General features: G+C 36.1%; 9 protein-coding genes and 1 pseudogene across 12 annotated transcripts; 4 read left to right on the top strand and 6 right to left on the bottom strand.

Moving 5' to 3' along the window:
* Positions 1-1,388: 1,388 nt before the first annotated feature.
* Positions 1,389-3,484, top strand: LOC140820293 (small ribosomal subunit protein uS8z/uS8w). Its single transcript, XM_073180636.1, has 4 exons — positions 1,389-1,519; positions 1,989-2,139; positions 2,234-2,394; positions 3,131-3,484. Exons 2-4 carry the CDS (start codon positions 2,007-2,009, stop codon positions 3,227-3,229), a joined length of 393 nt encoding a protein of 130 aa, XP_073036737.1. The 5' UTR covers positions 1,389-1,519; positions 1,989-2,006; the 3' UTR covers positions 3,230-3,484.
* Positions 3,342-6,121, bottom strand: LOC140820291 (uncharacterized). Its single transcript, XM_073180633.1, has 3 exons — positions 5,910-6,121; positions 5,348-5,619; positions 3,342-4,363 (listed from the first exon to the last, which is right to left on the bottom strand). The coding sequence occupies exons 1-3, from the start codon at positions 6,064-6,066 to the stop codon at positions 3,842-3,844; spliced, it is 951 nt and encodes a 316-aa protein (XP_073036734.1). The 5' UTR covers positions 6,067-6,121; the 3' UTR covers positions 3,342-3,841.
* Positions 6,122-9,814: 3,693 nt separating this feature from the next.
* On the bottom strand, positions 9,815-13,031 carry LOC140820066 (uncharacterized). Its single transcript, XM_073180373.1, has 6 exons — positions 12,762-13,031; positions 12,322-12,665; positions 11,903-12,247; positions 10,823-11,197; positions 10,491-10,711; positions 9,815-10,404 (listed from the first exon to the last, which is right to left on the bottom strand). Exons 1-6 carry the CDS (start codon positions 12,905-12,907, stop codon positions 10,159-10,161), a joined length of 1,677 nt encoding a protein of 558 aa, XP_073036474.1. The 5' UTR covers positions 12,908-13,031; the 3' UTR covers positions 9,815-10,158.
* Positions 13,032-24,116: 11,085 nt separating this feature from the next.
* LOC140819407 (uncharacterized) lies at positions 24,117-26,059 on the top strand. Its single transcript, XM_073179490.1, has 4 exons — positions 24,117-24,265; positions 24,378-24,569; positions 24,662-24,728; positions 25,521-26,059. Exons 2-4 carry the CDS (start codon positions 24,424-24,426, stop codon positions 25,737-25,739), a joined length of 432 nt encoding a protein of 143 aa, XP_073035591.1. The 5' UTR covers positions 24,117-24,265; positions 24,378-24,423; the 3' UTR covers positions 25,740-26,059.
* Positions 25,635-32,107, bottom strand: LOC140819406 (kinesin-like protein KIN-14C). 2 transcript variants are annotated; one of them, XM_073179489.1, is made up of 20 exons: positions 32,013-32,107; positions 31,426-31,491; positions 31,221-31,330; positions 30,958-31,115; positions 30,757-30,867; positions 30,505-30,679; positions 30,265-30,392; positions 30,090-30,173; positions 29,908-29,985; positions 29,735-29,827; positions 29,028-29,612; positions 28,849-28,930; positions 28,675-28,770; positions 28,416-28,595; positions 28,211-28,317; positions 27,955-28,134; positions 27,642-27,805; positions 27,320-27,573; positions 27,010-27,173; positions 25,635-26,790 (listed from the first exon to the last, which is right to left on the bottom strand). In XM_073179489.1, exons 3-20 carry the CDS (start codon positions 31,309-31,311, stop codon positions 26,698-26,700), a joined length of 2,823 nt encoding a protein of 940 aa, XP_073035590.1. In that variant the 5' UTR covers positions 31,312-31,330; positions 31,426-31,491; positions 32,013-32,107; the 3' UTR covers positions 25,635-26,697. The 2 variants fall into 2 exon arrangements, with proteins under 2 accessions (XP_073035590.1, XP_073035589.1); XM_073179488.1 differs by having other exon boundaries at positions 29,028-29,618.
* A 980-nt stretch (positions 32,108-33,087) lies between these two features.
* On the top strand, positions 33,088-35,429 carry LOC140819796 (NADH dehydrogenase [ubiquinone] 1 beta subcomplex subunit 10-B-like). 3 transcript variants are annotated; one of them, XR_012115274.1, is made up of 3 exons: positions 33,088-33,435; positions 33,521-33,603; positions 35,176-35,429. XR_012115274.1 is itself a non-coding variant. In XM_073180024.1 (3 exons), the coding sequence occupies exons 1-2, from the start codon at positions 33,147-33,149 to the stop codon at positions 33,547-33,549; spliced, it is 318 nt and encodes a 105-aa protein (XP_073036125.1). In that variant the 5' UTR covers positions 33,088-33,146; the 3' UTR covers positions 33,550-33,576; positions 35,192-35,429. The 3 variants fall into 3 exon arrangements, 2 of the variants coding, with proteins under 2 accessions (XP_073036125.1, XP_073036123.1); XM_073180024.1 differs by having other exon boundaries at positions 33,521-33,576; positions 35,192-35,429; XM_073180022.1 differs by having other exon boundaries at positions 33,091-33,435; positions 33,521-33,558.
* Positions 35,430-39,039: 3,610 nt separating this feature from the next.
* Positions 39,040-40,638, bottom strand: LOC140819834 (zinc finger protein CONSTANS-LIKE 16-like; annotated as a pseudogene).
* Positions 40,639-41,965: 1,327 nt separating this feature from the next.
* Positions 41,966-45,777, bottom strand: LOC140819743 (chaperonin 60 subunit alpha 2, chloroplastic-like). The gene is given in 9 exon segments (XM_073179929.1): positions 41,966-42,597; positions 42,927-43,378; positions 43,658-43,964; positions 44,427-44,572; positions 44,659-44,725; positions 44,727-44,867; positions 44,964-45,085; positions 45,382-45,559; positions 45,651-45,777. Coding segments are annotated over 9 exon segments (1,755 nt in total). The 5' UTR covers positions 45,705-45,777; the 3' UTR covers positions 41,966-42,309.
* A 10,845-nt stretch (positions 45,778-56,622) lies between these two features.
* LOC140819266 (uncharacterized) lies at positions 56,623-58,214 on the bottom strand. Its single transcript, XM_073179275.1, has 2 exons — positions 56,803-58,214; positions 56,623-56,683 (listed from the first exon to the last, which is right to left on the bottom strand). The coding sequence occupies exons 1-2, from the start codon at positions 58,212-58,214 to the stop codon at positions 56,623-56,625; spliced, it is 1,473 nt and encodes a 490-aa protein (XP_073035376.1).
* An 8,817-nt stretch (positions 58,215-67,031) lies between these two features.
* On the top strand, positions 67,032-69,197 carry LOC140819746 (uncharacterized). The gene is made up of 2 exons (XM_073179937.1): positions 67,032-67,499; positions 68,841-69,197. The coding sequence occupies exons 1-2, from the start codon at positions 67,095-67,097 to the stop codon at positions 69,012-69,014; spliced, it is 579 nt and encodes a 192-aa protein (XP_073036038.1). The 5' UTR covers positions 67,032-67,094; the 3' UTR covers positions 69,015-69,197.
* Positions 69,198-69,872: the final 675 nt, after the last annotated feature.

Raw genomic sequence — 69,872 nt, forward strand, 5'->3', positions numbered from 1 at the left:
GTGAGACGTGTCAACCATTATCATATTTACAATAATTAGTAATATTTTTAGTATAAAAAATAATATTTTTTCATGAGTGATTGAAATCGATCTATTTTTTGAGATTGTCTCATAAATTTTTCTTGTGTAATTAGAATATGTGTACAACTAGAAAAAAAAAAAAAGACAAAAAGAAATTTAACATGTCATTTGGAAAAAAAATATATTTTAAACTTAATAAAAATTATGTATAAAAATTGAATATAATAGAATTACGGTAATCTTAATAGCATGTGAATTTATATTTTTGTGGACATTATATGAACAAACAAAAACGTGGCTAGTTTAGCATTGAAGATTTAATATGAGTATGTATCTTGTAAGATATTCTCATAAATTTTTATTCGTAAGACGAGTCAGTCATATGAATATGAGTGAGTCTCACATGAGACCGTCTCACGGATCATAATCTGTGAGACGGGTCAACACTACCCATATTCACAATAAAAAGTAATACTCTTAGCATAAAAAACGATACTTTTTCAAAGGGTGACTCAAATAAGAGATCTGTCTCACAAATAAGACCCGTGAGACCGTCTTACACAAGTTTTTGCTATGAATATTTACAATAAAAATAATATTTTTGACATAAAAAATAATATTTTTTCATGTGTGACCCAAATAAAATATTCGTCTGACAAAATTGACAAGTGAGACCATCTCACATGAGTTTTTGTGATTTAATATTTGTTGGAGTTGCTAAAAAAAACTCTAAATTTTGATTAATATCATCATTCTCCAATGTTAAGGGAAGAAAAAGATAATCAACAAAATTAAAAGTTTGTAATGATCTAAATAAAATAAATGAAATAAAATAGGAAAAGTGAATAGAATTGATGAAAGGACATATTAGTCTAATAAAAATATGAAATAATTACGTAGGGGTAATTTTGTAAAAAAACATATTAAATATTAAATTTGGAGTATAATTATAAATTTTTGGAGTGTAAATATAATGTATATAATTAAAAATTGGAGCATAAATTTTGTGTCAATCATTGATTCATTTCTCATTAGATTATAAATCACAACACAAGACAATTATTTTGTTCGATAGTTCATGATCGTAAGTTGGTTTAATATTTTATTTTTGAATTTTTTTTAAAACACGTATATACATTTTCAAGTGATTTGAGAACATGTTCGAATATTTTGAATCGAACTCGAATATAAGTTTGATTCGAACCTAATTTGAGTCGTTAAAATTAAAATTTTCGGGCCCGGAGATATATAATTTGACTCAAATCCGAACTTTGGAATTTTTTTCATATTTTCGATTCGGTTCGTTTATATCTCACACGAGAACACCGTTAGTATGTATCAAATAGAAAACAAAATGAAATATTATATTTGATTGAAGGGTAATTCCGTAAATGAATACCCGGACACCATAAAACCTAGGTTTTATCTACCTGCCTCCACCATCAGAGAAGTGAGAACCCTTGCCCTGCGCCAGCCTCTGCAGATCGATTGGCATCTGGTAATATGAATTCTTCCATTGTCACGATCAAATGCTGAATTCGATTCATTTATTCTCAGATATTCTTGTGTGGATTTTTGGATCCGGCTGATCGGTTTTCTGATTTTTTTTTTAAAAAAATCTGTTTTTATGCTTGTATTTCTGTTTTATATGATTTACTCTGTTGGATGATTTTGATTCTTGATATGTTAGTGTAATGGATGCGAAGCATCCTTTTTTTCTTTGTTTTCCCTTTTCTATATGTTGATTGATGTCAGTGGGATGCTGAATATCATGACTAAGATGCGCTATTTTAAAACTTTTTTCCTATCTTTTTACTTTCTGGGCTTCATGGGTTTGAAATGTTTGACGTTTGATCTATTTTGTCCTAATCTTAAACGGTAGACGTTGAGGTTTTGAGTGGGGTTGATCTAAACATCGTGTTAATTGTAAGGGATCTTTATTGATGACTCATTTGAATGTTGTACAGTCTTGTCGATAAGTTAAGATGGTGAGAGTTAGCGTGTTGAATGATGCCCTTAAGAGCATGTACAATGCCGAGAAGCGTGGGAAGCGCCAAGTAATGATACGGCCATCCTCTAAAGTTATCATCAAGTTTCTTTTGGTGATGCAGAAGCATGGTATGCTGGATATTGTATTACTCATGCTTTCAATGCTGACTTGATCTTTTGAGTGATATCTTCATTTTTTTAATCTTTTTGATGGTCTAAGCAGGATACATTGGGGAGTTTGAATTTGTGGATGATCACCGCTCTGGTAAAATTGTGGTTGAACTCAATGGAAGGTTGAATAAATGTGGTGTGATCAGTCCTCGCTTTGACGTTGGTGTCAAGGAAATTGAGGGATGGACTGCAAGGTTACTTCCTTCCAGACAGGTAAAGCTTTAAGCGCTTTATTATTTGTTTTTTTTATAACTATTGGGAATTAATAACCAGATGATGTGCCTACAATGCAAATCAATCTGACTTGTTAGTTGTAACTTTTATGTTGCCGGAACTAAGCCATTTCTACCTGGGGTGGCTTGCTTGGTTTTGAACTTTTGGTGTTGTTTACATATTTTATTTCTGGATATATATGCCCGGATTTTATGGTCTAATTTTGAAAGTTCAACCTGTCGATTTAATTTTTGCATGCTGAATATTGGACAGAAGTTGTAACTGACATGGTCTTCAACTCATTAGGAATTATCTTCTCGAACAAACGTGAAGCAGATATTTAAATATTCGCACCAGTTAGTACGGGGTCTGTAACATAGACATGATCCTATAGCACTTTTGACAAGAGATTCAAAGACAGCTTTGCACTAATACTAGTGTTTATTTGTGCTTTCTCTCATTTTTCATGCATTACATTGAATCGGAGGTTTTACCTGTTTCAGAATATTTATGAGCACAAATTAAATGCCATGCATTGCTGCCTGGCATATATTTGCTACAAAAACTTTACATTTGGGTGAAAAATTTGCATAAAAATCTCACACTTGTGAGCTGTGGCTAAGTGGTTATGACATCCTTCTTTAGGACTCTTGATCAAAGATGTTAGGGCAAAGATTTTCTGATTTCAGTCATTTTTCCACAATATAAATATGTTTGCTTTTCATGCACTTTGCAGTTTGGCTACATTGTGCTGACCACATCTGCTGGCATCATGGACCATGAAGAGGCTAGGAGGAAAAACGTCGGCGGGAAAGTTCTTGGCTTCTTTTATTAAGCTTAGCTTCTTTAGAGATCATGCTCAATTCCTTTACCAACGATATTTTGATGTGATTTTGAACTTATTTGATGTTGAGATGTTCTTATGTTTGATTGTGGTTTTGTTAAAGTACAATTAGAGATTGTATCCTTTGGGATCTCATCATCATAGTAGCTTGTTTATTTCGCAGTACTCGGCTGGTTATTCCGTATATCGATATTGGTTGCGGAACCCTACTTAAAATGAATGAAGCTGATTTAAGTTTTCATTGTATATTTTTTTGTTTATGTTATGTGACTTGTATGCTTGTGGCCTATATCTGTGTGTGTGTGTGTGGTTGCTGGCATGACATATATATACGCACACATACATAAAGACTCGAAAACGACAATTTACACGACAAAAGTTTACTAAGATGATTACATGCACGAGTTCTGAGCTTCATGTGCCCTATGAGTATGAGATACTACGTACATACATACAAAATACTAGGCAATTTTCCAGATTAGCACATATATGACACTTGATTCAACTAATTACTCATGGAGTAATGGACTTCGCCCATTGCTTTACAATATTTAATTGCAATTTATAGTACTCAGTTGTATCGATGCTTTTGACGAACAATCATCACCAAATGTTGGAGTCCAAGTTAAATGATTGCTCCGGCGGTGGCTGATCATTCCCGAGTACCCTAGATGAAGAAGAACCCACGCCAAAGTTGGCCCCGAAATCATTCCCAAACAGAGAACTCGACCCTTGTGGCAAGAAAGAGTAGCCCTCCACGGCACCCGTGGCTGCTCCTATAGGGTGTCCGTGGCCGGCCCTGAGCTGTAATGCAGTGAGAAGCAAAGAATTCATAGAAAGATTAGTGCTCAACAATGGCCAATTAGTTAGCGACTGTAAAGAATTTGCTGCAGCTCCCCAGTCGGCGATATTGTCGTCGTAGTTTTGTGGTGCAAGATTTGTGGAAGGAGAAACTATAGGCAAGGTGTTGCTGCTGAAATTTTGGAAATATTCCATGTCTTGTAGCTCGCTCACCATTGCGTTGGTGTCGGAGGGGGATTCTTGGGATTGTGGTGAAGAAGCTGTTTGTTGAGGTTTCTTCATTATCAAACTCTTTTGGAAAACTCTACAAACCACCCACTCCTCCTGTTTAATACAATAAATAAATACATTCACACACACATATATATATACACATATATAGATTGTATTTTCTTTTTCGGTTGTCCAAAATATATAGTACAATTTCTACATTTAATATAATGTTTTTTTTACTAATATACATATATTAAGTAAGATTTGGATATGTATGCAAAATTTCAAAAAATGAGTTTAAATAGAATAAAATATGAATTTTTTTTGTAAACTTTGATTTTCCAATGGTATTCTTAATCCATATGAAAAATCAAGCAAACATATATATTTTTGACAAAAATTTGTGTGAAACGGAAATGGGTTAAATTAGAATAAAATATGAAATTTTTTTTTGTAAAATTTTGATTTTCCAATGGTATTCTTAATCCATATGAAAAATCAAGCAAACATTTATATTTTTGGCAAAAACTTGTATGACGGTCTCACAGGTCATATTTTGTGGGATGGATATCTTATTTGGGTCATCCATGAAAAAGTATTACTTTTTATACAAAGAGTATTACTTTTTATTGTGAATATCGGTAGGGTTGACTCGTATCAAAGATAAAGATTCATGAAATCGTCTCACAAGAGATCTACTATATCTTTTTTGGATGAGAGATTTATTAACTATTAAGTATGTGCCTCTTATATAGCTAAATTTGATATCATTATATGTTATTTTTATTTAATATATATTAAATGGGTGGGTCTCATGTGAGACTGTCTCACGGATCATAATCTGTGAGACGGGTACCCATATTCACAATAAAAAGTAATACACTTAGCATAAAAAGTAATATTTTTTCATAGGTGACCCAAATAAGAGACCCGTCTCACAAATACGAACCGTGAGACCGTCTCACACAAGTTTTTGTCATATCAAATATACACTTATTTTTATTTAAATATAGATTCCGAATGACTATATAATTTCTCAGTCTATATAATTTTGCATGTGAAAGAGTAGTGGTAAACATAATGTCTACTAATTACCTTGGTGGGTTTGAGAGCAAGCTTCGATTCAAGCCGATATTCATGCATAACCCAATTGGTTTTCTCACCCTTTGGAGCTCTGCCTCTGTAGAAAACTAGGGTTTTCTTCATGCCGACCAACGCCCCGCCGACGCCCCGGAAAATCTCCTTATCTTTACCTGTTGTTTTCCAGTAGCCAGCTTCTGTAGCTCGGTTAGTCCTGAGGCCAGTAGGGTATTTTCTGTCTCTCATGCTGAAGAAATACCATTCTTTCTCTCCCATGGATGCTTTGGCTGAAATTTTTTACTCAAATAAATTAATTTTCAAGCCTAAATATTTTTCCAAATTCGTACATTTTAAGATGTTATAAATATAAATTAATTGGTATAATATCTAAACTTCATAATTTTTATACAAAAGTTTAGAAATAGATGAACAAATCCATTTTTTTGGCAAATAACTTCATTTCTTATTTCATATGTTCAAACTTTGATAAACAAATAAAAGAATTTCAGAATTTTTTTAAAAATATATGATCAAAACAAACATATATACAATCTTTAAATATATGAAATTCAGGTACCTGGGAGATCCCATGGCTCACACTTGTTAAAATCAACATCAGCAATAGCCCTGGTGGCGAAATCGAAATCCGAAACCTTGTTGCTCAGATAGTAAGTGATGAGTTCTTCGTCCGTCGGATGGAACCTGAATCCCGGAGGAAGATTGTTTTCCTCCATCGATCCTTTATCAGTTCGTGGGATATAAATGAAATTTGATGGGGTATTAATGGAGACTCCATTGCTTTCATTATTTCATGCTTCAACAAGAAGCTGTCATGGCTTAGTCTTTGTTTATATATATATATATATATATATATATATATATATATATATATATATATATATATATATATATATATATATATATATATAGAATAACTATATCAGAAGACACCGAAATATTTAATTCCATATTTACCTTACTAAAAACCTCCTTAAGTCATTTCATATTTTACATAGAAAACAAAACTCTCCCTTTAAATCGAACAACTCATCTAAATTGAAAAATAATTTTGTGTTACTTTTTGAATATTATTTGATCAAATTAAATATAATAATAAAACGTGTAGCGCGTGTGCATCTTTTAATAGTATAAATTAACATTTAGCTAATATAGGTATTTATGTATCTATGTATCAAGATTTCATACATGAACAAGAAGCTACATAAATAGATAGATAGTTTGAATCATAAAAATAAAATTTAAATATTATTAAAAATTAAATCAAGAAAATTACATGTACCAAAGTGCAATTTAGTGGTGGGAATGGAGGGGTGCAAAGAGTAATTTAAGCAAGAAAGCTGTGGAGTAAGCATTACAAGTGAGATATAGATTGTGTGTGTTGGCTTGGTCTAACCACCTTCACCCAATTTCCCACCAAATTTTTTGGACAACCTCATTCTAATTCATTAATTATAGGATATTAATTTCATTTTCTTATAACTAATATTTAATTTAATTCAAATCATGTCGTTTTCTTCCCCTTTTCACCAATTTGTGCACACGTGTGCCTTTTTAGGACATTATATATTATGTTTTATATATAAACATTTGTATATATCTTTATTGATTTTCCTACTAGTTGGTGTGATAATATGCTAAAGGATGAATGACATAGGCTCACACTTCAAGAATTAGATATTATATTAGAGTAAGTTTCTTGTGAGACGGTCTCACGAATTTTTATCTGTGAGACATGTTAACATAACATAAAAAGTAATAATTTTTTTCAGGGATGACCCAAATAAGAGATCTGTCTCACAAAATACGACCCGTGAGATCATCTCACACAAGTTTTTGTCATCATATTATACGTAAAAACTTTTAAAACTTGAGTCAAATCTGAGCGGTTTTTGCACTTAAAATATGTTTTTAGTAACTCATATTATTTACTCTGATTGGAACATTGACTTGAGCGGTTAATACAGCTTAAACTTCACATTATCTGACATAGTTTGGATGAAATAAAGATGTCTACTCATTTAAGCCAAATTGTGTCTTGCATAACCTTTTACATTACAGAAAGGATGTGATAAAAATAATAATGTGATTATATGTTTGGAGTTCTTATATTTTAAAAGTTTAGTTTAGAAATTTATGAATCAGAAAGTCTCATTTTAAATATATCAATTTTAAGATATTGATGTATTTATTATTATAAGATATTTTTATTGTCGTAATTACAATATGAGATAATATATATGAGCTAGTAAGTTTTTTTTATTCAACGACTTATAGACTATCAAACAATTTATTTCGACTCATTATTTTCTTGGAGTTTAGAGAAGGTATGACCACCCAAATTTCACAAGAGGTTATTCAATGGTGGTTACATGTTCACCAAACCATAGGACTGTCTTTTTTTAATTCAAATCTTACTTTTCCACATAGTTTGGTCATTTTGAGCCAACACTTTTTCAATCCTAACCACAAACTTTAATGTGATTCGTGTTTGAAGATATCAAAATTTTATCTGAGTTTTTTCAGGAGTATCAGTGTTCTTCTAGATATATGTATGTATGTATCAAATAATTAAGTGTGTGTAGGTGGGCTCAAGTTGAAATGACAAAAACTTATGTGAGACGGTCTCATGGATCGTATTTTGTGAGACATATCTCTTTTTGAGTCATCTATGAAAAATATTAGTTTTTATGCTAAGATTATTATTTTTTATTGTGAATATCGGTAGGGTTGACCCGTCTCATAGATAAATATTCGTGAGACCGTCTTACAATAGACCTACTCAATTTAAATATAAAGCAAGAAAGTTGTTGAGTTTATGTAATTAATAATTTTGTACTTTTCGAACCAACTTTTTACATGCAAATAGTCAAAATTGGATTGTAAGAGATGTAGACACAGCTTTCATGACCCAAACACCGAAATTCCTCGATGAACTTCCAATATTTTCTAATAGCAAATTCATCATTTAATTCCCTATTTTGTGTTTTGGTCATTTAGTGTTTAAATTTTGTTTTTTAGTTCTGTAAGTTAGGTTGTATTTTGTTTTTAAGTTTTTTTTTAAAAAATTTGTTTTTAGGTATTTTTTAAATTTGAGTGGTGACGTGATGCCAGACTATGTCAATATTTTCAGCTGTCACATCAATATTTTTCGGTGTTAAGTCGGTATTTTTTAGCGTCAGGTTAGCACTTTGAAGAAAAATATGTCATAAGTCAAAACACAACTTAACATATAACGCGGAAATAATAAATAGACAAAATTAAAAAATCATTTGGCTATTTTCCACAGTTTTATTATGGTTGAAAATTTTAAACTAGATCCATATGTCCTTGAAATATAATTCTATGTAAATCATTTTCGAGTTACATGTCCTACATCTTGAATGAATATATGTTTATAGTCTTTTTTTTAATAGTAAAACAAAATATAGGGCAAATATTAGCATAAGAGAGTATGACTCAAAAAGTAACATACATAAAATTTCAAGAGAAAACAAGTTTTTTGATTCATTACTTGTCCAATTTTGTGTTTCGATCCATAAAGTTTTGGTACACCGACTTTTCAATTTGGTCAAAGTGCTGACGTGACATAGGATAAATCAGTATTTTTCGGTGTCACGCCAAAATTCAGTGAAATATGACCGAAATCCCAAAAAAAAAAATGAAAGTTATAATGCATCAAAATCACACTTTGAAAACTCAATTGACCAAAACTCGAAAAACGAAAACTAATGTACCAAAAACTTTGATATAATCTGATGAAGTCTATCTTTGAGTGGTGCAGCATGTGTGCCACCTTTTAATTTTTTTTTGTTTTTTGTTTTTTTTTTTTTTGTTTTTGTTTTTGCAGTCATGCTTTGCTTTAGTTGAGCTAATTTTCTCAATATATAAAGTGACTAAAGCTAAACTAGCCTCTATCCCCTTCTTCCTAGCAAGCTAGTTCACCAAAATCAGTGACCAACACATCTTTAATCCTCACCTTCAAAGTAAAAATCAAATCACCAAAATCCCCACCATATTGGACTTTTGACCTTTGTTTTCACACGTTTGTACTTCTATATTAAGTTATCCAATTATAGTTTGATGGTAATTTTTGAGATAGATCATTGGTTTATCATAAGAAATAATTTTCACTTGAATTATAAAGGGGACATTTTAAATATGCTCATTTATGTTTTGGCTCTTTACGATTTTGGTACTCTATGACGTCATCAAATTTCAGTTTAGCTCGTTACTTTTCTTTTTTGTAATTTTAATCATTTTTCTACGTGGTGCTGATGTGGTGTTGATATGACACTAACGTGTTCAATGTCACACACACACATCCATGCAAAAATGACCAAAATTGCAACCGATAAAAGAAGAAGAAAAATACATTGAATAACACTCAATTTCAGTTGATCAAAATCACAAAAAACCAAAACAAAAGACGAAGAAAAAACAATTTTCCCGATTTTAAAGACTAATCATAACAATGATGGAGATTGATATAAAATCAACATCATAACTATTTTATACTACAAAACTACTTCAAATTAATTATTGCATGCATGACCACCACTAACTTAGATGTTGGGATCACTACACCTCATGGCCATGTGGGAAAAGAAAACCCTAAAAGGAAAATATATATTGAACCAAAAAATATATATCATTATCTAGAGGTCTTGCTACTTTTTTTTATTGTTAATTAATACATTATATTTTTGAGTATTTACAAAAGGGAATGAAGCAATGTGGATATTCATCTCAAGTTCAGCATCTAGTACTCATCAATCTTTTTAGCTTTGTAAAAGTTGCATGGCCAGTCAGTGAGCAGGAAAGAAAAGTGGAAAGGAATCTCTTTGTAATTTCCTATCAGAGAGTCTCACTTTGCTCATCTTATTCTCACACCAATTCAGCTGTTCTCCACTCAAATCAGCCATTCTTAAAACTCTTGACACCACTTTGAGGTCTATCAAAGCCATCAAAATCTCCAGTTCTTCCTCCTCTCTTAGTCGCCTCTTTCGCAAGCATTTCCCGGATCGTTTAAGGCCATTCAACTTGGCCTTTTTCTGTGGTTTATAAATCCAGGAGATGTTTGTTAACATGGAATGAAAGTGATAAATCAAGTTGTATAGATAGTTGCATACTTATTTACCATTTTGTTTACTCTTTTTAGTAAGTGGAGTAGAGTTGCATCAGCTGAGCCACTTCTTTTTCTGCTAAAGAAAGCTGCTAATATTTGGCAGTGATTCCTCCTGTCTTGTTTCATGAAATTCATGAATGTCCTTATTGATTCTTTCATGATATGAAGAAATGAAATTGAAGGGATTCTTGATCCACTGCTTTCGGCCTCTCTTTTATCGTCTTGATCCGAATCTATGCATACAACAAAATCAATGAATTATTAGTAATGATAGTGAATCTTTTGAGTGCTTCTCGAGGAACAAACTTATCTGATTACAATTCGTTAAAAGCACAAGATTTCACCTCGGTATTCCGGGACCTGAAGCAATTTTGGTGCTAAACTCCTTATCCTAGCATAGATTTCTGGTCTTCTCCCATGCTCATATGGCTCATTTTCGACATACCTCTGCAGAAGGACTTGAAACTGTTGGAACTGTTGCGCGATATAAGCAGGGCACCCCGGATCATGCTCGCGACGAGAGGCTCTTAGACGTTGAAAATACTTGTAGTTCCAGTTGAGGGCTTCCCATGTTAAACAAATCTGTGCTACATAAGCAGCCTCCAGTTCTTGATACGGATTGTGACAATATCTTGATGTTTTTTTGTTTCTTATTCCTAGTTTATGAACAATCCTTTCGGATATGGATCTTGGACTTGCCTGTATGGATTTTAGTGTTTCTGCCAATATAAAAAACTAAAATAATAAAAATATCAAACATGTCCAAAATGATCATTAAATAACAACCCATCTAACAGCTTTAGAGCTAAAAATACTAATCAAGTCTGTATAATCAAGTTGTTAAGTAGTTTCTTTCTCAATTCATAACATAACCAATCCATTCAATATTTTTCGTTAAATGTTTGATCGAAGAAAAGTTTTGATGAGCTTTATCTTTGAGAAACTTCGTTCTGCACTTGCTGCTGTGACCGGGACAGTCAACAAGATTTTATAAGCAATATGAGCATTTGAAAGCCGGATAAACATACATCCACCAAAATTTCAGTCAAAAAGCTTAGGTTATAGATATCACATAAAGCCCCGAATAAAGTAAAAAACTACAATAAAAAAAATAGAAGCCCGAACAAAGCAAATACAAGAAAATAGACTTAGAGCTCCTCACGGGTCTTTCAATCAAACCTAGAGACAATGCAACGACTGAAGTCGATTAAGGCTTTTCTGCAGATGAATATTAGGGAAGATTGAGGAATAAATCGATAACAGGCTAAGCAAGTTCTATTTAATAAATAGTTGATTTTGAGCTATAGTATTATATATAATAATTTTTTTTAAAATTTTTGGGCCCCAAAAAAGAGATGGGCCTGAGTCATTGGACTCATTTGCCTCTTAATAGGCACGGCCCGACAAAATGGGAGTTCTAGTACCTGTTTCATGAAGTTTTTGAGCGCTGATTCGATCTAAAAACAGCATTTCTTCATCATATTTCTGGAACAAGGTGTATGATTCCCACTTGGGGCAGCTTCTACGGGACGAAGACGAAAATGGATCATCAGTACAAGAGTCCCTACAGTTGATAGAGCTTCGCCATTCCGACGAATCTTTCGAAGTCGATCCTATCGTAAAAGTGTCTCCAAATCTTTCACCCTCATCATTTTCCTGCACCAGCTTCTTGCCTTCTGCTTTGGATGGTTGAAACACAAGAAAATTCTCTTCTTTACTGAAATTCAGTTCCTTTCTCTGCTGATTCTTGTCGCCATTCTCAATCTCATCTGAAAATCAAAACTCCGTCAGCCATTTTATTACAAGGAAAGTGTATTCTTTCTATGGGACTAAAATATTTAACCTCGAGGATTCAAGCTGGAGTCATAGTTTGAAGTGGGGTCATTTTCAACTTCCTCAGAATCAAAACAAGAATCAGAATCTCTCACCACATGATCCACTTTAACAACCTCTTCGTCACCGAATTCGACGTTATCTGGCGAGCCATAACATGTTGCCTCGCTACTATCCAAACTCTCTTTTCCCAACTCCTCTTTCGAATTCCGAATGAATGGTTCCTGATCTCCATAAATTAAGTTCGCGTCGAGTTTTCCTCCCTCCATCGGCTTGTAGCAAGACCACTCGTCCCCCTCTTCGACTTCTTCCTCGGAGAAACTGTTGAATTTGAATACATAGCAATCTCGGTTCCTACAAGAGATCAGAAACAAGAAAATAAACAACGTACACGAATATATACAAAATTTAGACTGCCGCGACTGTAAGTAAGTGTATATATATGTATACCTTTGGTAGAATGGATTGCCTCCAAAGAAGATGAACAATTTGGCAAGAAATATGGAAGTGAAATGGAAGAAGATGAAGAGAAGCAAGAAAGAGCTGGAGACATTGTAGAAAAGTCTAGCAATTGTTTCTTTGTGACATTGCAGCATTTTCTTAATTGTTTTTATGCAATAGTGGATTTCTGCACTTATCTAATCCCTTCAGCACGAAGCAATTCTAAGGATGAAAACTACAAAAGTGAAAGCTTTAATTGCTTTGATGATCTTTTTTGTTTGCCAACATGGGCCTCACCTTTCCTTTTACAATTTTTTTCTAACAGACTGATATGCCCTTATGCAAGTGGCAGGTCTTCATGAGAATCATCGGAATCCGAGATCTCGGCATATTTTGATACACATGATAAGATAAATATGTGATATATAATATGAGGATGCGTTAAGGATGAATAAGACGTAGAATATTATAGTTAATGTTTGGTATGATTTTAACAAGAGTGATTAAATTTATATATTATATTGTACTGACAAAATTAATCTTTATCATAATAAATTTTATAATTTCAAAGTTGTTGCTTGAGTTCATATTTTTTATCTGTTCATATGTCGACAGTTTTTGCATGATTTATTTATTTTTACCTAATTTTATATATTATATAAATATGATATTTGTGCCATTGATTTTGTGAATCAAGTCAATTATCAATTTTTAAGGTTAATCGAGTGATACTAATAATTTTATTGAGATTTATAATAATCATTTATATAATTATCTCGAGTTCATTTATATAATTATAATATTATATATGTAGGACCGAGCGCTTACCGCTTTACCAAAAGTTATAGCTGGTGGTAATGGTGCAACTCAAATCTTTTAAACCGCATAACAGTTCAAACATCACGGTTCGATTGCTCTACCAAGCAAGGACAATTATTACACTCAACAATATAACATATAGAAATAAATAAAAATATTTATTTGATTTTAATTTTATATTAAGTTGAAAGACAAGAGCTTTTTACAAGAGGAAACTTTAAATATTTATAAAAATCATTTATATAATTATCTCGAGTTCCAAACACTTATATTTTGATAATATATAAAAATAAATAAAAATATTTGATAGTGTTTAGAATTTTTATATATTGATGGTAATTAAGTCATTTGTGGTGTTTTTTTTTATCATTAAATTAAAATTATCACATATCATAAAAGGGATACTTTATCCTTATATAAAATTATTTATCATGGGCTTTTTAAAAAGTACCAAATATAGGATAAGAAAAATTATTTATCAATTCCTCTCTTATTCAGTGTACCAAACTATACCCATTAGATTTGAGAAATCGATGTAAGATATGTTATAAATTTTAGAGTATGTGTCTAGTGAATCAATTTGTAGTTTGAATTTTATCGATTATAAAAAACAATATATATTTTAATAATATTTTACGGTTTTATTATGATATTTATTTTATCTGTATAATCATGCAAGCTGCAATATATAAAGTCTTTAAATATGCAAAAGGTATCATGAGGTCTGTCTCTCAACAGTAAGATCGTGAAACTCATTATGAAGTATATCATATATTCTAAATGAGTTCTTAGTCGAATCAGCCACCTAAAATAAAGATAAACGCACTTGAGGTTGATACTAGTATCTGTTATGTAAACGTCATGCCTCATTAGTAAGAGCATTGAAGACGTTCATTCATACATATGTGTGATCATATGATGATACACTGAACAACCTTATTCAGACTGTCCAAATGTTTATCACTTAATCGAGTGGAATAGCTCGCGATTATTGTCATACACCCTTAGTCTTTTGACCTGAGACAACGTAGAAACTCTACGTACTAGCATACACTTTGATTGGAAAAATTTAAACGTCATGGCGGGATTCCTTATTTGCAAAAATGGACTTTTTGCAGTGTTGATCAAGTATCAATAATTAATCAAAATATTTTAGCATTTAGTTAGTTAAGTACATAAATTGTTATTTTATGTTAAATTAAACTTCTGCAGCATTTAGGCATCTTTAATTTGATTGGAACACAATTAAGAGGAGATTGATGTAACGTTAGATTAAGGTTGCATTTACTCAGCTCGATTAGAGTTGGATTGATTAATTATCAAATATTTACTAGAAATTTACCAATCATAATAAATATATGGTTCTGTTTGAATTATTATTAATTAGTGATTTTTTAATATATCACCATCTGTTTTAACTCAAACTACCAAAATTCAACATCTCGTCTATCATTATATTATTTCATATCGAGTATTATTTAAACTTTATATGTAACACGCCGAATACTAGGCAAATAATATTTGAAATAAATAATAAATAAGATTATGTTAGACTATATTTTATCATTCCTTTTTAAATTTTAAATTACAGATGACATATTATTTTGTTTAAATAAGTAATAATGAGATTTTATGAATTATAAATATAAATAGTACGATTTTTTTTTTTTTTTTTATCATGAGTTGTAATTAGGAAGAATCTAGTCGGCCAAATCATAGTTTAAGAAAAGGTAAAAACTTGTGTGAGACGGTTTTACGGATCGTCTTTTGTGAGACGTATCTCTTATTTAGGTTATCCATGAAAAAGTATTACTTTTTATGCTAAGAGTATTACTTTTTATTGTGAATATTGGCAGGGTTGACCCGTCTTACAGATAAAGATTCGTAAGACCGTCTCACAAGAGACCCTACTCAAAAGAGACTGATGTGGGTTGATTATATTTTAGAAAATTCATGAAGTTATAGGATATTAAATCCACCACATGGTCATCACTACTAGCTTTGTTATGTTTTGTCTGTTAATTGATAAATTCTTCTGAAATTGTTTTAGATCTATAAGCTTTAATTCAATCATGTTTATAATTCAATTATGGTTATACAGATGTGCAGACACGTTCTGGATGTATAAATTCTCGAGTCTGATTAAGTTATCGCAATTAAACCAAAGATCTCATGTGCGTACACTCATATTCTGACACTATTTCACCAAAGCTTCATAATAATGGATTTGGATGCATATTGTTGTTATTGTTGCCTTATTATCTTGTTATCTGTTGGAATCATGCATTCGATTATGTTCTAGTGATATTTTGATTGATGTGTGTGTCATATAAGTCACATCTTAGTTCTTGCGTGTCAACTAAGCGTGTCAAAGTACTGATAATCAAGAACCTTTAATAATATATTAATAAATGTTAATATTTAGTTTGATTATAAAATTGAAATTCTTTGATGACTAAAAAAATACCTTGTAAAAAATAAAATTGCACTTGAGATATAAACAAAACCAAAAGAAGAGACATTACTTTCAGGTTCTTTACAAAGAATGAGTCTCATGTGAGACCGTCTCACGGATCATAAACTGTGAGACGGGTCAATCCTACCCATATTCACAATAAAAAGTAATACTCTTAGCATAAAAAGTAGAGTGGGTCTCATGTGAGACCGTCTCACGGATCATAATCTGTGAGACGGGTCAACCCTACTCATATTCATAATAAAAAGTAATACTCTTAGCATAAAAAGTAATATTTTTTCATGGGTGACCCAAATAAGAGATCCGTCTCACAAATATGACCCATGAGACCGTCTCACACAAGTTTTTGCCTAAAAAGTAATACTTTTTCATGAGTGACCCAAATAAGAGATCCGTCTCACAAATACGACCCGTGAGACCGTCTCACACAAATTTTTGTCCTTTACAAAAGAGAGCTACTAGTACAATAGTGACTTTTCAAAGCTTATTTTAACTTTGTTTAGTTGGGGATTTATATAATTAGATTTCGAATTCTAGATCTCGTTTCAATTTGAAATCTTGATGTCAAATGAATTATCGGTTAATCATCGTCAAGACGGAGGATTATAATTTCAGACAATATAGAGAATTAGTGTTTTTTTAAAAAAACTATTTATATAAATTAAAACTTGGTGATGTTCCTATTTGCAAATTAAAAGATGGAGAAAAGTTATTACAAAAGTTCTTATTTAGTGAATTTTTTAAATTAAATTAGTATTAATTATTTTCTTTTTGTTGGCTTCGTGCATTCATGTTGATAGATCTTATCTATATTTTTGTGGGAAAATAACTCTTTTTGTTTAGTAACTTGTCCATTTTTTGTTGTTGTTATGAAAAGAAAACAGAATGCCTCCCCAATTTGACATTATGGTGTCGGTATTTTGGTCAAGATACAATAAATTCTGAATTTCGACTTTTTTTATCATCGAAATATTCAATTTTTTGCTGGAAAATACTGATTAGAAAGTGATTAAAGCTCACATAACCAAAATTTAGAATTTCTTGATTTGGGAGGGAAATCAATCTAAGGAACTCAAGAAAAAAATTTAAACAAATCAAACAAATTTTACAAGTTTTTTCTTGCATTCTACCAGCAAAAAGTCAATGATTGTCACATCAAAATGTGATTTAGCCACAATCTAATCAGTGTTTTTATAATAAAAATTGAACATTCAGTATAATATGGACCAAAATAACCGAACTAAAGAATTCATGCATCAAGATCTGAAAAATTAGTATATCAAAACCTACAAAACAAAGTTATTTTACTAAAAAAAATTCTCATATTTCTACTGTAAAATTCAAAATTTGAGAAATTAATTCAAAAAACATAATTTAATTATATATATATTGTATTAATTTGGAATAATGTAATCGTAATCATTAAAAAAATCTATCAAATTTAATGCATAATTTGATACCATATAATTGAGGTTGACTATAATATTCGTGTCTGACTTTATTGTAATGATTCATGAATCTTTTAATTTAAAGACACCTACTAGAGCAATCAATCAATCAACCTAATAATCATTCACAAATTAATTACACAATATAACACCAAAATATTTTATTTTAAAAATATACAACATATACCAAATTATTATTATTTTTAAAATATCCAACACACCTTCTATTATTACAATTATTCTAAGTCATGGTATTCTATAAATAATTAATTAAAATAACCAAAATAATTTTATAAACAATCATCCCTAGACAATCTTAATGTTAATATAAATTGTCATAATTTAGTATTGGGATGTATAAAATTTTGATTTTCCAAAATTTTACTAATCTTACTAAACAATGAAAAAGATGTATTTATATTACATTATTTAAAAACTTAGAAAATGTTTTTCTTTAAAAAAAATTAAATGTATTACATATTTAATTAAAAATATTGATATATTTGGTATATTACATATCCATCGTACATATTTACGACGTAAATATATAAATATATAAATATATATATATATATATATATATATATATATATACTTTGTACTACTAATGTGTAGATCAATAAGGAGTGTATTTAATATTTAATCTATCGTTTCATTGTAAACATTAAAACAATAATCAAAATTCATAGATTTCAAATTCGACAATTCAAGTGTACCCTGATTTAATTTATGTCGAGTGGATTTCAAATTCATCTCTTACTAATATATGTAAATGCGATGACAAATTTTTTTTTTTTGAAAACAATCAAATATCATTTATTCAACTTCAGATTGAGCATTACAATCGTTCAAAATAATAGTGCTAATAGCAAGAGGCATTACATCAGAAATACCAAAACAATCTTGATGAAGAGCCATTTTAACCAAAGTATGAGAGGCTCTGTTAGCTTGTCTCCTAACGTGTTCGACTTTAAACGAACGCTGCTTCCTAATGATATCCCGACAGGCTTTGATGATGTGGCCAAATTCAGTGAGATCTGGAATGTCAGAGTGGATTGCATCTGCTGATATCTTTGAGTCTGTTTCTACTATTATCTTATCGTAGCACATGTCTTTGATCCAGCTTAGAGCTTCATGGATGGCGACTGCTTCCGCTTCCTTGACCAAAGCTGTTTCGTGGTGGCGACTGGTTCTGCATATTATGAAGGAGCCATTTGAATCCCTAATTACCATGCCAACCGCAAATGATTTTTTATCGGCATTAAAACCTGTATCCACATTACACTTGAAGAATTCTTCTACGGGCTTACTCCAGACCACTTCAGTGCTGCAATTCGGCTGTTGATTTTGTTGGGATGCTACCGTTCTTACAGCAAGCCAATCATTAAGTGTGTCAATGGCGTAAGTAATCGTCCTGTTTGCAGATGGTGAGTTGTTATTCCATACTCTTTCATTATGTGAGTGCCAAATGCCCCAAAGAATCATTACAAAGAGCCGCCTCCTATCGACATCCAATTTTTCCAGAACGTTAAAGAACCAAGTCAGCGAAGTTCTCGATCTCGAGGGGAGTTGAATTGACTTCAGTCTTCACGGATGATAGCTCCCAGCAATCTTGTGCGAATTGGTATGTATAGAACAGATGCCATGGTTGCTCTAGCATGGAGTTGCAGTTTACACAGGTGGTCGGGACTAGAAGGCGTTTGTTTTGAAGGTTTATTCTTGGGGGAAGCCAGTTCCGCGCCATACGCCACGCGAAAGTTTTAACTTTGGGTGGCATGTACAAGTCCCATAATTTAGTCCAGTCGCCAGATGTGTTGTTTCCTTTGCCGGTGTAGATGTTATTCATGGCAAGATGATACCCCGATTTCACTGAGTAATTCCCATCTTTGCTGTAGCGCCAGATTCGAACGTCAGAGCCATTGGTCATAAAGGGGATGTTCTTGATTTCTGAAATGTCTCGTGCACAGAAAATTTCTTCAACGAACTCGATATCCCATTCAAGGGTGAATGGTATTAGTAAGTCAGCAACTTTCAGAGACTCCAGTCCCGGGATGATTTGAGTTTCGACACGAGGCTTTTCAAGGTTACGTAGCCACGGTTCTGTCCAAACCGGAATATTGTTGCCCCCTCCGATTCTCCATCGATAACCTTTACGAATTAAGGCCTGCGAGTGCCAAATACTCCTCCAAATAAAGCTAGGATTATATCCTAAAGCTGCTTGCATGAAATCCTTGCCTGGATAATATTTTGCTTTGAGAACTTGAGAAACAAGAGTATTGGAGTTGGAAAGTAAATTCCACCCTTGCTTGCCCAACATTGCTAAATTAAATCCATGGAGATTGCGGAAGCCTATGCCACCATTCTTCTTGTTCACACATAGTTGATCCCAGTTTGTCCAGCAGATACCACTAGAAATTCCTCCTTTTCCCCACCAATAAGAGTTCATCATTCTTTGGAGTTCGTCAGCTAAGGAAGTTGGGAGGAGGAAGATTTGCATACAATAAGCTGGGATGGCCTGTGCCACTGATTTGATTAAGACTTCTCTCCCGACCCTTGAGATAGAACGCCCATTCCAACTTTGGATATGCTTCCACAGGCGTTCTTTGAGATATGCGAAGATGGCCTTCTTTTTATTGCCTTTGAGCGATGGCAGGCCTAGATACTTCCCTGTATTTATGGGGGTAAAAACACCCAAGGAAGAGGAGATATCTGTCTGGATTGAGGTTGGCACATTACGGCTGAACAAAATTCCTGATTTGTGCAGATTTATCATCTGCCCAGAAGCAGCTTCGAAGACTTGAAGGATGTCCGAGATTCGGTGGCACTCCTCGATGTCTGCCCTGAAGAACAATATACAATCATCAGCAAACATTAAATGGGAAATAGGTGGAGCCCTCCTACAAACTTTGACCCCGTGAATGCCTCCCCTAGCTTCGGCTTTAGACAACATTGATGAGAGCCCTTGTGCACAGATGATAAATAAATATGGGGATAATGGGCATCCCTGTCGAAGACCTCTTTTTGCATGTATTGGTCCAACCTTGTTGTTATTTACTTTGATGGTGTAGGAGACCGAAGTGATGCAGAGCATAATGTAGTTCACCCAGCGAATGCAAAAACCCATCTTCAGCATAATAGCTTTTAAGAATCCCCAGTCGATGCGATCATAGGCTTTGCTAAAATCAATTTTCAGAGCTGCATCCCCTTTTTTCCCTTTTGTTTTCCTGTTCATAGAGTGTATTGTTTCAAAAGCCAAGATTACATTGTCTGTGATTGCCATGCCTTTTGTGAAAGCGGATTGGTGTGTGGATATGATGTCTGGCAAAATTCTTTTCATCCGGTTAGCAAGTACTTTAGCTATTAGCTTGTATAGAACATTACAGAGTGATATGGGTCTCAAGTCTTTCATGGATGAAGGAGAGTCACATTTAGGTATCAGCACAACGTTCGTGTTGTTCAGCGATGGTGGTATTTGGGAATTATATAGCCACGATTTACAGTCTTTTGTCACTGCAGAGCCCACCAACTCCCAAAATTTCTGGAAAAATCCTGGGTTGAATCCGTCTGGCCCAGGAGATTTGTCAGCTTTCATTTGAAAAATAGCTTTCTTGAATTTTTCATCTTCGAAAGACGCTGTTAACGATTCATTTACTTCATCTGTGACCACCCGATCTACCACCTGCGTTACAGGTTCATAGTTTGTTGCAGCTTCCTCAAATAGATTCTCGAAATATGCCGAGACAACCATACAAATATCTGTACTGTTTGAGTGCCTTACCCCATTGTCGTCGACGAGCGATTTGATCCGGTTTCTCTCTTTTCTTTGGGTAGCTACCGAGTGAAAATATTGTGTATTGAGGTCTCCATCTTTGAGCCAGTACTCCTTCGCCCTTTGTTTCCAATGCAATTCTTCCTGAATAATTAGCGAGGTGAGCTTGAACTTTATTTTTTGAGTTTCAACTGCAGCGACTTCACTATCGGACAAACGAAGCCTCTCGATATCCTTCTTACACTGATCAATATCGTCTTTGAAAATCCTATTCCTCTTCCGGCCCCATTCAGCTAGTTTAGTAGACATCGACTCCATTTTTTCCATGATGTTGTTCCCTACACTGTTATCCCATATGGAAGTGATAAAATGCTGTAAGCCTGGTTCTTTAAGCCATTTATTTTCGAACATGAAATCGCGGCCTCTGCCCAATTGTATACGAGGTGTTGTGTTAATGAGTATTGGTGAGTGGTCTGACACTGAGGCGCACAGATTAAGGAGTTGTACAGAGGGGAACATTGTCAACCATGAGGATGTTACGAGAGCACGATCAAGGCGTTCTTCAACTGCGTTGGCTGTCCCTTTTCCTCTTGCCCAAGTGAATGGGTACCCTATTAGTGGCAAGTCCGTGAGCCCACTATCCATTACCGCTTGCAGAAATCCAGAGTATAGCCATTGTGGGTGTTCATGTTTTCCTTTCTTGTCGTCCGGGCTCAGGAGATCATTAAAGTCTCCAGTAATACACCATGGTAGAGTAGATTGAGTGCTAAGTGATCGGAGTAATGCCCAAGATTCTGAGCGTTTTCCCCGATTAGGAAATCCATAGAAGCCCGTAAGACGCCATCGAGAGATGTTTTCCATATCAACTTCCATATCTATATGGTTGCGAGAGAAACTAGAGATAGTACAAACCGCTGAGTGTTTCCAAAGGACCGCTAACCCACCGCTTCTCCCAAACCTATCCACAGAAAATGCACCAGCAAAACTTACCTTAATCTTTAATTCTTCAATCTTCACAGCATGCACTAATGTTTCAGAAAGAAACACTACATCGGCCTTGTGAGCTTTAATAAGCTCACAAAGGATTGGAATTGCACGAGGGTGGCCAAGGCCTCGGCAATTCCAACTCAAGATGATCATCGTTCTCGGCGGGCCTGGTGTTCCAGGCCTGCCGTTAAAAAATGGTCTGTTGGGAGCATTGGATAGTAAAGCTGCTTGTCAGTCTCGTCCTGTGCAGATGGGGATGGAACCAGACCCAAGTCATTATTGTGGGCATCTAATCTCAGCCCATCTCGCCTCCTTTTTTTATCGTCTTGCATGGTAAGTTCTCTATTTTCGTCTATTTGACAGCCTTCAATCTCGGTTGCATTGTTTTCCTTATTATCCTGAACGTAAATCAACTTGGCACTTAGCATCTGATTTCCTGATTTACGGGGAATCAAATCTTTGGGTATCCCGTGATCTCTCCTATGATCACGGTCCTCGTTCCAAGTATCGGATCTTTCCTCCGATATGGGTGTACTCTGGCCTGTGCCGTCCTTGTCATCTCATAGCCACCGTTCTCCGCCGGTAGCTGCCAACCGCCTTGGGATTGCCCTTAACCATGTCCCCCATTCTTTTGTAGGATTTGAATTGGATGTTTCGAAGAGGAGTTCGCAGAACTTATCCGAATGGCCCAATTTGCCACAATAGAAACAGAAGGTGTTGAGCTTCTCATATTTGAAGTGAACTAGTGAGAGCTCACCGCCTGCCTTCTTGATCTTCTTAAATCTCTTCAGCGGTTTTCGAACGTCCAAGTCAACTCTTATACGCATATAACTCCTCCAGAATGATGAGTTGTTCTTGTCGTCGTACTCAATAAATCCCAATGAAATCTCCCAGCTGTTTTCCTACGCTTTGAGACATAAATCCCATGGGGAGGTCATGCACTTGAATCCAGAAATAGACCGAGAATAAAGGCACGTTTGTGGGGACTTCGCCAGGGCTGAGTTTGTGAAAAACAAGCAGAAAATTGTCGAAAGTCCAAGGCCCTCCATTCATAATGCGGGTCAAGTCCATGGAGTGGAAAAACTGGAACAAGAAGATGTTAGATCTGATTTCTTTTACGGCCATGCCCCGAACCGGTAGCCAAATTTCCGCCATCCTGTTACACGCATGATGTTGAAGTTGATGGATCGGTCGGTGAGGAATCTCCCAACCACGCAATATTCAGGATTCTGATTTGGGTTACTGGATTTCAGATGATTCAAAGATCAGCTCCTCTTCCTCCTCAGTGGAAAGAGAGAGATTTTCAAACGAGGACTCCATAGTTGAAAGAAAACTCACCTCTTAAGAGAGAAAAACGTAACCTCTCATACAGAGAGAAAAACTTAGCCTCTCATACAGAGAGAATCATACAAAACTTCCAAATTTTGGCCACTCCAAAATTTAAGAATCGATAGAATTGAATTTATTATGTCTGTAAACACAGATAAAAGGTAAATGCAATGACAATTAATGACTCGAAATTCAATAAAATGTGTGCCATTTCGAATCATCGTTTAAATCTTATCTTAAATCAATATTTATCGTCCAAACACAACCTAATTGTATTATGGCAAAAACTTGTGTGAGACGGTCTCACGGGTCGTATTTTGTGAGACGGATCTCTTATTTGGCTCATCAATGAAAAAATATTACTTTTTATTCTAAGAGTATTACTCTTTATTGTGAATATCAGTAGGGTTGACACTGTGTCATAGATAAAGATTCGTGAGACCGTGACACCTATTCTTGTATTATAATCACAAAATAAACAAATTCTTTCCCCCCCCCTTTTTTTTAGTACCACGTGTACGAAAGATGGGGAAAAAAGAGCGCACGTGCAGCACACCATTCTCTATGAATACCTCCAAGCCCGTCATCTTATCCCTCTTCAGCTCACCCAAAAGCTCTCAATAACATTTCTCTTCGTTCGAAGAAGAGAAGATCCGGCGATCCCATTACTCGCAATCTGTTCGCCGTAATATTTTTTTACTTCATGCTTGTGATTGTTGTTCTGTGTGTTTTGAATTTTGTAATGCGTTGATTTTAGTGTTTGATTTTTTTTCTCTGATTTGTTCTTCGTTTTGTAGGCTTTTGGATCAATTTGGGAAATTTTCTGGTGGGAAAAGCGGGAAAATGAATAGATGGGTGTACCAGCAGAAGGCTTTGGTTGGGGGATGTGTCACCGACGGTGTGATTTGCCCGAAGCCCCGTAGGATCGGCGGCCTACCCCTTCACTTTCACGACACCATCAAAACTCACTCTCGGCTGCTGCAAATCAAGTATGTTACATTTTTTTAGTTTCCTTATCTTTTCAAGTTTTTGGTCAGTGCTTTTGTCGAATTTTGTTTATTTGTCTTTTTTTTTATGACAGGAATCCTCCTACAGATGTGTATGATGCTAAAGCGGGGACGTTTCTTCTAGATATTATTCAATCGAAGGTAACTTTCTTTTTCCTTTTTGGTTTTTTCTTTTCATGGTATTTGATAAGTACTTGAGTTTGTTTAATTGGTTGTATTAATGAGTCCGGTGGATTGTAGGCTCTTAATTGATTTCCGGTGGGTGGGATATGGAATTTATGGATTTGATTCATGAAGCCACTAAAAAATAGATTGAATTCCATTACGAGGAAGATGTCAAACTAGTTTATTCGTGTTTGGCTGTGTGATTCTAGGGTGTCCATGCAGCATTTCGAACCATTTCTGAGCTTTTTTTTCCTCTTAAATGTAGTACGCATAGTCGGATTTCATATCACTTTTGCTTGAAGTATAAAGCTGTAAGAGGGGAGTTAAGCTGGAGCCCACCACTAGATGTATGTATCAATATATTGTGCAATCAACTGAGGATTTCAATCTGACCTTACGGGTAAACCTGGCTTATAACAAGAAAGCCGCTATAGGCCACCCGATTACTTGAAGCAGTGTATACCTGTTAAATGCATAAAAATATTGAAATGGTGCAGAACCTATCCAGAATATTATCATCTCCTACAGTCAAAATGGTTGTCCTTGACAATAGTTGTGTGCTTGGCATTTGTTTCCTTGTATATATAGTCCTTTGCTTATGCTAAGATCCTGTATGTGTGCCACAATACACAGTCATTCATATACTTTTAACAACTTTTGCTTAATTGCAGCGTGAGATTAAGACCGAGTTTTTAATCACTCTTCTCTAAAACACTATTTATTCATTTTGATCAAGCGAGTTCTGGTTCTGAGTGGTCTAATTTTCAGGTGGCTTCATCTCCACCATTTTTTACTGGTTCACCACCAAGCAGGGCCTCAAACCCTGTTATCCTAGACGAGCAGTTTGGCAATGACGATGCCAACCCTTTATCCCCTGCACTCACGAGTCGAGGTTGTGCTCAGGGGAGTTTTGATAGCAAGCCAGCTCCAGTGAGGATAGAAGGGTTCAATTGTCGTGAAAGTTTTAGCATTTCTGCAGTAGCGTAGGCATCTATCAGATCACAACGAGCCTATATTTTAGCGGTACTGAGTAACACAAATAACAAACTAACTGGAGAGTTTTGGGAGGAACTGTATGTTTATAAATGTATAGGCCGAGTGCTAAACAAATAGTTATGTAGTTCCCGAGTCAATCTGTCACTTTATCTTTGTATATATAATGAGGTCGAGTCCATCTATAATAAGAAACAGGGAGAGGCACAATCTTTCTGACTTTTGATTTGTAGGGTGAGGTTTTTGTATTCCAAGTTTGTAAACCTCAATGTATTTTAATGAGAAAGCAGAAAGGAAAAAGTATGTGTTCTATATCTCATGTGCATTTTATTAATCTTACTTTATATGTTACATGACTACACTTGATATCGCTTTTTGGGATCAAATGGGGTTATAGGCTTTGTGAAATATTAGTCAAAAGCTAGATTACCAACGAAAGAGAATATTAATCCACTAGTAAACTCAAATAGATAAAACATTTTCACCAACATCAACAATTTAATAGAAACAAGAAGTGCATTTTCCATATTTAGAAAAGGCTATATATTATTCACTTGCGGCGGAATTTACAATTACCAAGGAATAATTACAAAGCACTTCAATGAATTTCTAGGGAAATAAATCATGAAGACCATATGTATGTGTTCTATATGGTGTATCTATCTGTCACTACAGTTTCTATTTCTATACAGTACAATTATTTTTGAAAAAAAAAATAGCAAACTTGTGTAATGAAGAGTGGGATGTACTAAGAGATATCCTCCATGAGTGGAGTATATTGCGGCTCAAAGATGACTGTTACCGTAGATATGGTCATCTTATATTGCCATGGAACACTATCAGCTTACATATACATCGTTACCGCTATATTCGGATCTCCATAGTAAGTACTGTGGAATATATTTCCTTGTGTTGAGTACATATACCTTCATGGTTAGTTTGTACTGAGCTGCTAACCAGTCGACATGTTTTTGAGATCTTTAAGCCGCTGCAGCCTCTCAATCTCCTCATCTTTCTCGGCTATAGTGTCTTTCAAAGATGATACCTATTATTATATCACCAAAAAGTTATATTCAGTTTAGGACTATATATATCATCTAACATTTGCTTTGGATTACAAGTTAGGAAAAAACAAATGCAGTCTATATTCCAGTCGATGGATGGCCTTCATTCAAAACCTCTGATCGATCCAATCAAATCACGAGTATTGTACGAAAAAGTAATTATGTATAACTTGCACTCACATGGAGACCAAGATACTTGCCTGTTCCATCAAATCCCTGACATCCCTCACATCTTTGCTGCTTTTTGCTGCACCAAGCTCGACTCCGGATACCCTCTCAGCAAATTTTAAGGTACTAATTGATTCAGTGGCGGAACCAATATCAGGATTAAGCTGAACAAACATCAGCGTCTTTGCCTGACCACCTGTGTTAAATAAGCAAGATTTTTTTCAGGTCAGTTTTTCGTATTTCTTGTTTTTGCTCATACTGCTTGTGGAGTAAACTTAGTAGAAAGATGCTCATATACCTTTAGAATTCATCAAGAAAGAAGCATAATTCATTTACCCGTACCTAATGAACTCTGAAGCACTTGAGTGAGCTTGCTGTTACGGTAGGGGACATGAGCATTCTTTTGTGCCAAAGCGAATATGACATCTCCGAGAGCAGATAAAGATTTGTTTATATGTTGAGCTTCTTTCAGTCTGTCTCCTGTTACCTCTGAACGGTCTACTCTCTCACTTCCTGCTAGATCTACTAAATGAAGGCTGCTTCTTATAGATGAATTACCCTTCAAATCCATTCCTCGGGCATGAATAGAGACAACACTGGATAAATGCAACATAAATTTTTACGATAAGTATTAGGAGAAGATTGTGTTTTTCAGGACCAATACCTGTGTGATCGACTGCTTCTTTCATTTAAAGCTGTGGCACCTCTGGCTCTGTTCTTTAGTCCAGTACTCATAAGATCTAATACATCTGAAGTTTTGCCGACTGGGTGAATGCTAGCATCTGGGACGGCTAGCCCATTGGGTTGAGTGGTAGCTAAAATCCCAAGTGTAGGAAAGCTAAAGAAAACAAGTGTGTAATGCAAAAACCCTCACATCCAAAACACACTCTGCACTAAAAGTTTAGAAAAGGAAAAAATCTCGAGCCACAAATGAAGTGAAAAGTAAATTCATTAAAATGATTACAATGAGAAGGATATCTTTTTTGTGAGCCATCATTTGAGAGTAAATCACGGACTTGTTCATTATATATTTCCACCATCTGAACAGAAATTTCATATGTATAGCTATTCTTCCTACTTTGTGAAATGCGGAAAAGATCGTTTAAAGCTCGGTAATTGACTCCCCATTCCGCTTCAGTAGCTCCATCAGGGCCAGTCTGCATCACTTGGCCGTTCACTTCTATGATGTAAGTTAAAAACATGTTATTTGCTTTATAAATTTTACTTTCTTACCATGGTATATGTTTTCCCAGAACCAGTCTGACCATAGGCAAGTATACACACGTTATATCCATCCAAAACAGACTGTATTAACGGCTGAGTATCTGCAAATACTTCAGCTGCATACATTTGAAAAGTCGTATCAAATCAAGGATGACAGGACGGTTTATGCATATAAATAAACACACTTCTCTAGCACAGAAATGAATGTCAAAACCTTGTGTTGCTGTTGGACCATATATTTTATCGAACTTAAATGAACGTCGCGCTTCTTTCCCTTGTTTAGATGGATTTGAAACAACTATCTCTCCATTTTCACCAATGTATTCGACAGTTGATTGTTTCTGCTTCTGACCTGGATGAAAGGGCCTTACACGGCAGTACACCCGAATATTCCCTAATTGAAGCAAACCACAAATAAATTTTTCGCTTTGCAGCCATTGATGTTCCAAAGATCATGCAAAACTTGGAGTCACCTTTAAGCTCTTGTAGTTCATTATGCATCTTTCGATTTTCAGCAAGGAGAGAATAATAGTTCTTTGCAGCATCATCCATATGCTTGATTCTTGATCCTGTAATCACAAGTTAATTCTTATTCATCTTCATTCTCGTTATACAACTAAAACAGTTCCTCAAAAACTCGATTCAACCTAAAATACTGAAGTCTTCTGTGTAGCTTTGCTGTGTTCCAACAATTTCTTGCCGCATCGACTCAGATGCAAACCTTAGTTCCTGTACAGATGAATTAATTGCTACATAAGATAATTTGGGTACTTTTTCCTCCAAGGTAAATGATAAGTAGAAATATGATGATCATTTCTTAGCGCACCCGCAAAGCACCAAGCTGAACTTCGGCGAATCTATAGTAAACGTGCTCTTTTTTGCTCCAACTTTGAGATTTTGACACGGAAAATGCTTCAAGCTCCTTCACTTTATTCCTCGACTCTGTCAGATGGCTTACTTCTTCTTTTAGTTTGTTCTCAAGCTCCTTCTCTTTATTCCTCAACTCTGTTACCTCGCTTATTGCATCTTTTAGTTTATTCTCAAGCTCCTTGGCTTTATATCTTGACTCTGTTAGCTGGCTTACTGCTTCTTTTAGTCTATTCTCAAACTCCTGTTGAGATCCTGTTGCTTCGGATTTCGATTGTAAGGACTGCTCATATTTTCTTTTAGCCACTTCGAGTTGTTGTTTTAAATCCGTGGATTGCTCTTCATATTTTCTTTTAGCTACTTCAAGTTCTTGTTTTATATCCATGGCCTCGTGATTATACTCCTCTTCATGTTTTCTCCTAGCTATTTCGAGGAGTTCTTTTAAATTTGCAATCTCTTGGTTGTAGCTCTCTTTTTCTTTCATCAGTCTCTCTACAAACTGCTCCTCTACTTTCTTTTTCACTTCTGTGTTGTTCTTCTCACTCTGCATCTAAAATTTGGTTGGGTTTTGATAAAGATTGGAATGAGCTAAGATTTACACAAACGTGTAAAACATCAGCATACAGTTTAACACAGAATTCGTTAAAATGAGAAGTGCCATTATACCTGTATCTCTTCACTAGCTCCTGCCGCAAGCGCCTCAAGAACTCTAATTCTTGACTGGTATTTCTCCTCGCGAGCCTTGAAAAGATTATTTTGCTGCAGATCAAGATGCGGGCATAGATTAGGATTCTGTGTTAACATGATCAATCACCAACAGAATCTTCTTAGATAGATACCGTGCGCAAATGTTCTGCTTGAGTGGATATCCGTCGCTCTATCTCCTGGACAACTTTTCTCAATAGGCAGGCAACACGCTGAGAATTTGATGAAGGAAAATTTGTTAAAGGTTTTCCCCTACTTTGCTATAGGCTCTATTACAATGAGCTTCTCTAATAAGTTATTTGATGTGTTATCTTACATGAGGTATTTCTCCATTCTTCCGTTCAATACTTTCGTCTAAAATACCGTTTACAACGCATAATAGCGACTGTGTCGGGGCATTCTGCATCACAGACACAAATTTGAAGTCGGCTAACAGAATCCAAACAATACAGTTGAAAGAAATCGAGAACAAGATTGGTCGATGAACACACATCTAAGCTATTGGATTTCATCATTTCCGAAATCTTTGCAGCCGGAATGTCTGTGTAAGATCCTTGTTTAAGCTGAAATACTTCGTGAAACTTATGTCCAACATGATTAATAAGTGCAGCTGATGGCTCTGCACGGAATCAAGATCGAAAATAAATGAATTCATTGTCAACAAAGTAGCATAACCTGTATTTCTGTGTCTAAATAGAGTGGCAAAATATAGGAAGCAAATAGAGTAATACCGGCCCTTATGGGGCTGCGTAAGACACGTTGAAATTTCGAGTCTGATGCAGAAGTTGGGGAAGTAAGCATCCGAAAGGGTTCATCCCTCTGAGAACTTCCGGTGTACCTCCCAAGATTTGGGAGAAAATGAGTTTGTAGTGTTAGAAGGCAGTCCAATACGATTTTCATAGATCCCTTCACAAACCAAGCATACAAAACATCAAAAGTGAAGTTCATTATTGAGTAAGAGGGCAAGCAATAATCTATACCACCTTCTCCAGGTCTGCTGCTTGAAACCTTGGCAAGCCCAATTTATCCATTGCTGACAAAAATCTTTCCACATTTTCAGACCGGGATTGTGAAGTACTTACAGAAGCACCGAACTTAAACAAAAATTCAGAAAGAAACCATGTCATATCATAATTTGTATAACATACAAAACTCCTAGGCAACTCAAGTAAAATCTCAACTACCTCAGTTACAGAACCAGGTTTTAGTTTGTTCAGCACTCGGCACAAAACAGAACCATCCACCAAGAACGCGCGTAGTTCTTCATCTGAAGCATTTATTGGCAAATTCAAATCCGGAAGAACACAGTTTAACCATTCTACCAAAGTTCCCCGCTGCTTAGCTGTAGAAGAAAGATAGTGAGGGAGGGTAAGCTAACATCTCAGGTTCAACAATCTTGCACATTTATAAGATGGCGAATACAAAACTCTGTTGTCACTGGTCTCACCGTTGTTACTCGAAGAGGGTTCGAAAACATCACCATTTGTAGATACGGTTGATCTGTTGATTCTAGGATAATCTTTTGTTATTGGATCCATGATCAAATTCGTGACAGCTCTGCTTAGTCACCAAAATGCTTACTAAAAACAAGAATTTAAAGCTAACTAAAACACCATATGCATACTTTTAGCCATTAAGATACATCTACAAACCTGAAACTCAATCATCAACGCTAATGGAAATCTGCAAACGTTCACTAACGACTGAGAAAAAGGAACCTAACAAAAAATCACGAACACGAAAATCAAACGGGCCGAGCTCGAATTTCTGCTTTTATTTACACCTAAAGGAAAGAACCCATCATCAAGATGGTGGTGGTGGGATGAAGGATCCCTTTAGTCTCTGCTAGACCAATTAAGTAAATTAAAAAATAAAAATAAACCAAGTTTCCGCGTTTCCTTCAAGTTTGAATTCAACGACTTCTCTCAGAAGAAATGATGCTTGCAACAATTTGATTAATTAAAATCAACTTGGTCAACCAGATAAACGAGATTAAATTAGCAAAAAAAACCAAAAGAATTTGAGATAATAATTTAACCCCAAGCTCAATAGTCACCCACCACCCTCCATGCATACACAAACTCAAAACAACTCACTTTCCCATGCAAACTTCGACAAATCAAGAACAGCCCGGATACTAAATTTCGATGAAATGATCGGAAAACAGAAAAAAAATGACGAATTCGTCGACGAAAAATCGAATCTTTTTCATTGATTTATGCAGCCATCTTCAACAAACCTGAGACTAGCAAAACGAATGGAGAGGCGTAAACAATCGTACGTCCAACATAGGCCATTACCAGCAATCTTTTCAGCTATCTGAATTTTGCTTTTTACTGTGTGAGTTCGTTCTTTTCTTAGTAATAAGAAAGTATGCGATTTACTATATTTACTATCTTGGTTTGATGGTCCTTTCCGGTGTACGGTTGGAGTTCCATGAAACCAGGGAGGTCAAAACATTCAGTTCTCGTTAAAGGACAACTCTGGCGCATCCTATTCTATCAGGTGGTTAGTTGGAGGATTAAAAAAAAATGTCAGTTTTATCGTTAAATTTTAGTTATTTTAATAATCATTTTGACCTTTAAGATCCAATTTTGATATGGATCTTAACCTCAAATGTATTAAACAACTAAATTTTAACGATAAATATTGGACTATTAATCTATCCTTATTTAATCCACCCAACCAAACACACCCTTAGTGTTTACATGTATACCAAATTATTTTAAAATCGTCTCATTTATCAATTTTGTGATATAAACTTTTAACTCATCGACCCAACTGATACAAAAATATTATTTTTTATGTCAAAAATATTCTTATTTTAGTAGATATGAGCATGCTCATCTTCTTTGTCAATTTTATGATATAAACAATGTCTTTTGTGAGACGGTCTCACGAATCTTTATATGTGAGATAGATCAATTATACCAATATTCACAATAAAAAGTAATAATTTTAGCATAAAAAGTAATAATTTTTCATTAATGATCCAAATAAAATATCTGTCTCACAAAATACGACTCGTGAGATCGTCTCACACAAATTTTTACCCAAATCTATTGTATCAATCTATCTAAACAAGAATAAAGAGGTTGAAATCTCTTGTGATGTTCAAATATAAATTTTTTTTTTTGTTTTAATTCAAATCAAATCATCAACGGAGTGAATTAAAATTTATACGAATATTTTCACAGATCAATTTTGTGAGAGAGGTTTAGTAGGCCATTGGGCTACTGTTCATCATTGGCCGTTTTAGGATTATTTGGCCCATTGGTTCATAACAAAGCCCACAAACAACCGAGGAGGCATCCCAGTTTCACCCCAGTCAGTGTAGAGCTGAATCATTTTGCGTGAAACCTAATTCAGAGAAATGGGGAGGAAGAAGGGGGTGATGTTCACGGATGATGGGGCTCCGGATGACTTCGACCCGGATAACCCGTACAAGGATCCGGTGGCGATGCTGGAGATGAGGGAGCATCTGGTTAGGGAGAAGTGGATCGACATCGAGAAGGCCAAGATTCTGCGGGAGAAAGTCAAGTGGTGCTACCGCGTGGAGGGTGTAAACCACCTCCAGAAATGCCGGCACCTGGTCCACCAGTATCTCGACGCCACCCGCGGCGTCGGCTGGGGGAAGGATCATCGCCCTCATTCCCTCCACGGTTGGTTCTAACGACTGATTTTTTTTAGTATTTTAGGGTTTATTGATTTGATTACTTATGTTTGCTTGTTTGTTTGTTTATCTAGGTCCTAAGGTGGAGGCAGCTGTGGAATAACCAATTGAGGTTTTTTCTTTTTGAATTGTCGAACGTTTTGATCATGCTTAAACGGTTAGCTGTTTTGATTTCTTTGATCTTTTGATTTTTGTTTTGGCAAGATTTGACGATTATCTTTGTGTTTTTTGCATTTCTTCTGTCTTGATTTGAGGATGGACTGGCTTCACATGAATAGAAAATTGGTTGGATTTTCATATGCAATATTTGTCAACAACTCGCTGAGTTGCGGAATATGATCCTATCAAAGTGTGTAGTTATAGCAACCAAAAAAATAAAATCTTACAACTTCAGTTCTTTGGGTTTAAGCTCAATACATCCTGCATGCTGGCATTCTTCCCTCCATTTTTTTCTCTGACAGAATGATATAGTAAATCTTGAATATCTAGGCCATATTATCATATTGGATTGGCTGACCTTTTTTGGTGTTAAAAATAAAAATTCTATACATGCCGTGTGGAAGATATTATTAGTAGAGCTTAGAAAGTTGCAGGAGTTTGTAAGATCTCTCACATAACTTATTTTTAGATCTTTATGGCACTTTGGTAAATGACAAGCTTGTGTTCTTTCTTAAATATTTTTTTGCTCCTCAAACTCGTTTTATTGAAACACTTGAGGAAATTGAATTAAATTTAGAGTAATTTATCCAACTAACCATCTAAGACATTTGAAATTGAATTAAATTTAGAGTAATTTATCGAACTAACCATCTAAGACATTTGAAATATGTGGCTTGTGAGCTTTGATAATGACTTGAAATTGCAAGTATTGAGCTTATCTGGTATTAAGTCTAAAACCATATCTACTTTCTAACTAAAACTTGATTCTCTGTGTAACGCCTTAAAGCCACACATTGTCCTGTTCATATCTCGGATCAGATCTTATTCTTTATGTTAAGTGTATTGGTGGACATGATTTTCATATTATAAGAATGAATTGGATTGAGAGTTATTTATCTAATGGCCCAGTTCAGGATTGAACCCGGAGAGCTTTTATTTTGTGCTTTTCTAATTTCTTCTCTGGACCTTTTCTTTTGGTCTCTTTCTTAGTATTTTCACCATCCTTTTTCATAATGTCAGCAATATTGAGCTGGTAATAATAGTTTAATATTTCTCTCATGTCCGTCAAACATGTATCGCAGACCTGGCGTGGTTTTAAGCATATTCTATGAAGACTCAGATTTTTTTTTGTTTTAGTTCAGTAAATAAGATTGGGATTTTATCCGGTTACAGAGTTTCCTGCATTGTGAAAAATTTCTCAGCTTGGTAATATGGATAATGAAGTATAAATTATAGTAATCGCTAGCATAAATAGAGTTCTGTTTTCTCTAAGAGAAAGGGATAGATTACAAAATGTTCTTTTTTTCCAGTATAAAACTAAATTTGTCCCTCAGAATCTCTTACTGAGAAGCAAGCTCTATTTAATTTCTTGAATTTAGTTGAAATGGTTGGAGGTCATGAGGTTCTTCAATGTTTTTATACATAGTTCTGGCTCACCTCGAGAAAAGAACATGCCTATTTACTCATTTTTTAGCGCTGCCTGCTTATGCTTTAACGCTGTTTTAAGAGTTAGTGACATGAACTGTTCTATGGAAAGTTTTTTACAGCAAGCACATTTCTTCCTCTGCAGGTAATGAAGTCTGCAGCATAACCAAGGAGTTTGCTGTTACACAATCAACTTTTTTTCTCCGTTGAACTATAATCATAATACTGACAGAATGTACTTTATCGTGTAGTTTTGTCTAATTATTTGCAGTCTCTTCGATTTTCTTTGTGAGAGTGGAGGAAGATTCATGATAATACGAAGCTGTAATAAATCACAAAATAATTCTGTGTTGCCAAAGCAGAAACTTGTTGGGAGAGAAGCCAAATTTGTCGAGCTGATATTGTGTTATTGTGCATATATTATTATTGTTATTATTATTTTTATTATTATTTTGTGTATCTATTCTATGCCTAGGACCTTACACTTTATTCGTTAATATACTGATTGGTCCAAATTTATTTTGATCTATTTAGGGTAAATGTATAATTTTTATATAGTACCATTTGATCAAGTATTGGTACAAACTACAAAAAATTATTTTATTATTATTATTATTATTATTATTATTATTTTGAAACACATTACTTCACTAATATTATAATTTTGGTACTTGAAAATATAATATAATATGTGCATTCTAGCCTACAGAACCGAAGTTTGCAACCCTTTTATTAATGTTTATAAAATCAATACGGATTTTGATTGTTGAAAACATAATTACTCCACTTTCACAAACTTTGTATTAAATATGGATTTTAGAAGCACACGTTATGAGTTCTTGTTTTTTCATTTACAAATTATGAGTTTTCTTTTTCTATAAATAATAGCAAATTATCTGCGTAACCATATTAATATTTTAAGAGTTAGTCTCCTGTAAAACGAATCGACATAGTTCATATTTAAAAAAAATTGACATAAAAATTAATATTTTTTTATGGATCAGATCGAATTAGAGATATGTTTCGTAAAATTAATCTGCTAGATAATCTCACGGTGGTTTTTAAAATTTTTTTTATTTCCCCACATTGACATGGATGATAGTACTCTCCTATTCAGCCTTCTATACGCCTTCATAAGAGTTTGTCTTAATACCTATTTATCTGGTTTAAAATTAATATTCAATCTTTTCCTCTATCCCTTCTATTTTTCGCTATTGCAATTAATCAGTCAACTTGATTGAAGGTTAATTACTATGTAACGTACCAAACATTGAAAATTTATTATTATGTGCAAAATCATAAAATAACTGATAAATCAAATTAAGAAAAATGCTTAAACTTTGCTTCATTGTAAGGTAATTTTGTAGCAATTAGGGTGGACATATAGCATCCTTAGCCAGCAAAAATGGTACAAAGGACATGATATCAAAAGATATGTCTCACATAACATATTGTTCTGAACATATAGTCAAAACAACATGAATTCTCATGTACATGATCTTAACGCGAGTATTTTTCCCGATATAGTATCGCAGATATTTGGGGTCCATTTCGTATACCTACTTATAATGGGAAAAAGTATTTCTTGACTATTGTTGATGATTTTTCTAAGGGCATTTGGGCATTTCTTATGTATTCTAAGCTTGATGTCTTTCAATTGCTCAAGCAATTTTTTGTTGTAGTAACATGTCAATTTTCTGCTCAAGTTCAGTCAATCCGAACTGATAATGCTACTGATTTTTTTAAAGCTGAGTGTCGAGATTTCTTCTCTTCCCTTGGTGTGATTCATTACAGTTTTTGTCCATATACGCCACAACAAAATGGAGTTGTTGAAAGAAAGCACAGACACATTCTTTATATTGCACGAGCATTACGGTTTCAGTCTTCCCTTCCTCTTAAATTTTGGGGAGATTGTGTGTTAACTGCCGTTTACCTTATTAATAGAACACCAAGCCCACTGTTATGCAATAAGACACCTTTTGAGTCACTATTTCATAAAATTCCCTCTTACAATAATTTGAGAACACTTGGTTGTCTTTGTTATGTTACCTCTTCCAACCTTGATCATAAATTCTCTGCTCGTGCATGACCATGTGTTTTTCTGGGTTATTCCAATGTGCAAAAGGGTTATAGAGTCATGGATCTTCAGAGTAAGAAACTGCTTATGTCCAAGGATATTGTTTTTCATGAGAACATATTTCCTTTTGCTCAAGAGGTTCCTTTTGTTCCTCATTTTCCCTTTCATTCCGCCAGTTCAGATTCTGTTGACTGTTCTTCACCTGTCCCTGATCCTTCTGTCCCACCTTTACATGACTCTAATGGTTTTCCTCCTCTGCGCCGATCTTCTAGAACCCACATTCCCCCAGGTTGGACCGAGGATTATTCACGTTCATCTTTTCCCCAGAGTCATTATTCCCATTGTGATTATCCTCTATCTCGTCCATCTATCTTATTCTAAGTTTTCTCCCTCATATCAGTGTTTTGTTGATGCCATTTCCTCTGTCCATGAACCTCGTTCTTATCATGAAGCAATTCAGGATTCTAGATGGAAAAATGCCATGGATTTGGAACTTGCTGCCTTGGAATCAAACCACACTTGGGATGTGGTCGCTCTCCCACAGAATACTAAGCCCATTGGATGTCATTGGGTATACAAAGTTAAGTATAATCCAGATGGGTCAGTGGACAAATTCAAAGCACGCTTAGTTACGAAGGGTTATATTCAACAGCCGAGTGTCGATTTCCATGATATATTTTCTCCCACCGCTAAGATTGTAACTATTATGTGCTTGTTGAGCTTAGCGACTACCTATCACTGGCCTATTACCCAAATGGATGTGGCCAATGCTTTTCTTCAAGGTGCTCTGGATGAAGAGTTATTCATGACACTTCCACCTATTTACCATGTTCAAGACAAACAAAAGGCATGTCGATTGCGTAAGTCGTTGTATGGACTTAAGCAAGCCTCTCGACAGTGGAATATCAAATTTTCTGATATCATGAGTGTTGCCGATTACACTCAATCCCAGCACGATCATTCCTTATTCGTTCAAAAAAATTCCGACCATATCACGATTCTTGTGGTCTATGTAGATGACATCATTATTACTTGGAGTAGTGAGCAAATGATTTCTGATTTGAAATGCTTTCTACATTCTCAGTTGCAAATCCGTGAGTGAAATATTTTTTGGGAATTGAATTTGCTCGTTCCCGTGATGGCATCTATCTCAATCAACGAAATATGCCCTTGAGCTTATTAACGATGTTGGTGTCTCCGGCAGCCAAGCCTTTTGATACTCCAATGGAACAACACAAGAAGTTAACAACAACAGAATTAGATTCTATCATCACTCAGACTTCTGCTACACAACCAACTGATCCTTTGCTGCAAGATCGAGATGCTTATCAACGCTTGATTGGTCGATTGGTTTATCTTACCAGTACACGGCCCGATATTTGTTACGTTGTGCAACATCTCAGTCAGTTTATGCATTCTCCAAAAAAATCCCACATGGATGCTGCTGTTAGGGTGGTGAAGTACTTGAAAGGCTCCCCTGGTTTGGGTATCTTGCTGCCTTCACAAAATTCTTTCACACTTTCTACATATTGTGATTCTGATTGGGCCTTTTGTCATATGTCTCGCCGCTCGTTGACTGGTTTTTGTATTCAACTTGGTGGCTCTCTGTTATCTTGGTGCACCAAGAAACATAATACCGTTTCCAGATCCTCGCTGAGGCTGAATATCGGGCCATGGCTGCTACAGCTTGTGAGGTTGTTTGGATCCGTGGCATTCTTAGTGATATGGGTCTCACATTGTCCTACTCCAGCAAGTTTATTTTGTGATAATAAGGCTGCCTTACACGTTGCTGCAAACCCAATGTATCATGAACGAATTAAGCATATCGAGATAGACTGTCATTTGATTGAACAATGCATGGATACAAATGTATTCCCAGAAATTCATTTCTTCCACACTTTAACAGTATAGCATTCACCAGACGCCCCCTAATTGAGGAAGCAATCTCCACTTACTATTACTAAACTTTATATTCGTTTATTGCATGCATAATAACAATGTTACAACCCTAGTTGCTAAGCAAGCAAATTAGAAGTTGGATATATATAAAAACTATAGTCTTCATTTATGTATTCATGAGGTAAGGCTGGCACTGCTGGGAAAGAAGACCCTAAAAAGCTTGCCCTCTTCACAAATCGACCTTTCATTCTTGGTCTCTTCTCTGCATTTATTTTCCTAACTTGGTACCTAATCTTCTTGGCGAATAGCCTTGTCTTCTCTTTTCCCTGTATCTTGATACTCTTGCTTCTCTTTCGGCGATTTCGTGTGCACTTCCCCACCTTCCTCCGTTTGAATCTCCATCCAAGCTTGTGATCTGAGGTTATTATATTCACACAAAGGTTATATTCTATGCATGTACGTGGAATATGTTTTTGCTTCTAGGTGAAGATCAAGGAATTGAAAATCATTGTTTGGTACCATGGTTTCATCGAGGTTTAGCTCGTCCGGTCGAAATCCGGTCGTCCATGGAGAACCTCGAGTTGCCCAGTCTGCCATTACTGCTTCATAGTTGAGGCTCAGTAGCATCATCTTCTTTCCTTGTGTGTCGCTTTTGAAGTTAAACTCCTTGCTTTCGATGGAAGCTTCTTTTTTCATCTCTTCTCCATCTTCTCCAGCAATGGAAGAAGCATAATCAAAATCCCAATTCATTTCCATGTCTAGTGCTGGATCAAAATGGCATGCTATGACTGCTTCATGAGTTTCTTCATCAACATCTTCTTCATCTTCGACTTTCACCGTTTTCGAATCTAGATCATTGTTTCCACCAGCAGAAACTTCTTCGGCTCCTTCCCCTAGTAAGCTCTCAACATTTGCATCAAACTCCTCAAGCTCAATATGACAATTCAGCAGCTCCGCAAGATTCAAGTCACACTGATCATAGTCGGCTTCTTCTGATCCGTTCCTTGTTTCTTCAGTACAAAACTCGTCGAGAAAAGGGTCAAAAACGGGAACCCTACAAAGTAGCTGCTCTTCATTCTCCTCAATAAAAGGGTCTTCTCCATTAATCTCCGGCACTAGCGGAAGAGGGTTGTTCGGTGGCGGTTGCAGCTGCTTCGACTTCGCATGCCGCGGCGTCCTAGCCTTTCGAGTGTACCCTTGATGCCAAGCTGGAGCTGGAGAAGAATCCATCACTTGGTCACCCTTTAAAGACAAGGTTGAGAGCCGAATCCTTTCGTGCCGACTCGCCAACTGGTTAGCCGAATGCACCGAAGCATCACAGGCTTGGCATAGGAAAGCATCATCAGCAGCACAAAACCATCGAGCCCTCTTCCTCAAACAGCTCTCACAAACTCTTGCAGTCTTGCCTCCAATGGCGTTTGCAGCTTTGAATTCATCAACATAATTCATAGCTCTGTTACTAATATTATATGTTACTTTCAATCAAACAGAACTTAATTTCAGGCAGAAAATTAAAGCAGGTTCTTTTTTTCCCCTTTTTTTCTTGATGTATGAGCTTAAAATGCAGTTGAATAACGAAAAAGATCGTTTTTAGTCATGCAACTAGGTTTCTTGAATACCTATCTATTTTTGGCCATTTCCTACAGTGGATGATTAACTGTATATACACAACGGGGGACCCATAAGCCGTTCTTATCTGCTTCCTGATTGGCTAGAATTTTGGAATAATCTTAATCTTGCATTCTTATTGGCCATGCATCATTATTAAGGATTTCTGGTGGACCAACAGATTGTGAAGGGGCGAGAAATGACAGTCTCCCTCTCATTCTCAGTTCACAAACATGAGAGAGACCTTTAGGTTTGATGTTTGTGTAGGACCTAATGGAATCCGAGTATCTTCACACTGGTATGATATTGTCTACTTTGGGTTTTAACCCTCATGGTTTTGTTTTTGGAACCACCCAAAAGGCCTCATACCAATGGAGATATCATTTCATCTTTATTAACCCATAATCTTTCTCTAGATCTTCCAATGTGAGACTTTAGTTGCATCCCAACGGTTTGTATTTTTGTTGTTCAATTATTTGATGTTTAAAATAATATTCTAATTGTGGTTCTGTGGTGTTGCCTTCATGCTAACTTGTGAATCCTTTAAATGTTTTTTAACCATTCTCCCCCACTTGTGGCAGTAGACACGCTTTGGGTCAGCCAGGGGTCCCTTTTATTCTTTAAAATGACATTATAAAAATCTTCTCTTAACATTTTCCAGTAAAAATCTGCTTGTATTGATTATGAGAAATTAAAAGAAATTATATCTTATTAAATTTTATATAAGATATACATGATTAGTAATGTTATAAAGAATGTTTTAGAATCTCGTCTGACAAAAAAAGAGTTAATAGTAGTAATTTAAGGTGCATGCACTTGATGAATTTGTGGATAAAAATTAAGCAACCATTAAATTAGTCATTTATTTTAAAAATAAAAGTACCTATTATAATTTGATTTATCTGATACCTCATCTCCCTCTCCTTCCTGTGTTTCTCCTGGTTGGTTTCTGTCACGAGTACATTTGAATGATAAATGTTGACAAAATGTCGATTCTAACAAAAATTACAGTGAACTAATATGGGGAAACACACACACACACACTAAACAGACTACTCAGTTCAGAAGGGAGGCCTCCATCCACAGTATACACAATTTTCTTCTTAAAAATTAGTTATTTTCTCTAGTTTTGGTGGCTTTGTAAATCAATGCGTGGCTTCTAATGCACATTTGAGTGGTTCTTGTTGATTTTACTTTTGAGTGAGTGATTCTTGTTGATTTTGGTTTCTTAACCACTTGACTTGCATGTTACAGACAAATGGTTCTTTTTGTCACGAGATTACTTTATTTGGGAAATAGAAATAGAGACAGAATCTTACTACTCTCAATTAGAAGCTAAGATTTTGTATCAATTCACAAAGTCGAGCAGCGTCTCTCCAGTACAAATAAATCATAGAACTTAAGAAATAAAAAGATTTTGCTGATAACTTGGACTTTCATAGTTCTCTAAAACAGAATCTGTATCCTTAACTATCAAGTACAAATAAAGCCGAGACCACAAGCAGAACCAGTCATCCCTTCAACAACATTCAAATGATACTCTCACAGACCACAAGTCTGCTGAAATTCAGTTTGTTCGGGTTTCGAAAACATGTACCACAGTGACGTTTCGTTTAATTGAACTTTATCATTCACCCTAACAAAACTGTGTTTGTTTGCCTTCAGTTTACTCTTGCAGATGGCCAATTTTCAGTTTTAAGGCGATATTCCAGGTACATGAGGGACAATTGGCTTTGTTTTCCTTATTTTCTCCACCAGAATGGCTTGAGTGGTAAGGATCATACCAGCAATTGAGACAGCATTCTGAAGTGCACATCTTGAAACACGGCAAGGATCAATAACTCCAGCAGCTATCAGATCTTCATATCTCCCGTTCATCGCATTATACCCTACTCTCGAGTCAGAAGATAGAATTTTCTCTACAACTACATCTCCATCGACCCCTGCATTTGCTGCGATGAATTTTGCAGGTGCAAGAAGGGCCTGAAATTTATCGAGAGGAATTCTAGATGAAAAAACCAGAAAAATGAAGTCCCAATCTAAAATTTATTCAGAAACAAACCGACACTTTCATATTTGATAGCGAAGGTTCAATGATAAAAACACACGATAAGTGAGAAACCCGCAGATTTCTAGTCATACAGGCAATAAAATATAAAATTAAATAATGTTCCCCATTGCCTTTATGTTTTTTCATATTATCCAAAAAATAAAATGCAACTCTAACCCCTGAATGAAGTTATGAATAAAAAATGTGATGCAAGAAAACACAAGAAGACTTGCAAAAAAGCCAAGAATAACAAGCAACATACCATTCCAACAATGTCTGCACCAATTTTCTCTTCTGGATCTTCAAAAACCTTCTTCAGTATAGGTATTTTTCTAGAGAGATGTACATAGGTTGCTCCACCACCAGGCACCACGCCTTCAGCCATGGCAGCAAAAGTAGCACTTTTTGCATCCTCAATTCTTAGTTTCCGATCTTCAAGTTCCAACTCCGTATGAGCTCCTACCTTAATAATTGCGACCCCACCACAGAGCTTTGCAATTCTTGCAGAGAGTTTTTCTGCCATATATTTGCTATCAGTCTCAGCTAAATCCTTCTTTATCTGTAAAATTCTTGCCTGTATTTCAGCTTTAGTAGAAGGGTCGGCAATTATAGTTGTGCAATTGCTCGTTATGGTTACTTTTTGTGCGACTCCAAGCTGATCGGAAGTTGCAGATTCAAGATTAAGGCCCAAATCTCCAGAGATAAAATCGGCTCCTGATTACAATAAAGTGATAACTGAGACAAATTGACGAACAGGAGCAAAATGTACATTATTTACACTTGAGAAACTAAAAAATATGTAGATGCAACTAAGTACAAAGTTCTCATATTGGAGAATGGACAATATACAGTAAAAACTCAATTTTGGTTGTAAATTGAAAGATTAAATAGAAAATCAAAATGGATGCGAGTATCGCAGTTGATATTCTTTATTCCCTCCTTTCTTGGATCCAAACAAAATTTTGTGAAACTGGAGACAGCAAACAAGATTACCTGTCATAAGTGCGATATCTTGCAAAATAGCTTTTTTTGCTTCTCCAAAACCAGGACATTTTACCGTAGCAGCATTAAGCACACCTTGCATTTTATTGACCACTAGAATTTCCAGCACTTGTCGAGAAATGTCTTCAGCAATTATCAGCAAAGGGACACTCAACTGTGTGGCCTTTTCCAACAAAGGAACAATCTCTCTCACATCAGATATCTTTAGATCAGTCACAAGAATTTTAGCATTGTCAAACTCAACTATAGATTTGTCCTTGTTGGTGATGAAATGAGGAGACATGTAACCTTTGTCTATCTGTAAGAAAATAATGCCTGGAGAAATCAAGAAAACGATGAAAACTCAAGAAGGAGAAAACGAGTAAATAAGTGCTAAAAATTATATGAAAGCCGAATAGGGTTGATAAGGAATAGCCTTAAACCAAGAACAAGTGAACCCTAGAAGAGCTAAAATTTAAATTTTGGTACATGTTTGTTTAAGGGAAAAAATGATAGCAACCATTAGAATTGATACTTTGTTAATCGAAGTTCCAAGTTTGTCCATGAATTTAGAAGAGAGTGTTAAATCTTTTGATATCATGCTGGTAAATGGTAATGATGAGCACAGCCAAGATCATCTTTTGTTCAGCCACTATAATAGAAAAAACAGAATCTCTAGGATAAAGGAGGTCGTATTTTGCAAGATGCAGAAAGCTAAGAAATGCTGCAGGAAGATGGTTGCAGGGGACTAGCTTATGGGCTACATTATTTGCAGCATTACCTTCATTCCTTCTTCAACTATCACTGATGTGTCGGATGATGAAGAAGATTCAACAGATATTAATCCATCAGGACCAATTTTATCCATCGCTTCAGCAATTAACTTCCCAATAATTTCATCATTTCCCGCAGATATTGAAGCTACAGCTGCATAAAGAGAACAACATTATTGCATGTATCAAATCAAAACATATTTCATCAGACTGGATGGAAAGGCTCCAAAGAAATCATGCCTTCAATGTCTTCACTTCGACTTATAGCATAACTATTTTCCTTCAAACTTTTAACCAATTCTTTCACCTGTTTTCTCCATTCCTTTTCTCAAAGCGACAGGGTTGGCACCAGAAGTGATGGCTAGAAGCCCAGATTTAATCATTTCTCGAGCCAGTATAATTGAAGTCGTTGTGCCATCCCCAGATGAACCGTTTGTTTTAATAGCAACCTGCAAGAGCCCTGACCATGATCAGCCCAATTTTATCAAAGATCGAATGCAGTGGACTCAAGTGAAAATTAGATAGGTATGAGTAGGGTATCCAACCTCTTGGAGGAGCAATGCTCCTATATTCTCAATAGGGTCAGAGAGTTCTATGGATTTGGCAATAGTAACACCGTCGTTAACAACTTTAAGTGTCTCAGATTCTGAAAGGATCACATTTCGCCCTGCATAATCAACATAAAGCCAGTATCACTTAGCATTAACTTGGTGCAACATAATTAAACATCTCAACGATTAACTCATTTACTGGAACCAACTAAATTATAAGTTGCAATATCCCAAAGAGCGGCCAAGACACTGCGACTCTGAGTCCCAGCCTCGCGAGGGTACTAAGAGACAATTATTTAACACTCAAGCAACAAAAACAAGATACCAAAAACCCAGCTAACAAAGCGAAAAATAAATGAAATGTTAAATCAAAATGAAGAGAAAATAAGAGAACTGATATGATTATAAAAACCTTTAGGTCCCAGGGTCACCGATACAGCATCAGCAAGCTTATTGATGCCCGAAAGCAAAGCTTCTCTACACTCTCTGTCGAAAGCTACTCTCTTTGGACCTGCCTTCACCACCAAAGGCTTCTGTTTCACATTGTGTCTGCTCCACAACCAGCATGAATTTGATTTTCCATCGACTCCCTAAACAAACAAACAAACAAAAAGCAAAAATCAACACAAAAATTCATAAACCAAACCGAATCAAAGAAGAAAAGGAGAAACCGCGAATTACAGTAAACGAAGGATGATTGTGCAAGACTAGCTGCGAAGAAAACGTAAGCAACATTTCTTGGGCGCGCGACAAATAACGAAAATTAGGGCTTTGGAGGGGTTTTGATTCAGTTAACGTTAAACCGCTAAGCGCTAGATAAAACACAAAAGAAAGTCTTTTTTATTTGGCAAATACTTGTGTGAGACGGTCTCACAGATCATATTTGTGAGATGGATCTCTTATTTGGGTCACCCATGAAAAAGTATTATTTTTTATGCTAAGAGTACTACTTTTCATTGTGAATATGGGTAGGATTGACCCGTCTCACAGATTAGAATCTGTGAGACGATCTCATATGAGACCCACTCTTTTTATTTTATAATTATTATTAATTTATCACTATGCCGGTCTTTTTAGCCATCAACCGGATTTGAAACAATCGTGAGATATTTATGTCACTGCATCACAAATATAAAAAATACAAAAAAAATATTTCATAATTAAGTAATTATTAGGATTCGGGCTTCCAAACCCGACCCCTCCTTTCAATTGTTCAAGCACCTGTTTCAGTTTCATCTGGGATCTATCAATTGGTAATACTATATTTTTATATGAGTTGGTCTCTTGTGAGACGGTCTCACGAATCTTTATTTGTGAGACGGGTCAACCCTACTAATATTCACAATAAAAAGAATTACTTTTAACATAAAAATTAATATTTTTTCATTGATGACCCAAATAAAAGATATGTCTCATAAAATACGACTCGTGAAATAATGTCACACAAATTTTTGGCTTTTTATATATGCGGTGAGAGATTTCTATCTATCTAAAATTAATTAATCGAAAAAAGTATATCTTAGGCTCTCACTATTTTTATCATATTAAGAGATGGTACATGATAGAAACCGTTAAAGACACCAAAATATATATATCCATTTTTGCCCCTCCATTACGGACAAATTCACCAAAATTTGTTTTCTATCAAAATTGTAGTGTAATCCCTCACTATTTCTTATAATTAAATTTTAATTCTCATTTAAATATAAATCAAATGAATTATTAAAAGTTGTGTACATTTGTATACTAGTATTTAATAAAGGGAGAAGGAAACATAGTAACAATTTTGATATTTTTTAGTTATTTTTCACAATTAATCTTTTTATTTTGAGTAAGTCTCTTATAAGACAGTCTCACGAATCTTTATCTGTGAGACAGATCAACCATACCGATATTCACAATAAAAAGTAATACTTTTAGCATAAAAAATAATATTTTTTCATGGATAACCCAAATAAGATATCTGTCTCACAAAATACAATCTGTGAGACCGTCACACACAAATTCTCGCCTTTTATTTTTTTACTACTTAAGTGCTTACTATACAAATAACTTCAATTCTTCTCACAAAATGAAAGATATGGTATCAAAATAAAAAAACACCAGAAACTACGAATATTTAATTCGAAAATTTCCCACGCAGTCTCTTCGATCGGTATCTTACCAAGTTATTGCATGCATACTAAATTAAACAAAAATCATAAAAAAAATATTTGGTAACCAAAATATCTTTTTAAATAATATATATACATATCATATCATATCGTATCGTATCTGCACAGTCGCTAGTTTTAATTATTCAAGTGGTTTGTGTTTCGAATCCCGGCTAGCTCCTTATACTTATTTTAAATTTTTATTTGTATATATTTTGATAAATATTATTCTTTTATATTATTTACATAGATACATAATGATATTATAAGTCGTAGCATTCATTATAGTACTTTAAATTATATGAAAGTAATAATGTAATATTCAACTTTTTTAGAAATTAAGGGAAAAGAATGTATATATCAAAGTTTAATGATGAATAAAGTCCAAAGAATATGCCAACACACTGGCGCCACTCAACCACTCCACCAAACAAAAACAAAAACTGAAATAAATAAATTAATGCAATAATTATAGTAATTTATTATTTATTATTGCAAGAAACAAACATCAAGTAAAATGGAGTAGGTCCATTTTTTGTTTAATCCCCTCTTTCCAATACTATTACAATAATTTCCATTATTTTCTAGATACAATAATTTTCTATTTCATATGTTTATAGACCTAGTCACGCGTCGGGTTGGATTGAAATCAGACCGTGGTCAATAGTCCGGTTAATCGGGTCAACGAGTTTGGCGCGAAATCGTGACTGGAACCGACTAAAGGCGATATAATTACAGTTTGAGATCTAAAACCCATCGATCTATCGGGTCGAACCTGTGTTGGGGGGTCAAAAATGGTCGCCCTAGCGTGGACAGCGCTTTCAAGGCAACGCCCCAGCCCAGGTTATGCTGCCTGAAAATTTCTAGCAGCTCCTTTACGCACTTTGAGTCTGGATTCGAACCTGGAGCTATTGTTTCCAGTTTATTTTACCTTTATTGCTTAATTTCAATTCATTAAGTTTACAAATTCCAACATTTTATGTTATTATTTAATTGTAACAATTAATATTTTTCTAAAAAATACACAAAAGTTGAACCAAACTCGGACACGGCTATAAACCGGACCCGAAACACTGGGTTCTAAACCCAAACCGTAACTATAATCGTCCTAGGACAGTTACGCTAGATGTTTACGATTAAGAGTCGGGATTTTCCTAACCCGGACCTAGCCAGTGGTCAGGTCTATATTTTAATACGGAAAATTTATGCTAAAGCTTATTTTATTTAGCCAATTTAAAATCTCACTATAAGATCGAATTTTTCATCTACACTAATTAATCTTTGCACGTATTACATATTTATACAATCATTTTATAATAAAATTAATTTACATTCAAATAAAAATAATATCATAATTCTAAAAATTAATTGCATATTTCAATTCGATTTGATTATATTTACATGAAATACATGACATATTCATTTTCAAGTGAAATTTATTATTTTTTCCCCGTCACGTTAGGGTAAATTGCATAGAATGTTAATTGTTAAATGCATTATTGTTTTATATTTATATTAAAATAAAATATATGGATATAATAAGTTGACTATAATAGAGGTTTTGGTCCCTCAAATTGACTCGATGATGCTGACATATACAAAGACGTCATCATACTGACACATCCATCCCACCTAATCTTGATCTTCGTGTTATCGACCCAGAGTGAGTCTCATGTGAGACCGTCTCACGGATCATAATCCGTGAGACGGGTCAACCCTACCATATTCACAATAAAAAGTAATACTCTTAGCATAAAAAGTAATACTTTTTCATGGGTGATCCAAATAAGAGATCCGTCTCACAAATACGACCCATGAGACCGTCTCACACAAGTGTTTGCCATCGACCAAGTAAAAGGGCATCCAATGATTCAAATCGAAGCTAGCAAGAACTCTACACTTTCATCCGAATTTTTGCCAAACCATTCAGAATATAATACCATAAAAAAAACAACGGGTCGTATTTTGTGAGACGGTTCTCTTATTTGGGTCATCCATGAAAAAATATTATTTTTTATGCTAGGAGTATTACTTTTTATTTGTGATTATCAGTAAGATTGACACATCTCACAGATAAACATTCGTGAGACCGTCTCATAAGAGACTTGTACTTTCTCATAAATTTTTTTTTGAAAAAAAACTTACCCGTCTCACAGATAAATAAATCAACATAAGTGAATCGTTTTGGGATAGAGTTAAACCACAATATCAAAATTAATGATTTTAATTCCAATAAATGTGAAATCGGAATAAATTTGAAGCAACTCATTTTCAGTTCTCGGTTATTTGAATTCGTTACGATGAGTTTTAACTCAAATTTTACGAGTTAAAATTATATTTTCGTTGTTAAAGAAGATATCTTTGTAGAAACAGATATAAAGAAGTTATAATTAAAAAATACAAATATATCATGGTATTTTTTAAAAAAATTACAAATATTTCTATTTTTTGGGTAAATTAGGGAAAAATCTTCGATTCAAATTTTAACTTAATATTTACTCCCTAGGACCTAAAAGCTTAGTTTGAACTCCCAATTTTGATAAAGTGATCAAAAGTATCCTTGATTTTATAATTGAGCCAGAAATGGCATCATAGCTGATGTAACATTATTTCAAACATACAAAATTATTATTATTGTGTAATAAATATTTGAGTAAGAGAATTTTCTCAAATAATATGAATCTTAATACAGGTTCGAGATTAATTATTTGCATAAATTATTCCAAAATTTTGGAATATTGGAAACAAGAAGATCTAACCAATGTTAGATATCAAGAGCAAAGTGGAACTTATCAGAATTCAAGGGTAAAATTATGATTATTCAAACAACATCATGAAAATAGCACCAGTGAGTGAATTCTAAATGAAATTAAGGTTTGAAGATTTATTTGAAATTTATCCTAATTTTTTTGGAATATAATTATACTATCTCTTCACTTCTTCAAGTTCTCACCTAAATTGATTTTAAACATTCCACAAAATTAAAATAATCACGTCATATTTATTGTCGATTTTTATAAAAGTAGTTTGTGTCATGACGGCTAGTTTTACATTATTATTGACCCGGAGAATCAAAATTTCAGACCAAATAATGTAACAATTAGACTATATCTAATTAAATATTGTGAATCTTTTATCTTTTTTATATGAAAAAACCGATTCATGGTCAACTTTACGACCCGGATCTTCGACCTAACCTGACCCAACCCATTTTTCACTGCAAATGTTTCGTTTTATGTAAGTTATGTTATGAAAATTTTTGTGTAATATGTTCTGATTTGAGTGAAAAATAATACTTTATGTTCAGATTGATAATATAATTAATATATACTGATTTGACAGAAAATATTAATTTCACATCAAAAATATTACTTTTCACTATATGTACGAATCAAATCGACTCATATCAAAATTATATATGCATGAAATCGTTACACAATATACTCACTCGTGAGTTGATTTCTATGTTACATCGAGAGAAAAACTCCTCTTTCATTTTCGTTCAAGATTTTCGCGAGAACATCTCACGTAAAAACAAACATATGAGTTCCATCAGCAATTTATTTGTTTTCAAAAGAAATATCTTTACTTTACGAACATCTTATACAAATACACCGAAAATATTTCTCACCGATCACCATACTCGTGCAAGAACTTGAATTAGATTAGATATATTAGATTGAACTTTCCTCGGGTACCACCACGAGGGTACTGATTGGGTGGCGAATGCGTCACCTTCTCTACGCCAGCATAGAATCACGATGCTCGAAAAATGTCTTTATTCCCCTAATAATTCCACAGTTTTTTTTTTTTACAATAATAATTCCACAGTTTTATTTACAAAAAATGAATAAAATTTAATTTAAATTAATTTAATTTCATGAATTACCATCATTAAATCATTGAATCAGATTATAGCAGAGAAATACAGAGCGAAGAATATATGCCTAAAGTCTCCCAAGTCTTCCTTCTTTATCACACCTTTATCATGCATATATACTGATCCAGAGAGAAGAAAAGGAAAAGGAAATGGAAAGGGCTGCAAGGAAGAGGAAGAGGGTGGTCAAGGAAGAAATCGAAGAGGCGCCGCCGCCCCCGCAGCCGACGGAGGAGGAAGTGGACGAGTTCTTCACGATCCTGAAGAGGATGCGTGTTGCTGTCAAGTATTTCAAGAATGGCGGCGCTTCTTCCAACAGAAACTTCGCGGGACGGGGCGGCGGTGAGGCGGTGCCGGACGCGGCGGCTGAGGCCGGCGTTAGTGTCGGTGGGAGGAGGGTTGAGAGGAGAGGGATTGATCTGAACTCGGTTCCGGATTCGGAAAGTAATTCATAAGAAGTTTGCTTCCACTTTTTAGTGAACCCTTGTAATACATGTGGTCTATGGTTTTTTCCTTTTTCCTCGAATCATTATCGTCGTGGTCGTTATTTTTCGATGCACACTAATAATTACTACGATGCCTTAATTTGTTGCTTTATTTTAGGATTTCGTATGTAAATTATTATATGAATTTGAATCTTGTTGAGTTCAAATTGTATTGTATTTAAGTCAATGCAAATTAAATAAATTATTATTTTTTCTTTTTCTGGTTATATCTTATTGAAAATCCAACATTTAATTTGTTCCACCAATCTCATATGATTATAAAAGGCAAAAAGAATGTTAGGAGTGCTCACCCTTATGCCGTACCTTCCAAAGCTGCTGTCCAACCTGCAGATTCACTCACCACAACAAGAAACAATGCAATATAATGTGTTAGGATAAAAACCGAGCTCAGACGAACTGAATTTTGGCCTCTCCAAGTACACAGTGAACCAGGGCGAAGACCACAAAAGTTTCCCAATACTCCCTTCGGTTAATGCTATCACGGCCAGCGGGTTGCACACACACAGAGAGAATTCGTTCCCTTGCTGTCAAGAGAACAAACGAGAGAGAAAGGAACACAAAACAAAGAGAACACCGAGGACACTCAGTCACCGAGGAAGACGCACACGAAGCAAGGTCTCACGTTCTTTTTTCTCTCAAGAAGTCGGCTGCTCACTCTCTGTCGGGGGAAGAAAACGTGCGGCTGCTCACTCCAGAAATGAAGGAGCGACTCACTTATTTAAAGCCCTACAGCCCACATTCAAATAAGGGAAGGAACAGTAGGGTAAGGTGTCACGCCCCGAAACTCGGAGTTGACACCGGCGTCGTTTACAATCACACAATTTAAAACGACAAGCCTTCGTAGCACAGTTTAAACCGAATCCAGTTTATAAATCATAAATTCAAACGAAATAAACAATTGTCTTTTACATCCGAAAATCAACAAATGACAGAATTAAGTGCGGAAACGTCTTACAACTTATTAAATCATAAATTCGAACTATACTACTACTAGTACTGGTCGCGTGGATCACCATCCCCAAAACTGTTCGGACTCTTCGTCCTCAACCTGTTCTTCGGACGACTTATCTGGGATGGTTGTAAGGGGTGAGTATTTGGGAATACTCAGCAAGTGGGGGATATCGAGCATAATATAAATCAACATGTAAAATTTCGAATTAATCATATGACTTGCATAACATTTTCGTACCACATGCATAAACATATATCAAGCACTGTAATTTATCGACCTTCTATGGTTTACTGACGTCAGTCCCTCATTTTTACTCCTCTAAGGGGGCAAGGCCGTATAGCGGTTATATCCCCCACCGCGTAAGGGTACGTCATGGTTGGGATTCCCACCCATATACGGTTGACTCCTCACAGTGCGTTTAAAATCGTATGACAATGCAAGAAAGGTAGAAAGAAGATTGTACTCGACTATTTATTTTCTTTTAAAATTGAAAACATGCATACTCGAATCTGAAATTTTAAAGTTTGAAAATAGCCCACTTACAGTATATTTGATGATAAAAACGTTGGTGCTTGTCTTGGAAATAGGATCGCTCCTTGCTCTTACTCCGGACAGAACTTCGCCTTAGTTCTTGGACGACTTTGGGACGATAAATGGGGCAGGGTTTTGCTAGGGAGTGGCTGCTGAATTCGAACTTGCAGCAAGGGAATTTTCGAGATTTTGAGTAGAGGAATGGCTAGGTTTAAGGTAGTATTTATAGTGGAGGATGGTGGGTCTAAACATGGCATGAAGATCCCATAGTCTTGTACTCAATATTCACCCAATTTGCCAAAGAACATCTATTCCAAAATGAGTTTATTTGCTACCAATCTGTGAGATTCATTCCTTTATCCTTTGCCCCTAATATTTTCGAAAATATATGCTAGCTAAGTCAAGGATTTTGTGCACAATTTGATGCTTTGCTTCCTTCTTCCTTGCAAATTTTCCATGCATCCATGCATCTAAATATCTAGACATATATTTCTAGGAGCATTTCGAAAATATTCCCCCAATATTCATGCCCCAAATTCTTTTAATTGCACGATATGCGATCTTGTAAGATTTAACTTCCCAAATTTTCTAAATTGCATGCCTTGGTATAGAATATTATTGACTTGGTCTTGCATTTCCAATTTATTCTCAAAAGCATATCTTATTCAATAAAATCCCATAAATTTCTATACAATACTTAATTATAAAAATTCTCGGTTCTTACATCCCTCCCTCCTTATGAAAAGTTTCGTCCTCGAAACTTGGGTTGGCTTGGTCTCCAAACAGATAAGGATATTCCTTTCGCATCTTCTCTTCAACTTCCCAAGTTGCTTCTCTCTCTGTGTGGTTAGACCACTGCACTTTGACGTAGGGAATGATACGTCGTCTAAGCACTTGTTCCTTGGTGTCCACAATTCTGATAGGAACTTCTTCGTATTTCAGTTCTTTTCCCAAGTTTCCTTCCATTATGAGTGGTTCTACTTCCAGGATGTGGCTTGGGTCTGGGACGTATCTCCTTAGTTGAGAAACATGGAATACGTTGTGGATCCTTGACATGTTCGGTGGCAATGCCAGTCTGCATGCTAGTGTGCCCACTTTTTCCAAGATTTCAAAGGGTCCAACATAGCGAGGGTTCAGTTTTCCGGCCTTACTGAATCGGACAACTCCTCTCATAGGCGAGACTTTCACATACGCCTTCTCGCCCACGTTGAACTCTACCGGCCTTCTTTTCAGATCTGCCCAGCTCTTTTGTCGGTCCTGAGCTGCTTTGAGTTTCTCTCGGACAATTTTAACCTTGTCTACTGTCATCTGTACTAGCTCGGGTCCCACTATAGCTTTCTCTCCCACTTCATCCCAGTAAAGTGGTGATCGACATTTTCTGCCATACAGGGCTTCGTATGGAGCCATTCCGATGCTGCTGTGATAGCTGTTGTTGTAAGCAAACTCAATTAGGGGTAAATGAGTGCTCCAGTTGCTATTGAATTCCAGAGCGCATGCTCGCAGCATATCCTCTAAAGTTTGTATGGTCCTCTCCGTTTGCCCATCGGTTTGGGGGTGATAGGCAGTACTTAGGGTTACTTTCGTCCCCATGGCCTCTTGAAAGCTCTTCCAAAAGCGCGAGACGAACCTCGGATCTCTATCAGATAAGATGCTCACTGGTACTCCATGAAGTCTGACAATGTTGTCCATGTACAGTGAAGCCAACTTGTCGAGATTGTAATTCATGCGGACGGGTAGGAAGTGTGCAGTCTTGGTGAGTCTGTCCACGATTACCCATATACCGTCGTGGCTTTGCCTAGACTTTGGCAATCCTACCACGAAATCCATGGAGATATGCTCCCATTTCCACTCGGGGATTTCCAAAGGTTGCAGTAATCCTCCAGGTCGCTGATGTTCTGCTTTGACCTGCTGGCATACCTGACATCTAGAGACGAATTCAGCTACATCTCTCTTCATGCCATTCCACCAGAAGCTATTCTTGAGATCCCTGTACATCTTCGTACTGCCTGGATGGACTGAGAATTTTGACTTGTGCGCTTCTGTCATTATCTCTCGGCGAAGGTTATCACTGTCTGGCACACACAGTCTTCCTTTCATCCATAAGATTCCCTTGTCATCAATTTGATGATCCTGAGACTTCCCTTCTCTGACCTGCTCCTTAATTTTAGTCAGTACCGGGTCTTGATCTTGGTTTAACTTGACGGTCTCCTGCAGACATGGCCGGGCCGAGAGGGAAGCTAGAGTCATTTTTCCTGGGCCCTTCCGACTTATCGCATCAGCCACTTTGTTTGCTTTACCCGGATGGTAACTTATGGTCAAGTCATAATCTTTCAGAAGTTCGATCCATCGCCTTTGCCTCATATTAAGTTCCTTTTGGGTGAACAAGTACTTGAGGCTCTGATGGTCTGTGAAGATTTCACATTTAGCACCATAGAGATAGTGCCTCCAAATCTTTAAGGCGAAGACAACCGCTGCTAGTTCCAGGTCATGAGTAGGATAATTCTGCTCGTGCGGTTTCAACTGTCTAGACGCATAGGCGATCACTCTTCCTTCTTGCATTAGTACGCATCCTAGACCATCCTTAGAGGCGTCACTGCAAATCGTGAAATCCTTATTCTCTGCGGGCAAGATCAGCACTGGTGTGGATGCGAGTTTCTCTTTCAGCGTCTGGAAACTTTTCTCGCAATCCTCACTCCAGGTGAATTTTGAATTTTTCTGTGTGAGCTTCGTCAGTGGCACGGCTATCGAGGAGAACCCTTCGACGAATTTTCGGTAATATCCTGCCAATCCAAGAAAGCTTCTGATATCAGTGGCGTTCTTCGGTCTCGGCCACTCTGTAATTGCCTCTACTTTCCTTGGATCCACTGACACTCCTGTTCTCGAGATCACGTGTCCTAGAAATGACACACTTCTTAGCCAGAATTCACACTTGCTAAACTTAGCATAGAGCTTATTCTCTCTTAAGATTTGCAGAGCAAGGTGAAGGTGCTCTTCGTGGCTTGCCTCGTCAGGAGAATAGACGAGAATGTCGTCGATGAATACCACTATGAACTGATCCAGAAATGGCTTGAATACTCTGTTCATAAGGTCCATGAATGCTGCTGGTGCGTTGGTCAGACCAAAGGGCATCACTGTGAATTCGTAGTGCCCGTATCTGGTTCGAAAGGCTGTCTTGGGAATATCTTCAGCCCTGACCTTTAACTGATGATAACCGGTCCTCAGGTCCAGTTTAGAAAAGACGGCGGCTCCTTTAAGCTGATCGAACAGATCGTCTATCCGAGGTAGAGGGTACCTGTTCTTGATTGTGATCTTGTTCAATTCCCTGTAGTCGATGCATAATCTCATACTACCGTCCTTCTTCTTTACGAAGAGTACTGGAGCTCCCCACGGGGACACACTTGGTCGAATCTGCCTTTTATCTAGCAATTCTTGGAGTTGTTCCTTCAGCTCCTTGAGTTCGGCTGGTGCCATTCTGTATGGTGCCTTAGAGATTGGTGCCGCACCGGGAACCAGGTTGATCTCGAACTCCACCTCGCGGTCCGGGACAGTCCCTGAGAGTTCTTCTGGAAAAACATCGGGGAACTCTCTCACTATCGGGATGTCTTCCAGTTTCAGCTCGACTTCTTCTGTTACCTCACTGATCATTGCTAGGTAGATATCTTCTCCGGATTTCATGGCTTTCCAAGCTTGAGAGGCTGACAATAGTGATTTACGTCCCTTGGATTTACCGTGAAACACGACTTCTTCCTGATTTGGGGTTCGGAGTTTGACTTCCTTTCCCTTACAATCTACTACTGCACTGTTTCTCGCTAACCAATCCATCCCTAAGATGATGTCGAAATCGACCATGATCAACTGTATCAAGTCGGCGCTAAAAGTCTGATTATTAATACTGATCTCACAATCTCTGTAAATCTCCTCAGTTTCTATAGCTCTACTCGTGGGTGTGGCTATTCGGAAAGGTTCAGTTAGCTTATCAGGCCTACGTCCTAACTTCTTAGCAAATCTCTTAGACATAAAGGAATGGGTAGCACCGCAGTCAAATAATGCATAGGCAGGTACTGATTGAATTAGAATGGTACCTGACACGACTTCAGTTGCGTCATCAGCCTCTTCCTGAGTCATGGCAAAGATCCTAGCATTGGGTTTATCCTCTTTTGGTTTACTAGGGCCTGCTCCCGAATTTGGCCCAGTTCCTCTGTTTGGCCCTGCTGGTCGGTTGGCAGCGGTAGGACATTCTGCAATTCGGTGCCCCGCTTTCCCACATCCAAAACACACACCGCTTGCCCTTCGGCATTCCCCAGAGTGCTTGAAGCCACATGTTGAGCATGGCTTGAGTCCTTGGTAGTTATTGGCGGGGAATTTCCCTGAGGGAGGTCCACCTGACTGATTGGGCCTCTTGAACACTGGTTTTCCCTGGGAAGGCTGGCTGACAGGGGGTCGCTTGTTCCTGTTTTCCCCTTCTCTCCGACGAATATCAGCTTCGGCTCGAATAGCCGCACCCATCAAGTCTGAAAAGTTGGTAGGTTGGTAGACTGCCAGAGCGGATTGGATTCTGCTGTTCAACCCCTTTTTAAATCGGTGTAATTTCAGAACTTCATCCGCCATAATTGCAGGAGCATAAGAACCAAGGGCATTGAACTGAGAGGTGTATTCCACTACTGACATGTCCGGGGCCTGACTGAGATTCTCAAACTCACTTAACTTCTGCAGTCTGACTTCCGCCGGGTAGTACTGTTTCAGAAATGTTTCTCGGAAGATACGCCATGTGATTGGCCCAGCAGTGGTCATGGCTGGAGAGACTGCTTCCCACCATTTAGCTGCCTTGTCTTCCAGGAAAGGCACTATTACGTCCACTTTTAGTGCATCTGGGACTTCCAATAGTCTTAACTGAGTTTCCACGCTCTTTAGCCAGCTCTGGCTAACTTCAGGGTCGGCAGCGCCACTGAAAGTTGGGCACCTGTTCTTGCGCAAAGACTCGTAATGAAACTTGACCCCATGCTGTGGTGGAGGTGGGGGCTGCTGGTTAGCATTGGGGTTCACTAACCCCTGAAGTGTAGTCGCCACGATCGTGGCTATAGCCATTAAGTCTGCCTGGTTGAGGTTGAACTGGGGTGGAGGCCCGTTGCCTTCTCCATTAGTATTGTCGTTGTTGTTGTTGTTGTTGTTGTTGTTGTTGTTGGCATAACGGGGGTTGCGGTTCTGTCTCGGTGGTCTACCGGCCATTTCCTACAAGTTAAACGCTTCTAAGAATTGGTTGTACAAATCGACAAGATTGAATAGATAAGTTATGCTGGAACAACTGAGTAAATAAACAACATAACTTGAATGTAGATGCACGACTGAGATAAATAATAATCATACTTTATTAATTTTCGAATTCAAAGAAACAACTGACCGAACAAATTGTACTGAATGGAAATAAGTAATGCTGACTGAAAATAAAATAGCAACAATGGAAGGATAAACTCCTAGTAATAAAGAAAGGTAACTAAGATGATCTAATCGTCTATCTCTCCATCCCCTACTGCAGCTATCGGCTCATCTATCTCAATAGGCTCCTCTTCTTCTGGCTCTTCCTCCGGCTCTTCCTCCTGCAGTGCCTCAACCATGAGAGTAAGATTGGCATTCTCTGTACTGAGCTGTGCGTTTGCTGCGTTAAGCTGGGCCACCTGCATCTTCCACTCATGAGCATTTGCCTCTGCCTCGTCCAACAGGTCTACAGTACTCTGGTAGCGTAGCTCGTAACTCTCCTTATTTTCCTTGATCTTATTCCTTAGGGCTTCAGCTTGCTGGACCAGGCGTTGGTTCACATATGCTAGACTGTTCATGGCCTCACAAGAATTTTCTAGCCTTCTCTTACCTCTGGCATTCTGCTGTTTCTCCTCTTCAAGTTCCTTGCGACAGCGATCCGCATCCTCTTGTAGCTTCCCATTTTGATACTTACACTGCTCTATGACGTCCCGTAGGTCCATGTTATCTCCCCTAACTAGTTCCCCCTGATAGATAGACTGATTAAGGCGGACCTGAATCCCTTCTTTCTCGGCGGTCAAGGTTTCGACCTCACCTCTCCTTTCACTTAATCGGGCTCTAAGTCGCCTAATCTGGCGTGACTGGTAGTGAATAGCAAGCTCCTTCAAACGAAGTGCAGCTTGGACACGAGTACGGGGTCGCAGGGGAGTAGATGGAGCCATTTCCTGAAATCAAAAATGGAAATGCTCAGAATCCGAAATAGACAGTATATAACAAGTGAAAATATGCAATACATATGAAATTTTCGAAAAATAAATATATATATATTTTTTTTTTCCAAAAATGGAAAGTTTGGAATTAGACATATGGGTTCGAAGCATATGTCGAGAGGATTCCAGAACAGTTGACGGAATCGAATTTGGAGTTTCCTACGAAAGGTTCTACGGGTTACAAAACTTTCCTAAAACGGCAAAATTGAGGTTTCGGAGGCCTAAACGAAGGAATTTCGCGATTTTTCGCTGGGGCTCAGACGAACTGAATTTTGGCCTCTCCAAGTACACAGTGAACCAGGGCGAAGACCACAAAAGTTTCCCAATACTCCCTTCGGTTAATGCTATCACGGCCAGCGGGTTGCACACACACAGAGAGAATTCGTTCCCTTGCTGTCAAGAGAACAAACGAGAGAGAAAGGAACACAAAACAAAGAGAACACCGAGGACACTCAGTCACCGAGGAAGACGCACACGAAGCAAGGTCTCACGTTCTTTTTTCTCTCAAGAAGTCGGCTGCTCACTCTCTGTCGGGGGAAGAAAACGTGCGGCTGCTCACTCCAGAAATGAAGGAGCGACTCACTTATTTAAAGCCCTACAGCCCACATTCAAATAAGGGAAGGAACAGTAGGGTAAGGTGTCACGCCCCGAAACTCGGAGTTGACACCGGCGTCGTTTACAATCACACAATTTAAAACGACAAGCCTTCGTAGCACAGTTTAAACCGAATCCAGTTTATAAATCATAAATTCAAACGAAATAAACAATTGTCTTTTACATCCGAAAATCAACAAATGACAGAATTAAGTGCGGAAACGTCTTACAACTTATTAAATCATAAATTCGAACTATACTACTACTAGTACTGGTCGCGTGGATCACCATCCCCAAAACTGTTCGGACTCTTCGTCCTCAACCTGTTCTTCGGACGACTTATCTGGGATGGTTGTAAGGGGTGAGTATTTGGGAATACTCAGCAAGTGGGGGATATCGAGCACAATATAAATCAACATGTAAAATTTCGAATTAATCATATGACTTGCATAACATTTTCGTACCACATGCATAAACATATATCAAGCACTGTAATTTATCGACCTTCTATGGTTTACTGACGTCAGTCCCTCATTTTTACTCCTCTAAGGGGGCGAGGCCGTATAGCGGTTATATCCCCCACCGCGTAAGGGTACGTCATGGTTGGGATTCCCACCCATATACGGTTGACTCCTCACAGTGCGTTTAAAATCGTATGACAATGCAAGAAAGGTAGAAAGAAGATTGTACTCGACTATTTATTTTCTTTTAAAATTGAAAACATGCATACTCGAATCTGAAATTTTAAAGTTTGAAAATAGCCCACTTACAGTATATTTGATGATAAAAACGTTGGTGCTTGTCTTGGAAATAGGATCGCTCCTTGCTCTTACTCCGGACAGAACTTCGCCTTAGTTCTTGGACGACTTTGGGACGATAAATGGGGCAGGGTTTTGCTAGGGAGTGGCTGCTGAATTCGAACTTGCAGCAAGGGAATTTTCGAGATTTTGAGTAGAGGAATGGCTAGGTTTAAGGTAGTATTTATAGTGGAGGATGGTGGGTCTAAACATGGCATGAAGATCCCATAGTCTTGTACTCAATATTCACCCAATTTGCCAAAGAACATCTATTCCAAAATGAGTTTATTTGCTACCAATCTGTGAGATTCATTCCTTTATCCTTTGCCCCTAATATTTTCGAAAATATATGCTAGCTAAGTCAAGGATTTTGTGCACAATTTGATGCTTTGCTTCCTTCTTCCTTGCAAATTTTCCATGCATCCATGCATCTAAATATCTAGACATATATTTCTAGGAGCATTTCGAAAATATTCCCCCAATATTCATGCCCCAAATTCTTTTAATTGCACGATATGCGATCTTGTAAGATTTAACTTCCCAAATTTTCTAAATTGCATGCCTTGGTATAGAATATTATTGACTTGGTCTTGCATTTCCAATGTATTCTCAAAAGCATATCTTATTCAATAAAATCCCAAAAATTTCTATACAATACTTAATTATAAAAATTCTCGGTTCTTACATAAGGTAATGGGCTTGAGAAGAAATTGGGCCAAAATCCAACATTTCTCCACCTTTTGGCCCAACACCGGTTCACTGGACAGGAGAGTCACCTACAGTCATCATCATTGCCCCACTTGCTGAAAACACAAAGTTAGTACAAGTATCAATATGTAGCAAACACTAAGTAAGCTACACTACAGAACAGAAACAGAACACATCAATCAGAAGTATCAAAGTTTAAAATTTTTAGACAAGATATAAATTTTTCAACAGACAAACACTTAGTTCCCATATCAGCAGGATTAAATTGAGAAGGGATTTTTTCAAGATAAACTATGCCTTTAGCAACCACATCACGAATGTAGTGGAATCTAACATCAATATGTTTAGTTCTATCATGAAAAACAGGATTCTTACACAGTTGTATACCAGACTGACTGTCAGAAAATACAACAACTTCACCTTCAAGAAAACCAATTTCAGAAATAAGACCTTTCAACCAAATAGCTTCTTTTAAAGCTTCAGTGACAGCAACATACTCAGATTCGGTGGTTGAAAGAGCAACAATGTGTTGTAATTGAGATTTCCAGCTAATACAAGCACCACACAATGTAAACACATAAGAAGTTGTTGATTTTCTATTGTCCCTATCATTTGCATAGTTAGAATCCACATATCCAATCAATTTAACACCAACATCAGATTTTGAAAATTTTAAGCCATACTTCACATAACCATTCAGATATCTCAAAAGCCATTTGACAGCTTGCCAATGGTAAACACCAGGATTAGACATATATCGACTCAAACAACTCACAGAATATGCAATATCAGGCCTCGTGCTAACCATTAAATACATGACAGAACCTATAGCATTTGAATATGGCACATTCTTCATGTTTTTAACATCAAAATCAGTTTTAGGGGATTGCTCTTTACTTAGAACAAAATGACCAGCTAAAGGCACATTGACTGGTTTTGCATTTGACATGGAAAATTTACTCAAAACTTTCTTAACATAAGTATCCTGATTCAACAAAATAACAGAACGTTTTCTATCCCTATAAATGTTCATGCCAAGAATACGTTTAGCATCTCCTAGGAATTTCATATCAAATTTAGCACTCAAGCAGTTTTTGACATGATCAATAGTTTTCAAACAAGAACTAATCAATAGCATATCATCCACATAGATAAGCAAGAAAACAGGAACTTTAGCATTTTGTTTGAAATACAAGCAATGATCATAATTACTTCTAGTAAAATCCATTGAGAGCATGCATTCATCAAACTTTTTGTTCCATTGTCTAGGAGATTGCTTTAATCCATACAAAGATTTCTTTAGCAAACAAACATGATCAGGATACTTAGAATCAACAAAACCATCAGGTTGCCTCATACAAATTTTTTCATCAAGTTCACCATGTAAAAAAGCAGTTTTAACATCTAATTGTTTCAACTCCCAATCAAACTGAGCAACAAGGGCAAGCATAATTCTCACAGTAGTAAACTTTACAACAGGAGCAAATATTTCAGTATAATCTATCCCTTCCTTTTGAGTAAATCACTTAGCCACTAACCTAGCTTTAAATCTAACAGATTCACATTCATTCTTGACCTTAAATAACCACTTACAGTCCACAACAGAACAATTTTCAGGTTTAGGTACAAGAATCCAAGTGTTGTTAACATGCAGCGAATTAATTTCTTCATTCATCGCATTTAACCATTGTACAGAATTTTCAAATTTTAAAGCTTCTTCATATGACTTAGGTTCAACATTATCAATCGATTCAAACACACTAAATGCATGAGAAGTCATATGAAAATCATCAAATCGTTGTGGCTGCCTAATATTTCTTTTAGATCTATCCCTAGCCAATTGATAATCATTCAAATCAGTAAGATCAGTTTCAGGAATATTTTCAGCAATTTCTTCATGCACATCAGCATCAACTTGATTATCAAAAACAGATTCAGACAGATTTTCAGGTAAAATATTCACATCAGGAACATTCTGCACATTTTCAGAATCATGACTTGGACCAAGTAAATGCTCCACCTTGTTTGGAGCAGTGGCAGGTTCAGGAGTAGATAAAGGAACAGATAAACAGGGAAATTCAGACTCATTGAAAACAACATCCCTACTGATTAACACTTTAAAACCAGGTTGATCCCTTACCCATAATCTATAACCCCTAACCCCATCAGGATAGCCAAGAAAAACACATTTCACAGATCTAGGTTCAAGTTTGTCATTTTTTTGATGCACAAAAGCAGAACAACCAAAAACTTTCAAATTTGAAAAATTAATTTGTGTACCAGACCACACAGATTCTGGACACTTACCATTCAAAGGCACAGAAGGAGACCTATTTATCAAATAAGCAGCAGTACAAACAGCTTCACCCCAAAACTTTTTTGAAAGACCAGAACTTGCAAGCATACACCTCACCCTTTCAAGTAAAGTTCTATTCATACGCTCAGCGACACCATTTTGCTGAGGTGTATAAGGGACTGTTCTATGTCTTTGAATACCAGATTCAGCACACAAATTATCAAACAATTGATTACAAAATTCAATACCATTATCAGTTCTTAGAATTTTAATTTTCTTACCTGTTTGATTTTCAATCAAGTTTTTCCAGTTTTTAAACTTCTCAAACACATCAGATTTGTTTTTCATTAAAAACACCCAAACTTTTCTTGAAAAATCATCGATAACAGATAGAAAATATTGATTTTAACCATGTGTTGGCACACTAGCAGGACCCCACACATCAGCATGCAAATACTCAAGTATTTCAGAAGTGACAGAGTGTTTGGGAATAGGGGAATTTGGAAATTTAACTCGTGACTGTTTGCCAAGAACACAAGAATCACAAAATGGCATACAAGACAATTTATCACTACCAAAATAACCATCTTTGTGCAAAATTTCAAGACCTTTAGAACTCATGTGACCTAATCTTTTATGCCACAAATCAGTTTTGTCACTTAAGACAGCATTCACAGAATTTTGTACACAAGATTCAGATTCAGCATAGCAAACATACAAGTTTTTCTTTTTAGCAGCTTTAAAAATCACCAAAGACCCTTTCATGATTTTCATAACCCCATTTCCCCATCTACCCTGTAAATCATCATCTTCCAATGCAGCACAAGAAATCAAATTATGACATAAATCGGGAACATGCCTTACATTTTTCAAAGTTAACACATAACCAGAATCAAATTTCAAAGAGACATCACCAAGACCAGCAACTTGACACAATTTTTGATTTGCCATTGAAACAGACCCATGCTTCACTTCTTTATAACTAGAAAACAGATTTTTGAATGGGGACATATGGAAAGTGCATGCAGAATCAACTAACCATTCATTTTCACGCACAGAATTTGAATGCACAGAATTCACAATAGACACATCACATATCTCAGTCACCATAAAAATGTCACCCATGTTTTCACTACAAGAAGCCATATTAGCATGATCATCATGCTGATTTTTAAAATCTTGGTTTTTATTTTGCTTAGGCCTAGAGCAATCTTTAATGTAATGACCAGTTTCACCACAATTGTAGCATTTTCTATTCTTGGGCCTCGACTTAGATCTTGATTTACTCTTACCTTTATTTTTAAAAGAAGATTGGTTTGAAGATTTTTGATTTTGAAATCTGTTTTGAGACCTTCCTCTAACAAACATAACCTCACCAGAATTATTACCACCCTTATTGGTTTTTAAATCTATCTCTTTGCTTTTCAAACCATTCACAACAGTTTCTAAATTTATGTTATCTCTACCATACTTGATGGCAGATTTAACATCATTGTAAGAATCAGGTATATCATTTAAAAGGACAATAGGGGTGTAATCATCAATATGTTTATCTACGGTTTGCTTAATGTCTTGCACTAATTTGGTAAACACATCAAGGTTCTCATCGATGTCCTTGTTTAAATCAAGTTTGAACCGGAAAAATTTCTCAAGCAAAAACAATTTACTAGGCAACGAAGTTTCAGTGTAAAGTTCTTCTAATTTTTCCCAAAGTTCCTTAGCCGATTTTAGTTTACCAACTTTTCTTAACACAGAGTCAGACAAGTTCAAAATTATAGACGAATAAGCAAACTCATCCATTTCACCTTTTTTTCAGGAGTTTCAGCAGCAGAATATGACAAGTCTATCGCTTTGAAAACTCTCTGTTGTACCAAAATACCTTTCATTTTCTGTTGCCATATTGAAAAATCTGTTTTTTCGTTAAAAGGTTTCCAAAAAACACAACAGTTAATCTCAAAAATAGCAAATTTTCACACAGAAAAATTTAAATCACACAAAATCAAAACAAACACAGCGGAAACATATTTTAGCCACGAAAATGGAAACACAACAGTAACCAACAAGCACTTAAATCCTAGGTTTCTACCAGCAGCAAATCCCAGCACATAAATCCGCGGCAAGCGGTTACGCTACTAAATGCAGTAAAAGAGGTTCCAGCCAATATACCAGAGCGAAACTCTAAGTAAGAGTTTCAAATTCCAACGAACCGAAGACGACGGTGCGGCGGGCAGCAAGGCGCACGGCGGGCAGCGGGCGGGTAGCGGGCAGCGGGCAGCAGGGCGGGCAGTGGCAGCAACCAATGGCTCTGATACCACTGTTAGGAGTGCTCACCCTTATGCCGTACCTTCCAAAGCTGCTGTCCAATCTACAGATTCACTCACCACAACAAGAAACAATGCAATATAATGTGTTAGGATAAAAACCGGGCTCAGACGAACTGAATTTTGGCCTCTCCAAGTACACAGTGAACCAGGGAGAAGACCACAAAGGTCTCCCAATACTCCCTTCGGTTAATGCTCTCACGGCCAGCGGATTGCACACACACAGAGAGAATTCGTTCCCTTGCTGTCAAGAGAACAAACGAGAGAGAAAGGAACACAAAACAGAGAGAACACCGAGGACACTCAGTCACCGAGGAAGACGCACACGAAGCAAGGTCTCACGTTCTTTTTTCTCTCAAGAAGTCGGCTACTCACTCTCTGTCGGGGGAAGAAAACGTGCGGCTGCTCACTCCAGAAATGAAGGAGCGACTCACTTATTTAAAGCCCTACAGCCCACATTCAAATAAGGGAAAAAACAGTAGGGTAAGGTAATGGGCTAGAGAAGAAATTGGGCCAAAACCCAACAAAGAAAATAAAAAAAAAACTAGAGAGAATAAGGTCAGCACCATATTTTAAAGGGGTTCCCAAATATTTTTATAACAATGTTTCAAATACATGTCTAGATCAATCTTTATTCTACTGTATGATACTAGGGTTGGTACAACGTACTGTATCGAAAAATGTATATCGTATTGAAAATTATTGTATTAAATATACTTATACCGATATCGTATATGTCGAAATTTTCGGTTTGTATAATTAACATATCGATTGTACCGAAATGTTATAGTATAACGAGATTTTGGTATGATATCGATAGATTGATGATACAAGCATATAACATGTGCACAAAGTAACTAGTAGTATAAAGTAACTAGTAGTATAAAATGCATTGAAATTGATGGGAAAAAGAAAAAAAAAGAAAAAAGAAAAATAGTGTGATTAAGATTTAAATGGAAATTATTATTTTTTAAATTATTAGAAAAAATTTATAAATATTTTAATGTGATTAAATAAAATATTTCTTATAATAAATAGAAAATTTAGAAAAAGTGAATTATTTAATTGTGGTTATAATCAATTTCTGTTATCTAAACCCGCCATATCTGAATACTGAAGTTATCTTCTCATCCACACACTCTTGATCGATGGCGCTTCCCGGTGGTAGCAGCCGGATACTCTGTAACGCCGCCACCAGAATCCCAGTTCGCTTTCCCTTCCTAAACCAATATTCTGTTTCGTGGTCTCCCAGCTCCAGAACCACTCCTTTCACAGTGTCCGCTAGTCCCAAGAAGCCATCTTCATCTCCTAGAACGGGGAAATTTGACAGCAAGAACCGTAGAACAAGCTCTGTAACGACCAAAGAGCAAGAGGATGCTTTAGAAGACACCCAACTGGATGAGATTGCGGGAGATGAAACCGTCGCCGCCGTTGATGATGGCTTCGTAATGCCGGAGCTACCTGGGGAAAAGCCTGATTTTTGGGAGGGCCCTCAGTGGGATTCTTTTGGATTCTTCGTGCAGTATATGTGGGCTTTTGGCGTTCTTTTTGCGGTAATTTTTAGTTTCTCTCTTAGTTTAATGTGAACTTGGTATACTGTTAATTTTGTTCTTGAAATTTGTGTTAGTTATTCACCAGTTTTGACTTGTTTCATTTTGGGGGTTTCTCGGAGAATTAACACCTCTAGAAGCGCTTATTCCTTGCTAAAGATTTTGGTAATTATTGATATATTGAGTTGTGTACCTAATGCAAATTTGTCCGAGTGCTAATGCTTAGTCAATTCGAGAAACGAATTTTGTATAAGGCTGATTTACATGTAAACCAATCATAATTGCTTGGAATCCTGAACTGGTTTACATCAGTATGATCTGTAGTCTTGTAGATACAATACAACTGAAAGATTTTGTTCCCTGTGTTTATCGATGTCGATTTACCTGAAGGACTTGTATAGCAATTCTCATGTTTATTTCCATAACAACTTTCTATCAGTGGCAGAGCTCTTGGTGCAGCAGAAGGTGGTGAAATCCGTTTTTATCACGGGGGCGCGGGCACGGGGGACTGGCCTTCGTGCCCATAGATAGACTTTCTGGGATTTCCTGTGATTACATGTACAGTGTGGGAATACTAAACATGTGCAGCTCCATCTGCTAATGCGTTCTATTACTTTCACAGCTAGTCTAGTAATAATTACCTCATGCAATTTTCATTGAAATTTAAAGTTCAACGAAATGTCGCTAGGCAATATGAAACAGCACTCCTATGTTCTTTATTCCACTACATCGCCTCAGCCACGTCATCTCAAGCATTGATCCAGGATCGTTCTTTATCCTCTATATACCTTGTAGACTATTTATTTCCAGCTTATTATCTTTAATGAACCAAAGGTGTTAAGAGTTGTTGGAAAGAGAAGAACCAAAACCTGTTTACCTTCTTTGGTTAAGTTTTTATGTGATATTTTTCTATAAATTCATCAAACCAGGGAAAAGACTTACCGAAGGGTCTTTTGAATTGCTTAATGAGCACTGTGTATTTTGACGAAGTGGCATAAATGACTTCTGACCGAAATTTGCTTCTACATGGTTACCAGTCGATGCGAGTGGTTAAAGGGAACTTTGGAGTGGTATCCTATAGTTGTTTTGGATGTTGAAGGAATGACTAGAAATTTTTGAACATAAATTTGTTCTCAATTACGAACATTTGCATATATGATTTCAATTCCCTCCTGCGTAATGCCATTATATTCTTAAGTGAAGGTGGTGATAGCCCTTTGCTTGCTTTGATGGGTTTGAATTGTTTTGTTCTACTTACACATTTTCTTCGATGTCATTATACGTTATATATCCATGTTTCTTCAGTGAGTATGTGTTATGGATTATGAAATTTGGTTATTGCAGTTAATAGCCTGTGGCATCGCTGTGGCCACATATAATGGAGGAGCAACAGATTTTAAGGAAACTCCAGCATACAAAGAATCAATCCAATCTCAAGAACTTCTGGAAGGACCCGATGCATCTAACTCAGATGTGTTCGAGTCAAATCCCACAGAAGAGGCTCCAAGTTTGGAGTAGTAAATGGCATTTTGGGCATTACATTGTGAGGCAGGCTAGCGTGACGAAAAAAGGTGTGAATTTCAAGTGGTATATCTGTCTGGATGGTAGTCCTTTGAATATATTGTGTGTTTTATTATGAATTCATTATAGGAATATAGCCAGATAATGTTTGAAAATCATGCTTATTTTGTTGTGTTTTCAGTTCATAGTATGTGGAAAAATCGTATGCTTTAGAATCAAGGGAGGAAATGATAAAAAAATTCGATACAAAACATAGAGGAGGAGTTGATACATGTACAAACATACATACATACATATATAATCGCGACTTATAATTTTATAACTAGCGCCCGTTGGCACGTGATGCGTCTATACAAATTAATTTTTTTTGTTGTTAATGATATTTTTTTTTGGGTAAAATCTGATATTGTAAAAATATAACCATTGACTATATCATATGAGGAAAAAAATGATCATAATATCTTGGATATTGCCAAAATATGATATGATATATACTTCTATTTTTAAGCCTGTAAAAGCAATGGATATTTCTCCATCAACTTTTCAGCAAATATTTTGGCATCGAATCAGATTTCTGCATGTTAATATGAAAAATATTCATTGTAGAGCATATATTCAATATTTTAAGCCTTTTTATGACATGAAGATATATAGAAAATCTGATCAATTTTAAAAACTCTATCAATTCTTTTCTATTTTTAAACCATATATATATATATATATATATATATATATATATATATATATATATATATATATATATATATATATATATATATGTATAAGATAATTATTTGACCATAAAAAAGTCATTATATTTCTGCAATGTCATTATATTTCCCCACAACTTGTTTA

Source organism: Primulina eburnea, chromosome 18 (assembly GCF_022965805.1).
Source record: "Primulina eburnea isolate SZY01 chromosome 18, ASM2296580v1, whole genome shotgun sequence".
Lineage (NCBI taxonomy): Eukaryota > Viridiplantae > Streptophyta > Magnoliopsida > Lamiales > Gesneriaceae > Primulina > Primulina eburnea.

What these genes read in the sequence shown, in the direction of transcription:
- LOC140819266 (XM_073179275.1), bottom strand. Translation starts at nt 58,214, where the DNA reads ATGGCCGGTAGACCACCGAGACAGAACCGCAACCCCCGTTATGCCAAC. An exon ending in ATCATCTTAGGGATGGATTG is followed by an intron (nt 56,684 to 56,802) that starts GTTAGCGAGAAA and finishes CACTATTGTCAG; the next exon opens with CCTCTCAAGCTTGGAAAGCC.
- LOC140820291 (XM_073180633.1), bottom strand. Translation starts at nt 6,066, where the DNA reads ATGGAGGAAAACAATCTTCCTCCGGGATTCAGGTTCCATCCGACGGAC. An exon ending in TGAGCCATGGGATCTCCCAG is followed by an intron (nt 5,620 to 5,909) that starts GTACCTGAATTT and finishes AAAAAATTTCAG; the next exon opens with CCAAAGCATCCATGGGAGAG. An exon ending in TTGCTCTCAAACCCACCAAG is followed by an intron (nt 4,364 to 5,347) that starts GTAATTAGTAGA and finishes TGTATTAAACAG; the next exon opens with GAGGAGTGGGTGGTTTGTAG.
- LOC140819406 (XM_073179488.1), bottom strand. Translation starts at nt 31,311, where the DNA reads ATGGATCCAATAACAAAAGATTATCCTAGAATCAACAGATCAACCGTA. An exon ending in TGAACTACAAGAGCTTAAAG is followed by an intron (nt 28,596 to 28,674) that starts GTGACTCCAAGT and finishes TGCTTCAATTAG; the next exon opens with GGAATATTCGGGTGTACTGC. An exon ending in TGGTCCAACAGCAACACAAG is followed by an intron (nt 28,318 to 28,415) that starts GTTTTGACATTC and finishes AAATGTATGCAG; the next exon opens with CTGAAGTATTTGCAGATACT.
- LOC140820293 (XM_073180636.1), top strand. Translation starts at nt 2,007, where the DNA reads ATGGTGAGAGTTAGCGTGTTGAATGATGCCCTTAAGAGCATGTACAAT. An exon ending in TTTGGTGATGCAGAAGCATG is followed by an intron (nt 2,140 to 2,233) that starts GTATGCTGGATA and finishes TGGTCTAAGCAG; the next exon opens with GATACATTGGGGAGTTTGAA. An exon ending in GGTTACTTCCTTCCAGACAG is followed by an intron (nt 2,395 to 3,130) that starts GTAAAGCTTTAA and finishes TGCACTTTGCAG; the next exon opens with TTTGGCTACATTGTGCTGAC.
- LOC140820066 (XM_073180373.1), bottom strand. Translation starts at nt 12,907, where the DNA reads ATGCTGCAATGTCACAAAGAAACAATTGCTAGACTTTTCTACAATGTC. An exon ending in TCAAAAACTTCATGAAACAG is followed by an intron (nt 11,198 to 11,902) that starts GTACTAGAACTC and finishes TTATATTGGCAG; the next exon opens with AAACACTAAAATCCATACAG. An exon ending in TAAAAAGAGTAAACAAAATG is followed by an intron (nt 10,405 to 10,490) that starts GTAAATAAGTAT and finishes TATAAACCACAG; the next exon opens with AAAAAGGCCAAGTTGAATGG.
- LOC140819407 (XM_073179490.1), top strand. Translation starts at nt 24,424, where the DNA reads ATGAATAGATGGGTGTACCAGCAGAAGGCTTTGGTTGGGGGATGTGTC. An exon ending in TCTCGGCTGCTGCAAATCAA is followed by an intron (nt 24,570 to 24,661) that starts GTATGTTACATT and finishes TTTTTATGACAG; the next exon opens with GAATCCTCCTACAGATGTGT. An exon ending in TAGATATTATTCAATCGAAG is followed by an intron (nt 24,729 to 25,520) that starts GTAACTTTCTTT and finishes TCTAATTTTCAG; the next exon opens with GTGGCTTCATCTCCACCATT.
- LOC140819746 (XM_073179937.1), top strand. Translation starts at nt 67,095, where the DNA reads ATGGCGCTTCCCGGTGGTAGCAGCCGGATACTCTGTAACGCCGCCACC. An exon ending in CTTTTGGCGTTCTTTTTGCG is followed by an intron (nt 67,500 to 68,840) that starts GTAATTTTTAGT and finishes TGGTTATTGCAG; the next exon opens with TTAATAGCCTGTGGCATCGC.
- LOC140819796 (XM_073180024.1), top strand. Translation starts at nt 33,147, where the DNA reads ATGGGGAGGAAGAAGGGGGTGATGTTCACGGATGATGGGGCTCCGGAT. An exon ending in TCGCCCTCATTCCCTCCACG is followed by an intron (nt 33,436 to 33,520) that starts GTTGGTTCTAAC and finishes TTGTTTATCTAG; the next exon opens with GTCCTAAGGTGGAGGCAGCT.